The sequence below is a fragment of the Rhopalosiphum padi genome, chromosome 3 (genome assembly GCF_020882245.1).
Source record: "Rhopalosiphum padi isolate XX-2018 chromosome 3, ASM2088224v1, whole genome shotgun sequence".
Lineage (NCBI taxonomy): Eukaryota > Metazoa > Arthropoda > Insecta > Hemiptera > Aphididae > Rhopalosiphum > Rhopalosiphum padi.
The window spans coordinates 17,172,984-17,245,072 of NC_083599.1; the positions used below are offsets into that span (position 1 = coordinate 17,172,984).

A 72,089-nucleotide genomic window follows, 5' to 3' on the forward strand; every position below is an offset into this window, starting at 1 on the left:
TTGTTATCGTAATAATACCAACCTTTGTATAAAGAAGGATTTTCCCTGTAATCACTTTTTTTTTCAACTAATTATTTGTTAAAAATTACATTATTAAATTGAAATGTAGAGTGTACATTTAAATAAGTTATTGGAATATTATTTATGACAAGGAAATTATGGAAATTATAATTAAGTGAATTAAAAAAAAAATCGATTATTATTTTTTTTATCATACAAATGAATATATAGGTACATATATTATTTTAAAATAATTTAAATAAAATATGTAAAACAAGTTTCAAATGTTAATTTTGATTTCATATTTGATAGGTAGTATATTCTAAGATTTACCAATCTCGTTTGTAAAATTTCGTTATACAATAATTATTTGGTGTTGTTATTTGACCAGATGTATTCGTTTATTTTATGAATTACCAAGATTAATTGGTAAAGCCTGATTCGTACATTTACCGTAACATATATAATATTTTACCGTGTTTACCATTTAAACAGAATCAATTACTTGTTAGTTTTAACAATTGTGGCATCTTATAGTACCTATTTATTTATATTGTATATATAAATATAATAATATAATACAATATTTCAAATTTGAATTAAATAGATAATATGCTAAACTTTTAACTTTTAAGTATTCTAAACGCCCATCAACTGCAGTTTGGTCATTGACTATAAACTATACGTGTTTTAATCGTATAAAAACATTATAATATTAATATAGAGTCCAGGGGTGGCCAACCAGTCGATCACGAGATGAATTTGAGTCGATCGCGACACTTTTTCCCATTTTCATAACATTTTGAATTTTTTTCAGAAAACAATTAAAATATTTTTTTTTTTTTTGTAAATTTGTATATTTTTGTATATCTCAGGAAAATAAATATTATATTTAGAAAAAAGCAATAAATAAAACGAGATTATTCACAGATATCGAAAAACTAAAAAAAAGAACTAACACAAATTGACAACCTTTTTTTGGTCGATCGCGATAACCTAGAAAATCTGGGAGGTCGATCGCAAGTCTATTAAAGTTGGCCACCCCTGAATAGATAAATAGGTTCTTAATGAAAGGAAAAAATATTACCAACAAAATAGTGTTACCATTTCCATAATAATATATCTTAGGATGTTGATTGTTGGCTAAATAAATGTGTTATCGTACTTTTTTTAAAAACATTTAATGCATTTATTGTTTGCCGATAGAGCTCTTTATACACAATTAGCTTCCACCGACTCGTACTTCGGGTAAATGAAAAAGATAAATAGTAATAGTGCAACACCCTGGATGACCTTAAAAATTAATAAGATTTTAAAGATTTTGAAATTCGAAATGCTTATTCGGTGTGACGAGTCTTGAACACTCATAGATGTAGTAAATTATTTAATTTTATTCGAAGATCATTTTATTGAAATTCATATTGTCAAATAGATCATACCAACTAACTATCATACCTTAACTACTTTTTAAATTGTTGCATTAGTAATAAATATATAAGTATTTACGCACACTACATAATTTTCATATGATTACGTTTATATTATATCATCTAATCAGGAAAACAACGCAAAGAAAGCAACGAATTCAGTGTATTGACAGTTGAATTGTTAAAAATATAGTATTGAAAAATATTTTACTGGAAGTTAACGTTATAAAATATTTTTTTATGCGATTGTAAATGTTTGTAGCTCATCAAATGTTGAAATAATTACTTATTTTACGATCTAAATAACATAAGTAGTATTTAATAATTATATAATATATAATCTGTCAATTTTACAATGTCTGTTTTCTTAACTTTTTTTTTTCGATTTCAGGTTTAATTATTGTATTAAATTAATGATACGATGGTTTACTGTAAATAATAAATATCATTAAAATAATGATAAACTTGTATAGTTTAACATCCAATCAGTTCTGCATATTCCAATATTCTAACTGCCGATCAGTTTCAGTAAGTAATGTTTAACTAGATTTATATAACCATGTAAACTTACAGGTAACATTTCACAACAAAAATTGTACAGCATTAAAAGTTAATTGATTTTCCATACAGCACACATTTTATGTTCCAAATGAAACTTTAACGCTTAACCGCAAAAAGATCGTTTTTAATTTAACAAATAAGAAGAGTTATGTTCGGTATGGAATTAAATATTTTTATACATATACATCATTACAGTTTTACTTAATTAAAAATTCCAATATATCAATCAATTAATAAATTAAAATGCTTATAGGTTTGTTTATTATTAAAACAAATGAATTTTACTTAGTAAACATTCAGTTTTAATTTGTATGCAGAGTTAGTTGCAGTTAATAATATAGAAAGTGCATTCATTACTGTGTTATTACACAAAATACAAACATGGAAACATAAAGAATAATATAGTAATATAAAGTAAATAATAAGTGGCTATACATGTAGCCATTACAATTAGGTTAGTTATTTATGAAATTGATTAAAGTATAGTTGAGAGAATATCCCGTGTATTATTTGTTAGTGTGTGTGCGTGTGTAAGGAGGAGGATATAGTATTAATACATTTTCAAAAAATGGACGTGGAAGTCAATAAGTCTTCTGCACCGATTATTTTACCATACTTGATTTTCTTTAAGACATATTTTGTCCAATTAAACTCCAAAAATAACATAACTGTATGTAATAACAATGTGCATAATATATAAAAGACAACGATAGAGAAACGTGCTGAAAAACCGATTATTTATCTTGCAGTAGAACATTACAAAAGTATGATATTGTGACTTCGTCGTCAGTACTGATAACTTGTATGATTTTTCTGACCCGACTCACACACCCTCTGGGTACTTTCGGCCGTGTAAGCGAGGAGAGGTGGCGTAGAGCACACCAATGCGCGACGGGAGGAAATTTATTCGCGATGAAAAATAAAAGACGGTCAGTGGCAGTGGCGGCGGCGGCCGTGAGTCTTCTAATATAATAATATGATATACGTATATAAAATGATGTACCTATATATACATGTATATAGGTACACATATATATATATATATGATGAGGTCAAACCGCTCGCGCGTTTGGCACCGGTAACGACCGTCTGCACAGCGGTGGCGGACGCGGTCGGGTGTTGTGCGGTGTGTGTGTGTGTTGTTGTGATGGGGGGGGGGGGTGAGCCGCAAAAGTGGATATATAAGTCCAGTGGCCGCAGTGGCGGCGTGGGGACCGCGTGTGCAAAAAGTGTTGTGCGCGCACATAAGTTTCGCCGGAGAAAAATGTAATTCCCTAATGTGTCAGAGCGGGAACACAACGGCAGCGAGCCCGGCGACGTCGGACAGGTGGAGGTAAAGCTGTTTGGTATGTCCGGCGCGCACACCGACCGTCACGTCTCCGGGGGGTTCGGGATATCCGTCGGCGGCGGCGGCGGTGGTAGTGGCAACGGCGGAGAGACATTTTCCGTTAGTTCTGACCCGTCACAGTTGCCGTGTTTTCCATAAATCATCGAAGTCCACTGCAGCAACCGCCGCCCTCCCCGCCGCGCCGGCCGGGAATGGAAAAAACTCATATATATGTGCGCTTATATTTGTGTGCGCGAGAGAGGGCGGCGGGCAGGCGGGGCAGACGTACGCGTAGTAGGTGTGGAGGGGACGCGAAAAGAAATGGATCGAGTTATTTGTACGTGTGTGTGCGTGTGTGTGCAAGCACCTTTGTGATCTCTAGTGACCGGACGCGCCCGGACCAATATGAATTATTATCACTTTTCGGTCGGACGGGCGGCGGCGGCGGCGTCAGGGTGTGTGGCAGGGGGTGGGGTGGGGGGTGTCGGTGGTCGAAATGAAATATCGTCTTCGCGTATACCTCCCCGCCCGCCGCGCGGCGTACGAGGGGGCCGACCCGACAATACTATATTCTGCGTAAGTCGCGTCCCGCAGCATCGCAGCGCCGCCGTCTGTACACTGTACGACGAGAAGAGTGTGACGCGCACACCCACCGCGTCGCGCCCTAATGGAATCTTTCTTCGCACGTCCGCCGCGCCGCTCACGTCTCATTCAATACGCGTAATGTATAATGCATCGCAATACCCGCGCGATGGGCCCGTTCCGCGCATCAGCCGCCATCGCACCCCCCCCCCCCCCCCTCCCACGGCTAAGCCGGCGGTATAAAAACGGTTTGGATGCCGTTTTTCCACTGCGGAATACACGCGCGCGACCGTCCATATTTCCGGTCGTCCGCTGCGCACTACACTATGATATGACATAATAATGCGTGTCGTTCTGCCGATTCGCTGGCCCCCACGACTCTGCCGCAGTTTCCGGCGGTGTGTGTGTGTGTGCGGACGACACTAACATACAAACGCAACGATAATAATATCCCGTTATACCACGGTTAGGTTAGGTATAGATGCGGGTCGTCATATATCGTCCCATCCGGTCGTGCGATATGCGTGCTGACCACTGCGGTTGTAGTGCAGTATGCAGTTCTAGCTCTTGTCGAAAATCTAGTCGTGAGATACCGCAAGAGTTAGGTGTACCCGAAGCTATTTTCGGAATCAATTTTCCGGTATACGGTATAACAATTATGTGTGGAGGCCTCGTGTCGGTTAAAAATAAACGTGAAAACATGGCAAACGAGATATAACAGTCGTTTAAGGTACTCTCATACAAAAACTAATGGGAATGGGACTATAAGAAATACATGATTAGTACGTTATATAATAATAAGTTCAACTTTCGCGTGTTCGTGTTTTCTGAAAAATTATACACTACTAATTTGTACGGATGATTTGTGTATATATGTTAAAAGTTTTTTTTTAATTATTTTCCATTAAGATTTCAAACACAGTGTTATAAACTACTGTTGAAGTTTTGCCGGTTAAATATAAATTATATATTGGTAGGTATGTGATGCACGAGGTCGTAGCAAATCGCAAGAACACCAAATCACTCGATCGCGAACCACATCGCCGCGGCGTTGAATTACGTAACGACGACGAATAACGATTTCAACGTGGGAAGAGCTTTCGGCTAAAAAAGTGCGGCGAAAACCGAAAAATATTGCGAAGGCGTGTCTAAAATGTCACGCAGCGACAAAAATAATTATGATATCGCGTCGCGAAGACAACGCGAAAAAGTCTATTATGCGCGTGAAACGTAATTTCTTTAGTAATAATATCTGAAGATTATTACTGCGTGAAAAAAACTTCAGTGTCGAAATGACAGTATACGCTATACGTTTCGTATAATTTAATAATTATAATATTCACCGACTGTTATTATATGCCGGTGTAACATTTTCAAAGTTAAGGAAAAAAATACTCTTGAATATTTGAATAAATCACACTCTAGCTGATTCCACGTGCCGCGTGTTCGCCGTGACGTAATTATGTACGAATCAAAATCGCATCATTTCGTCCGTAAAACTTTGACGACGTATAATTTCAGGAAAAATTTGCATTTTAAAAACGGATCATTAGAATTTTAGACAAGAAAATTGTTCGGCTGCGTTAAACCTACATTTTTTTTTTTTTAAATTATATGTCACAGACGGTGGGATAATCGTTTATTTTTACTCGACTATAATATATTTTACTTATTCTACGCACTTACGTAAAATAGTCATACAAATATAATAGGTTTGACCTTTGACATGTTTTATTTTACGGACGATAGGGGCATATTACATTTTATCATAATATTTAGATATACATTTACTTATTTCGCAATTTAATGTGTTGCAAAGGCGCGTTATTACAGTAAATAAGCCATAATATTCAATAATTAATAAACATAAAATACTTATTTTTGGAAAAGGTGTTTTGTGATTTCACTTTACTATAAAGAAATTCGCGGTCGCAGCGTACGTTTCAAAGGATTCGTCTCGTCACATTGCTATTGTGGCGTGACACTTTTGATACTTGAATATACGCACCCCGGGGATACTCTATTAAACCCCATGGTTGTCATATGTACATAGTACCTATACATATACGTTCCTCTCGTGAATCAGCACATTTATGATCATTATAAAGCGATACATTAACTCGATTCCGATGTCACCTACACATGGGCAATAAGTGTCACGCCCTATTTTACTCGGTCGTGTTGTATAGGATAATATTATTATGTGGGTGATTATAATACCCGATAAGTACCTATACTGAAGTATAATAGCATATTTTTGCCTTTTGTAGTTTTTTACAATTATCTGCGTTTATAGAATACACGTCATTTTGACTCAGCAAAATGAGTATTATTTCATTTTTCTTCATATTATAACAACTGGTTCAAATGTTATTATTATCATTAATATTCGTCATTTCTTGTTTACCTAAACTAATATTATGTTAATTTGGTTTGTTTATGAAATGCGTGTACATATTGATATTTGGTAAAGCAGCAAATATAATAATTACAATAATTGTATTGAGATAAAAATGTGAAATACAGATAGACTCGCGGAGATTAATAATTGTTTATTATTATTATTATTATTATTGAGAATACTACTTGTTTTAAGGCACAATAAGTAAATAATTATTTATCTTAACGATAATTTAAGTTTAATATAAAAATAAGAACAATAATGTCATACGGAGGAAGAAAATCGACCAGTAATAGAATCCTAAGTGTTTTCTTTCAAATTTAAGTTAATTTTTTTTAGTATTTTGCAATTATTATATTTATTAGACAATTGTAGAGAAACCGCTCTATTATTTGTAATATATTTTTATATTACTATTTACTATTGATTTAGCATAGGCGTGTTATTGGCGAACTATACGTCAACATACTGTTTTTAAAAGAATACAACACTGGACTATTACCTAAATCACACATTATGAAAGCGTAGAATACCACAAGACCACGATCGTCCAAGAAATCATTTGTAACAACAAGACAATAATAATAATACATTTTAATATAGTTGTACCATAATTCATAAACAATATAGGAATATAAGGATTTGCTATATCGATACATTTTTGGCTTCATTGATCAACTACCTAAAACCGCAACAGTATATTTTTCCATTCGAGACTTCGTGTATTATAAACTGTACAATTATAATTAGTCTAACATCCCAAATCACAGGACTTAGTTGAGTCGTTGGGCCGCGGGCTAACATTAATTATTAAGTATTTTAAAAACATTTTATATTTAACATTAATAAAAAATTAATTATTACTACAAACACTGTTGTTCACTTCATTCGCCTTCGACTCGAGCTCTTTAAATCCAACGCGAGACCGACCAGCGTTCTCAGAGATTTCATTACAGTGCAGTGCAAGTACCTGAGGTCACTACACAACACTGACAACGAACCAGAAATATTTTGGATTTTACGAAAAGGCAATTTTTTTTATTATCTATTATTAGTTATTACCTATATATTATGATGTTTTCTGAATGGATACTATTATATTTGAACATAGTCGACGACTTTAAAATTACTCGAGATCAATAAATAATTATTAACTTCAAAACTTGCTTGTTAACAATTAAAATGTTAAGTATTCTATTCTTATCGACGATTGTTTTTTGTTTATAAGTGTAATATTGTGGGCATTTCGATAAAACGAACAAATATTTTTAATTGATGAAAATCGTAATAATACATTTAACTTGGTGATATTTTTTTTCATCTATAACTGCATAAAAATATAATTATATTTATATTATGTGTACAGCGTGTACCCGGTGAATGTTTCGACGGAAGAGGTTAGTTATTTTTTTTTTTTTTTTTTTAATCTGAAAGTTACAAAATATCCATAGTTTGTATTTGTAAAGTAACGCGTTTGAATAGACGTGTATATACATAATATAAATTAGAACTTTTTACGTTCACGCACAACGATTCGGGACTTCCGGAACGATATGGGCTTTCTCGTTCTCTTCGCGTCATCTGTGTCCTTGGGCGTGATGCACCACTGGACGATGTCTTGGGCTTGCTGTTTGGTCTGCACTCGAGTCATTATCCCGGTAGTTTTAGCGTTAGTCGTCGAGTCTTTGATGTTGTCCACCGACAACTGTAAACGGTCTCGTGCCCGGCGCTTCTTGTCCGTCGTGGCGGCAACGTCCCATTGTATCTGGGTTTGTCGGTCGTACGCAAAGCACGCCCTGGCCATTAGCTGTTTTTTGTCACCGGAATCGAAGACACTGCCAACGTGCACCATACACGATTTGACTTTGGCGTACAGTACCTCCGACAACTTCCGGCAAGCGTCCACGGCCGGATTCCTACCAAAAACATTAGACGTTTCCGATGTAGATTCGATCGACTTGGCCGTCGGGGTTTGGCGAATAGTGGAACAGTCGTCGTTGGCGACAGATAAATGTTGCAAGCACAACCCATCCAGCATCTGTTGAGCGTCCATCATCGGCTCAGAATCCATGTCCCGATTTTTCCTGTGCAGTTGGTATTTTCTCACTACTGGCACCTGCAGCAACAGTGACATGTTGTTAAAAAAAAACGATTAAAAAACAACATTAGAATAACAAAGGTATAGGGCTGAATATATTATCATATATTTGTATTATATATGAAACACAGAAACCGTGCGTCTTTGTCGCAAAATGTGACGTTTATAATATTGTATACGTCGTTTTTGTTCTATAATATATATACATATCAACCTTCAATTTTATTTTCCAATATTGCGCCTACTCTCGATTTTCCCGGGACCGATTTATATATATGACAGCAGGCTTTTTAACACTACAGGCTATATTTATATTTATGTCATACCTTTCGATAATATCATTTCATAGGGGGCCAAATTTCCAGATGACCTTCGAAACGATCCCACAGTGAATACCAATTTCGACGGTTCTCTAAATAATTCGATATATATAATACATACTAGCTTTTTTTTTTTTAGGAAAATTCACAGTATCTATATAGTGCATGATATTTACTACTAGTTAACATTAAAAAAAAATCTTTATTGGTTTCACTATTTTTTTTTATGTAATATCCTAAAGTTAAAGATGATTGATACACATAATGTATAACTTTGACCATATTATGGAGCATTTAATATATGAACACATCAGTTTTCGTATTTCTAAAAATTTTTTAGGTTATTTACAGTTGTTTGAAATGCTATTGAAACGTTAATAAAACGTCATGTTTTATCGTTCCTAAAGTTTACGAGTATAAAAGGCGATAAATTAAACGGTGATTTTGTTTTTCTCAAAATGTGCACTTTTCTTGGTAGATACGGATTTTTTTTTTTATTTCATAACGGCCATTACGGCATAGTCCTCCACATAATTCCCGTCACCCCATCTGGTGCGATAAACATTTTGAATGCCCATTCACCCAGAAAGGTCCTTTGGGTAATCTTATGCGTTTAAAATAATGTCATACTTTACTACTATGTATACCAGCCTATTGAGAATCATTCACCTCGAGGCTAAAACAATTTACTGTCACGATGTTAGTCAAAAGACAAAATGTACGACGTAATGTGTTTGGTCACAACTTTAAATCGAAAACTATATAATATTATAACATGCGAACTATAATAATACAATATTGTATTACAGCTACCGAATAAATAACAAACACCCAGTCTCCGCGAAATATAAAATAGTGACACATCGTATATTTTTATGATTTAGGAGGACGTTATACCCGCATGTGTTATCTCAGTCTTATTAACGTAAATCATAGAAAATTTGCGTTCAGCAGAACAAATTTTATGATGTTAGCTTTAATATTAGAATAAACTTACCTATTTTCAAATTTAAAGGTAAGAATATTATCTAAAAAATGCCATATGCTACTTATATTGATATTATCATTTTAAAGTGAGTTATATGAACATTTTAAAGTTGTAATATTTTACATAGCTATAACTCACTTTAAAACGACAGAGACACTTACTTTACTTACTCGTACTTTTGTACGACAGAGATAACACATGCGGGCATAACGTCCTCTTGAAAGTTTTAAAAAATTATTTTTCGTGGGACATTAATATTACCAGTAGATGAAACTGAAAAATATTGTTGATGCACATTATAATATAGAGTATATATTTAATTATAGACACATTTGAAATTAATAATTATCTACTCCATGTGACTTGTAACATTACACCGTGATTATATAACAAAATTAGATCGTATTATAAGTAGGGATGGTCCGGTTCCGATTCTTGGTTCTTCGGTTCCATCAGTTTTTTACTTTAGGCACCGAAGAAACCGATAGTTATCGGTTTTTGTAGTTTGTACACATTTTTATCGGTATCGGTACTTTTTTTTCTTGGTTCACACTTTTTGTTGATTCAATGTTATAAGTTGGTAACTGATAAGCTGACTGATAACCAATTACTAGAGTAACAATACAAACTATGTTTTTTTCGGTAATGACTATTGAACTTATTTATTATGATTTATGAATTTAATATTTATTATATCGTTTGTGCATTCATAATTCGTAATTACATTTTTCCATTTTTATCGTGTGCACGAGTGCGTTTGTCCGTGTCTCGTAACTCGTAAGCGTGTTAATTTTAGTATTATACAGTATACTGATTAATTACAATTCTTAATTTAACATTTTTTTTTTTAAAGAAGAACTGGTATCGGAATCAATATTTAGAACCGAAGGGGAATATTTTGGAACCGGACAAGAACCGGAACCGATAATTTTTTAAGAACCGGCCCATCCTTAATTATAAGTTGTTTGATATACGTTATTTTGTTGTAATCATTTAAGAGTCATAATCAGTTTGGAAAACTACAAAAAAACAAGTTATCGACGAAAATATATGGGTAAACACTAAACGATTTTCGAACACGATTTGTTTCGTCTGACGCGTGGAAACGAGCCCTCGTGCCGTTTCCCGCAATACTTTGTGTTCGAACAACACCCGTGCAGATACAGCTAATAGTATATTAGTACAGAAATACACGTGTTTTACGATAATATTATCATTATATGATACATATTCGAAACGAGATTAAAACGAATTATCCGGTCCTCCGACATCCCGCTCGGCCTACATGCACACCGCCCGACCGTGTACATAACGCGTATAACGATAGCGTTCCCCGTTGTACACCCGTTATTATTAATGGCTCGTTAAAAACTCCGTTTAGATAAATCAAAATCCAAAAAACAATTAGCGGTCTGCGCCCGGTATTTATGGCAACAGACTCTTACCATAATACCCCGTGTATAATGCGGTCGGCGATGGGTTTTCGCGCTGCGGCCGCGGCACGTGTCTCCCGCGCGATATAATTCGTTCCGCGAACGGTTTCCACGCACGCGGCGTCTGGATAAATGAGGGGGCGTGGTCGATTATTGCGCAGCTTATTGTCGAGCCCATAACTAAACAATATGACACGCGTGTTGTGTACGCATGCTAAACGATCAATGTGAAACAAACAAAAACGCTATGTAGTGCGAGCCGCGCACTGGACGCACACCCCCAAAACGAAAAACTACCCCGAACCGCAATGAACACCACCACGCCGTCGGACGCATAGGTAGGTATGTCGCACGAATAATAGACGGTTCGAACGCGATGATGATTGATATGTACCTACCTAACCGCGGTATACCACCCCTAACCACCCACCGCCGATACAGCGGTTCGGTATACATGTAGTCTAACAATTAATATAATATAGTCATGAAGCATAACCGCACGCGTACACAAAAGGTGCCTAGGTTGTTCATTACACATCTAATACGACCGAATGAACCGATTTTCGTGGTGTAAACAACAAAAACCAATCGAGTGTGGACTGGGAGGTGTTGTTTCGTAGGAACGTATAATGATCGACATTATAGTTATGGTATAAAAGACAATAAAAGTATGAAGCTGCAGTTCTGAAGAAAATCGGAAACGCCTATAACATATAAAATACCCACTAGTCGTTGTTTACGTTTATCGGACAACAACAATGACGACGACGACGCGCGACGGTGACACAATCGATTTTTGAATATCGTTCATCGGAGCATAAATAATTATACTTTGTACATCAAAACGAAATGATTGAAAAAAAAAACACTAATAATAATGACAATTGTATGCATGTTAGCAGTTGGTATAAAAATGGGAGTTTACCAAAATAATGATCTTTTATATACCTGTAATTTATGGCGTTCGGTCATTTTATGGATTGGTAGACCAATTGTATTACAGCGCTAGAGAAATGTTTTCCAAACTGTGGTCTGTATGTAAACCAAAAGGGGTCCGTGAGCGTGAATCAAAAATATTATGTATAAAAACGAAAAAACCAATGTACTATTAATATCACACTAGAAAATATACTGTTAAATATATGTACACCGTAGATTCTAAGACAAAGACTCTCCAGAAATAGCAGATGCAGCAATATGACCGTTGATGCTTTTTCAAACGACGTACTTATGTGAAAAAGTCACATACATACAAAAAGCGATTGCAAGTAGAATTCGATTTACGAATCCAATTATTTAACATAATAAATATATCTTAATCTTGTATCGGAGAAACAACATCACCCATCGGCAATCACATTGAAATTTCTCTTTACTAATTAAATTAATTATAAAAATTATTTATTTGTTCATTTATTTTTCTAATTAAGTCAATTTTATATCACATATTAGTTGACAAAATTATTAACATTATTTATTGATGTTTTTTATTTATATTTTTTATAAAGAGGTCCGTAACCATTATTATTATCACAAAAGGGTCCTGCGAAAAAAAAAGTTTAGGAAACGCCACGCGTTATAAGCCCAATTGGTTTAGTCATACTGACCTTATAATACAAGGAGCTCATGGTACACTGAACTTAAAATATTAATAATATTCCATGCCCTTAAATTTATCTTATCGTACTTCATGATATTTTGAACGCTTTAAATAGTTAAATTTCAAATTATACTATAGCTACCTAATGTCCCAATATCTATAAACCGTAATAATTGATCGATGCAATTGATTTGTTTAATTATTAAACTATATAGTCGTACATATACATCATTTTTATAACGAAACACGATTAGGTACGCGCTTTATAATAAGTATATATTATTTTGCAATGTGTATTCTTACGTGGCATCGTTCGAGTTTCCCCACGAGACTGTCCAACTGGAACCAAAGTTCATTGAACAGTATACCGTATCCTGTAATATCTCTATTGACATCCTCAAATTGTTTTTTCTGGACGTCTAAACCCTCACGCTGGACATATTCAATGTTAGCATCTAACTGCAAAATCGCTTCTGGTAAACAATTTATGCTTTCCTCCATCACTTCGTTCGCAGATGCCACACTTTCTTGTGCGATCTCGAGTAGATGTTTTCGTATGTTTATCATTTTTTTTATACGCATTTCCACATTTTTAACTGTCGTAAAATAATGCAGTACTTCTGTTATGTTTGAGAAGTGTAACGTTTCACATACGTATTCTACAGCTTCAATAGCTCTGCTTTTTTTTTGTTTTCTGAACTTATATTGGTTGACCTGAGAACGATGGGATCACTTGATCTATATCATTGTTGTATAACTTAATTTTTGAATCATAATTAGTTGAAAATTCATATTATTCCGTTAGAAATAAATAGAAAATTCACGAATATTTACAACGATAAGTGTAAATAATAAAAATAATAATATTTTTGACACCAGTCACTTAATATTATAAAAAGTTATAGTGATATTTCATTAAAATACCAAAATGATAAATTAAATGCAATATTATTTTTAGCTTACATTATCTTTGCGTATAGGTATATTTATAATTTACATAAACGAGTATTATATACATCATAAAAGTGAGTTATCATTTCAAATAGTGTTATCGTATATTTATGGTGTTATTTAATTTTTCATTAAAATTAGGATCTGCTTTCGGTCTACTAAACTTAATTTGACGGGGTATTTTTCAAGTACAATCAACAAGTGTAATTAGTTTTCGGGATTTGCATAATTTATTCATTGTTTGTTCAATCGAAAAGATACAATTATATTATCGTATAAAAATCAACACCATAAGGCATAAATTAATGCTGAAATGATTAAATGTAAAATTCTGAATTTGCTATCAATATAATTAGTTATTTTGTATAAAATACTTAAATATTTTTTTTTAAATGTTGATAAAAATTAATGTTCATAAACAAACAAAAAAACATTTTTTCAAAAATGATTAATGAGAACTAATAAATTCAAGTTAAATAGACTGTGCATTTGCTTAAAAAAATATAATTTTCACTATTTTGATTATTGTAATATTAAAACAGTTTAACCGCTTCGTTTTTTTTTTTATTATTATTACCTGGGCTAAAAGTTACATGTACCATTTTTGCATATAATAGTTTTGTGTACCATAATTGGTATGCTGGAGTCTTTGCCAAAAAATGTCATGTGTGGGTACCAACAGGTTACACGAAAATACGATTTAAGTATAGGGAAATATTTTTTCATAGCCCATTAGGGAAACAAATTCATTAATTTCGTTACAAAATCATAATTTATAATCAAATATTAAACTAACATAAAAATATACTTTTTCATAAAGTCTTAAGTTTTATTTCGAGCAAGGCGTATTCGCTTTTTTGAATTAGCTTGAAGAGCAAATGATTCGTCGATGTACTAAAAATGGTACACATAGCAGTTAACCTGTTAATTTAATTTTCATCTGAAACTTATCAAATTTTAATGTTATTATACTTGAACATTGTTATTTAATTACTTTAATTGATAAAATATAATACAGGGTGATTCATTTATCATTAAACACTTATTATTTTAAAAAGTTTTGATTTTTTTCAAATTCTATACAAAGTTCATCACTGCGTCGATAGCCGATAACGAGTTTATTGCATATGAAAACAATATGTACCTCTTATTATTATCTGTTACCTATGTGCAGACTACTGGTCTTCAGAGAAGTATTATAAAACTGAAAACTACCCAACCTGAAAAACTATATGTTGCTAAAAAATTAACAAAAAATAATAATTTTAACGTAAAAATTCATAAAAAAAAAAATTAATCCTATTAATTTAATATATTTAAATATAGGTTGTAATTTGAAAAACAAAAGTTGATAGCGGTTTCATTATTAAATAAAAGGGTGAAAAAATAAAAATTTCATATAGTTTGAGAAAAGCACGAAACAAAATATTTTGAACAAAATAATGAAAAAATGTCAATATTTGACGAAATAATGAGCGTTTAATAATAAAATAATCACCCTATATATACGTTCTAAAGTCTACGTCTCTACAACCTACGTACGAGTAGTACTGCTAAAATTAACACGATAGAAATAACCGAATAATATGAATAGGTATATCAGCTTATAAGTGTGATGTAAACTGTGACTTCCTATTTTAGTGAACCAAGACAATCAATTATTTTATCCATTCACTAAACTATATAAGAAAACATTATAATTTATTAATACTTTACAATTATGATGTGCATTGTGCAAAGTAGAACATGTGGTGATTTATACTCGGTAAATTTAGTTGTATAACCACGGAGTGTACCATAGGTAGGTTATACTTATAAGGTATTGTAAAAGCTCGAATAAGGTGCATACCTTTTCTTCCGGAAATGTATACGAGTTCGAAGTAATGGTATCGCTTGGATATGTCACATTGGAAGTACTAGACGGCTGCTCACTTTCTTTAGTATACGAACTTTGTTTCTCTATCATCTGAATGTCAATCCAATCTTTTAACAACGTCAGGTTTATGTTGTCTGGTTTATTTGAGGTACGTAATTCCAACTCAGATTCAGCCACAGACATTGCATCTCCAGTAATGAATTCTATTTCCTCATCAGAATTATTATGTATCCGATTGACGATCATCTTTCTCCTTTTTATAAAATGATTGAGTTTTAATAATTGACTAAATGAATTGTGTGCATCTTAAATCTTAATGACATAAGTTGCATATTAATTATCGATTGAAAGTGTAAACATACAATATTGTAATATTATTGTTGTAAAAATAAATAGTTCCAATAACAATATAGTTCATTATGGCACGTACAAACAACCTAGTCATTTGGACACATGGACATTTAAAATGATAAAGTAAGTTATTTGTATTTTCAAGTTTGGCTATATTATGTCACTATACTATTATATGATTAGGCCATAGGACCTCACTCAGTGCATCAATTCAATATACCTATGATTCACCAATATTAGCACATCTTAATATCCACTATGTAACACGTGATCTCTGTACGAATACGCACAATCGATTTCAATTGTGCATGCAACCGTAGAATAAGTTTACATGCACGACATATTTACCTCAATGCAAATTAGTTTACTTACGGAGTCATTTAATTCGTGTAAGCTGCTGTTAATTCAGTTTAATAAAAAAAAAAAACCGATTTTAACATCAAAACCGGCTTAATTTTTTTTTGAATTTAAAATGTACATTAGAAATAACTCTATGACAAAAAAATGCATGTCAACCAAACGTTACATTATTTGCAACGCGTTATGTAATTTCGTAAGAATTGTTTTTATGTTATGGAAATCTCTTTTGATAAGTATTTATTGATTCTTATAATATAACGCGTCACCGTTCGACTTATTTCGAGTATTACGAATTAAAAAATAAAATAATAATAATAATAGGAGCTATAAATGTTTATAATGCGCATATTGAGTATACAAATAAATTAATTTATAATATTTTAAATACATTTTCTTGAAATGTATAAAAGTTTCTTATAAACAAATTAGAAGGACTGATATTATATTATATTTTAATATTATGCATTAAAACAAATGTATTTTATTAGTTGAAAGTTAATAATATTGTTTTATATTATCTGTTTATTATTTTTAAATTTTCTGTTAACTTAAACGATGAAATAATAAATAAAGAAAACAATTTAAGACTCTAAATCAATACAAATATACAATTGTACATATCTGTTACTTTCTTTTAAAATTTTTACAAACTGTTTACTCAAAAATATGATTTAAAGAAAAGTATTATAAACAAGAGATGACCTTCGACTTGATTATATGTACATTTTGTTTGAATGTTTTCTCGCCAACATGTTCAAAGAAAATCGTTGCTTAACGATTTAACCAACGATTCATCTTATTACTTTATTACTATTATACTGTATAATATTATTATAAATACTTTAGATTACTAATTATGTGTTTATAGCCCTACTTAGGGGGCTAGGGACTAGGAGGGCTGTAGCCTCGAGATACGATATAATCAGGGGCTCTGTATATTAATTTGGCTTTATTAAATTATTTTATTTTACATTTGTTAAAGTGCAGAATATTTTTAACACTTGCTACGGAATGCTATGCTGTTAACTCATCAGTAATCGATAAAATGATCTATAAAATTGGAAAATTGTACATAATTGACAATACAAACAAATAATAATTGTTGAACGCGTACAATGTACATAATATACTGTGTGTCATGTGAAATGTGTGTATAAGTTTGTTATTCAAATTGGCAAGTGCTCTCGTATTACTGCGATACATTTTATTTATTATATTTATTTAATTTAAGTTTCTAATATTTTAAATACCAAAATAGTGCAGGAAAATCAATTAAATAGTAGAGTGAAAGTACAATAAGTAAGTTGCCAAAATTTATTTAAACCTATTACAATTTTTCTTGGATTGTATTTGAACTATTTTTTAATTTAATCTTTTTTTTAAACAACATTTGAATGATCGAATTAATAATTAATCTGGCAATGTATATTATTTTTCGATGCGAATATATAATATAATTGATCTAATTTCGAAATTAAGTCTTAGTGGAAATAATTAAACAGTTAGGATAAAAAACTAGGTAGTTTCAACCCTTGACAAATCACATAAGAGAATAATTTGTTATAATGATTAGATAACTGCTGAAGAAGTAATTAATTTTCTTGAATTAAAAATAATATGAGAATAAAATACTACAATGCTAGTTGTATAGCTGATAAATATGAGGGTTTACACTGTTTACACGTTCAAATAAAAAACAAATGCAATATTGCTTTATTTTATTATATATTTTGACGATAAGAAAAAACAAGCAAGAAAAAAAATTCCCAAATGGTACAGTTGAAAATAATTGAAATATTTGTAAAATAAAAATTTACAAATTGAAACTTTTGTGATATTATAATTGATTGATTAATTACTGAACTGCATAAGAGAATGCGTGTACATAGGGTACAATAGTAATTTTTTGTTCATTACAAAATTGTGTACAAAATTATTATCTGAAACTTTTGCTAACATTTTCATCAATACTAAGATGAATTTGGTGAATATAACATAAAGGAAAAGATGGTTTATTTTCAAGTTTTATAATGCAAAAAAAATTATCATCACATTTCCCTCAAAAATGCTGTTATATATATATATACGTACATGAAAATAATTTAAAAAAAATTCTTCCAATTATGTACATTTTTTTATAACCATAATTAACCTTACCAATTTAAAATTGGAAAGCGAAAAGGAAAAATTCAAAATTCAAATTAATTGAAGGCGCCAGAAAAGGGTTATATAAAACAAACTTTATTTTTCAGATTTAATGAGAAAAAGTTTAGTTAGCTAAAGGATCGAAAAAAAACATTTGGTCAAATTAAAACCTGTTCATTTATTCACAAATACTTATATTTTCAATTTTTATGGTTGATATATTAGTATCATTATGAAAAGTTGTAATACAGTCATTAACGTTTTATTTATATCAATTATTAAATAACTGCTTATAGACTTTAAGGTATAGTTTATACATAATCTTAAAAATTAAATAGTATAAAAATTGCGAATTAACAAAAAAACTGAATTTATAATTTAAATTAAGAGCACCATAAACGACTTAGCCCCTGGTTTCAAAATCATTAAGTAGGGTTCTCGGCATGTACATATTATAAGTATTTATATAATCGATTTTTTCCAGTGATAAACTTGGTAATAACCTGTACCCAACGTGATATTTTGTATATTATTTTTGTTTGATCACCGAATACAACATTAATGATTTTCAAGGAAGAAATTCGAGTGTATCGATTCGATATTGAACGTTAAAAAAGTCACATTTGCAGTACCTATACCAGCGAAACGCGGGCATCGGACTCGGGCGAGTCAGAATAATTCGACCACTCCGTATCGAATTTTCCGCCTTGAAAATCACGGAAAATATAAAATGAAAATGAAATCGACAACGGATAAAACGCGGTAGATAACCTGGTAGATTCCAGCGTCGATATTCTCGTATCGAGAAAGCTCTTGTGCGCTTCGTTCCGTCGAACGCGGTACTCTTGTTCGGCCGCCATCCGGCAATATTCCCGGCGGTACGCGGCCGCCTCTTGCTTGGCGGCCGTACCGTACGCGAGAAGCTCGACCACGGCGATGGCCTGTCGCCGGACGTCGGCCGCCAACTGGTCGTTGAGCGCGTTCCTCATGACCGAGTTGTCGGCTATGATGTCGCGGGCCCTGGCCGCCTGCAGGTTGCCCAGCTTGAGCGCGTCCACTTTATCGTCCAGCAACAGCGCGGGCTCCAACACCGCCGGCCGCTTCGGCGGTCGGACCGGCTTCGGGTTTCTGGCCGCGTGCACGGTCGTCCTCAACCACGCCAGGCGCGCCGTCTTGCTGGCCACCCGTTGCCGGCACTTGTCCAACCGGTACCGGCCGCGCACCAATTTCTCCCTCAGCGACCGCTCGACAGCCGCCGCCGACTCCATCCGACAGTACGCGGCCCGCTCGGCGATCCGCTGGTCCGGCAGCAAGTGACCGACCACGTCGTCCCGGGCGCCGACAGCTTCATACAGTTCGGCCGTGGCCTTCTTGGCGTCGGCCAGCCGCTCGGCCGTCGCCACGTCGCCGGCCAGCCACTCGGCATCGCGGTCCCGGTGGCTGGCCTCCGCCAATCCCTTGTACGCGTCCCGTTTGCGGGTGTTCGTCCACCGCGGGTCGTCCGTCCACTTGAGCGCACCGTAATCGGCCATCGCGCGTTACCACGTCTGCGGTGTATATTATAATATATACGCCTACGTCATGTGTGTGCTCACTGTTGCCAACAGCGCGCGGCGGCCTTTATCGCAGACGGTCGGAGCTTTTCGCTGATGCGTTCGGCGGTCAATATATTATAATATTATTGTAATACAATATTAGACTTGGCGTGATTTTCGACGCGACGCGATGATTGCCAAGTGGGGACGGAGAAAATTGTATAGCAGAATGACAATGTGTCCCGTACGATAATTAGATGACCGCCGTTGACGTGGAAACGAAAGAGTCGATATAAAGTAAACTTTCCATTCGGACAACGCCGTATTGTCACGCTCAATATGTAGGTAAGCCGACTATTGGATATTTTTATAATTTATCAATCTAAAACTATGAGACTCGCGGTTACCGATCGTTCATAATGTAGTTTTATGCGGACTCGCGGATTTAACGAACTTAGTTTACACGAAACGACGTAAAACACTATATATTTTCAACGATTTTATTAAAAAAATTACTTTTCGTAATAGAAATATTAGTTTACTTTGTAAATCCGAGACGACCTATCCAATGTACCGAATACCAAATAGAGCGTCTCTCGCGTATTGCAAAACATCGTCTATAGTTATACATCAAAAAACCAAGGGCGTTGTCAAAAATGTTGGACTTCTGGTCTAAGGTGGTATGGCAGAACCTAATCATGTTATTTCAAGGAGTCCGAAAAACAATATATTCAGATGTACCATAGTCGTCGTTAAGTCTCGAGCACCTTCTCACCTTTTTATTAAAACTATTTTTATTACATATTTGTGTTTACAATTTGATGTACAGTAGATTCTCGTTATGTCGAATCTCAAGGGGGACAAGAAAAAGTTCAAGTCCTCAAAAATTTCGAGATTACGAGTTTTATTAAAATTCTTAAAAAAAATTGAAAAAATTGGTAAACAATTTGAGTGCTTAAAATGGTTAGTTTGACTATTTAAAGTACTAATACTACATACATATCAATAAACTACAATAATTAATAAACAATTTTTTTTTTAATACTAGTATCAATATATTATTAATAAAATTATTGTTTGGTAACAATGGTTACCAAAATTTAGGCTGTCTCAGAAGTGTTTCATCGTATAAGATAACGATTTATAATTGAATTCAAATTAAACTAATTATCTATTACAGTAATCTAATCAATGACCTAGGTGGTACACGTCTTGATGATTATTACTTGTATAGCAGAGAGGTTACCTTTTTTCTTACAATTTTTTTTTTTTTGTATAAGCATAATAATTTATAATCATCATTTTTTTTATGGTAACTACTAACTAATATATTTTATAATTATAATGGTCATATTTTTTTAATAAAATAAATATCAAACATGTCATCCAAATGTTAAATTGGCATGTATCACAAGTGAATAGTAATTCACAATATCTAAAATAATTTGAGTGGAGCACCCACACTACATTTACTATATGTATATAGATTTTAATATTTACTTAAAAGTTTATCTTGATTATGTCGCATAGACATTTTGGATATATTTTTTATCTATAGAATTTCTGGCTTATTCGCAAATTCATAATCAAATATCTGAACACTGTGTATGGAAATGGATACTTAATTTTTATACATACTATATAGATGTAGAATAAATATATATCGTACATGGCACACGCTCACGCGCACGCATACACTGCATATGTCACAAACCCTCGGCGCGTTTGTTGGCGGTGGTGTGCGGATGCGATACCCGACGCTTGTCGGGCGTTCGGTTTTGGGGCGCGCTTGCAATTTCGCTTATTAATCGAAGCGTTGAGGCAGAACTTGTCGGTCGGCGACGGTGCCACCGGGGTCCCCCGAGAGTTTGCCTCTGATATAAACAAAAAATTAAAGTAAAAAGGAACCCACTCCGGCGACACGACGAGCGGGGAAAAAAACGTGGAGGGGTGAGGTGCGTTGGTTGGCGGGTCGTAGCAGAAACTATATAAATATAATATGTGTATGTGTGTGTGTGTGTGTGTATGTTACGACTCTGTGATCATTATTATATCCCTTTTTTTCTCCTGCCGACTGACTTCGTATATATTCGCAAGGCAATATTTTTCTTTTTTCCCGACTCATCCACTACCATCGTGGTTGCCGTTGACTCACCGACGTCGGGACCACCACCAACTACGACCCTAAACATGCACGCACAACCGAACAAAAGAAGTGGCCACGCAAGTCCATTTCATGTTTTAACTTGTATGTCGTAAGTATACGTCAAATAAAACAAAAAATTATAAATTGTGTACAAATTAGCGGACTATTATAAATATTTCAATTTATATTTGTCACACGAAATTATAAATAATTATCATTTATTTAAACAACAGTCTTGATTATTATAATTGTTTCATAAAATTACAAATAAAACTCTTTATTAACAAAACATTTAAAACTAACTATAGATAACAAATGGTTTTAAACATACTATTATTGCATAGGTAATATTCATACAGAAAATATCTACATGTAAACTGAAGGAAATAAAATAGGTGATTATAAGTTTTAATAGTGTTATTTAACCGTACACACATATTATTATAAAATGTGATAAGTAAGAATAGTAGGACCAAATTCAGAGCGCCGTGTGTTTATTGCTTAGTTTACACAATGTTTACGAAAGCCACTTGTAAACTATCCATAAAAAGACGTTTAGCCACTATTTTTGGCATTATTATTAATAATTGTCACTCAAGTTGAAAATTAAATATTAATTATCTTACTGGTCAGAGGAATACAAGCGTGTGCCCATTCAAAAGCTTAAACTGTCGGTTATCTCGTAATAAACCATATCGCTTAGCTTCTTTTGGCTTTTTCCTGTGTTATTAAGTATATACAATGTATATATTATTATTATTATTATTATTATATGTTTAGTGCTATAATAATACACTAATAATTGTCAGTGTATTTGTTAATATTTTGTTAAGCCACAAAATAACGTAAGTCTAGGCAATAATTTTAATGGGAAAATTACGATAACATATCAAACATAGCAGATTTGAATCAACAACTTTTGGTCTCCACAGCCCTATAAAACGATGACGATGGGCGTCTTGGGACACAATACCATTTCGATTAAACTTACCATCAGTACGGTTTTCTGTGGGATTTAATATTATTTGCATAATATTACTAGATGATACATCATGGTCCAAAAGAAACGTTTTCCTTAAATATTCGCTAAATTCCATTCAAGTAAAATATATGTACGACAGGATCTCTTACTAAATCTGCAATGGTTAAAAATATTATATTATATACTATGAACTCTACAAGCGTATGCGTTAAATCGTTCTAAACGTAAAAACAGAGTTTACTATAATATTATGTTATTTTAAAAAAGTTATCATGTTACTTTACGCTTTACTCAATTACAACTGTAGTATAGTCACTTAACTTTTCAAAAAAAAAAAAATTAATTTGGTTAAATTTAGCAAAAAAAATAAATAAATAAATAAACAAACAAACAAACCATAGAATGATTATTCTCTAATTTTTTTATTAATTGTAAATTGAATACTAACGTAAGTTTGAATAGTTTTCGTGTATTTAAGATTTGAATAAGATTAAAAAAAGGAGAATTTTGTTTATAAAAGATTTAATTTAGAAATGTATAATACTATAATCCAATTAAATAATATTATTATAATATTTTTTCCAACACATTGAAAATTGAATTGTGATTAAAAATAATATTACCTATAGTCTTTATGAATAGATGTATTTATGTAGTATTATTATTTTTCCGGATTAATTTGTTTTTTTTATTTTTCAAAACTTTAAATAGTATAATATAAGTATAAGCAGTATTTTAGGAATTAATTATCAAAAACAGTATTTTATAGAAATAAACATTGGTGAAATGTAATTAATTCGTAATATTAACATTGAATTCATGTTTCAATCAAAAGTGTTTCATGAAATTGAATTTAAATAAGAAAAATATTAATGAATATAAATATGAGTACTAAGCAGAATATCAGAAAAAAAAACACAAAAAAAACAATATTTAATTTTCATACTTATTTAAATACAATTAGTTTACTATTATTTAATATTGTTTTTCTGTTGTTACATATGTGCCTAGTGCCTATCATAGTATTACACTATTAATTGTATATTTAAAAATATCCATAAATATGTATTTTTACAATGATATTTGAGGAGGATTTAAGCATGTCGGTCTACCCTTAATCGTAACTATGATTGTCACATGGACGTTTTATGGGAATTATTTTTTTCCAACGACCCTCTCTTGACTCGCAGAAGCGTCAGTTTTGTTACTCATGAATATTATAGCTATATACATCAAATTAATACGAACTAAATTTCTCATTGCGGAACTTTCATATTTTAATTAATTCATCATGTTCACCCTTTCATTGTGATTGTGTTATTCTGTTGCAAAATGAATAATATAATATTGAGATAACATAGTATGTATTATAACACTATTGTACGTTTGGTGGTTGTTGATCATTTTATATCCCAAACTGTTGTAAAACGTAATTCATACATACCTAGTTTGTAATAATATGTCGTTTTTAATTGACAGTCATTGGAGTACATATTTGTTGGTTTCAAATATTGGATCGCAATAAAACATAAAAATATTTTGGCCATTAATTTGTTTATTAGCTAACAAAACAAACACTTGTTAATTGACAATTATTTTTTACTTTAAAATATATACTTAGAAATTAGAATTTGTATGCTTATAGTTTTCATAGTTAATACTATTTATAATCGATTATATAGTTATAGTTAAATTTAAAATTAGTGTTTGAAAATTTCATGAAATATAAAATGTTAAAATATTTCAAATCTTTAATATATTTCAGTATTTTAATAACATTTTTTTTTTTTTTTAATAAGTTTAATTTTTACGAACATTAGTCATTCCGTGTATAAATTTATAACCTATTTAAAACTTATAAGGAATTCAATACGATTAAAGCTATAAATTATGGACTATATTGATATTAATTATAATAAATAATAATTATTATTATTATTTGTAATAAAAAAAAAATGGGTGTTTCATGGTTTTGTGACTTAAAATATTATTTATAATAATATGTAAGACAATTTTATCTTATAAATTATAAAATTACCAAAATGAAAATAATACCCATTTTCAGATTATAAATTGGAACATAAAATTTGTTTTTATATAGAAAATCATTTTACAATATTAATAAGTCAGGGAAGCTACATGTTTTTATGCTCACAATAAAAATACAATCTTTATTTTAAATATTCGTTATGCAAATATTTAAATTATAATAATATCATCCAATGTTTTATAATTATTTTTATGTTTATGATGGTTATATTTTATTATAAATCGAGAATTTTCTTTTTGTTTTTGAATTATAAATGTAAACCGAATATTAACTTCTACTTCTACTAGTGGTGAGTGTAGGTGTTTATAATGCATATATTGTGTACGACGCTCGTTTCTGTTTTTATTGCATAATCATAATTTGAAAATCGTTATACATGTTAAACCATCTTTGTTGGCTGCTCGGTTAATAAACGAATATGATGAGCTAGGTGTGTCAGTGCGCTGCAATGAGTTTTGCCTCGATCGTATGCTAATCAAGTGTAAAAGTTTAAATTTCTCATTAAAATCCTTCTCTTGCCAGTAAAGTTTTAGCGCGATGTTTGAATACATCAATATCTAATTGACGTGGTAATTTCCTACAAATCTCTTGGGCGCCAGTCACTGGTATTGACAAAGGGGAGAATGAATAATGATTTAATTTGTCTGCTGTTTATTTATTTACTTTTTATGTATACACTATATCGTACAAATATAATCTACGACTACCATTATTCGAGGGTAGGTACGTGTGATGATTAAGACATGAAACTTAATCCAAGTTACATTCTTCAAATAACTTAGTCGTACCCATCTATATTTTTTTTTATACGTTTACATCTGCGTACATGATTTTTTTTGCTGATGGCTTTAACAAAATATATAAATTATTATAGTGTTAAATTTACTATACATAAATAAATGATAATTAGGTACCTTATAACCTTCTAACGTCTTTATGTTGGAAAATTTTATAATGTTTTAAGAATTAATTTGTATATTTATTATCACAATAAAGAAAATTACTTTAAATAAACACTACCTATCTGTAATTCGTACATGCAAATAAATAAATAACGAATAATTACAAAGACTTTTAGATGTATTATATTGATGATTTTTTAGTTATTATAAAAATACAAAAAATCTATTACGAATAAAGGTTAAACTATAATGTTTTAGTATTATATCCCTATGATTTAATAATACATATATTATATAATATAATCAATACCTTTCTGAAGTGATGTGCAATGTACATGAAAATATAATTTTATTAACCAATGCAAAACTATAAAGGTAAACTTTAATAGCATAACGAAAATATATGTACACCGGAGAACCTTTAAATAAAAATCATTCAATAAATTTGTGATATCCCTAAAAATACGTTAAAAAATACATGAATGATATTGCTTCAAGTTTGTTCCGGAGAATTGATATGAAGGGTATTATTTCCAATGTTATTTCATTCAATATTTCACAAAATCCATTTTTACTTTCTAGATATTCCAGAATAATCGACCCAGTCAGTTTTGTACTTAAAAAAGAACAATATTAAATTGTTAATAACACATATTATCGTGTTATACAAATTATAAAAACCATTTATTTTTTTACTAAATTTGTTAAAATCACATAATATTATTATATATTATATAATACATAATAAGTTCTTTGATATGATTAATAATTTATAATATAATAAATTAACAAATGTCTTACATTTTTATTGACTAATTTTTACCTATAACTATTGGCACTGTTATTCATCAAGTGTTAGGTGTTGTGGTGCAATTATATAAGGGAGGCTAGAACAGTTAATACTCTCGCGTCATCTGAAGCTCACGTATCTAATAGCTTTAACATTCACAAATTATATTTACAAGATAAAAATTTTAATTAGACGGTTATACTAATATTAAGTACCCATTATTATATTTACACTATTAAAGTGTGATATTATCTTGTTAATAAAAATACCTAAACTTGTGTTTTTTTTTTTAATTTTGATAATTATAAATGAAAACTGATGACATTTCTTATGCTACAAAATTAATCTTATCACCAATTTATCTATTTGCAGAATAATAATGTAATTACTAATTTACCAATTGTATTTAATGTTTATAGACTTATGAAATGCAAGTATAAATGAGAAAGATAAAAACAATAGGTTGTTCCCAAATGGGATACAAATTAAACTCTATGCATAATATTTTATATGATTATATTATAGCATAAGTTACGTTCAAACGTAATTGTTAATGTGTCCAATAAAAATCAAAAACGATTTTTTGAAAAAAAAAATATTGTACATTAGCATATACATTTTTATAATACAGATTGAAAGAAATTTATTTTCTCTACACTGTCAATCAACTTATACAATAACTATAATATTTAGATACATATTGTTTATTACACATTTACTTAGCATATAAGTAGCATATATCTTACCTTTATTTATCTGTATACCTTATTATGTTTATATTAATTTTATAATCATGATTTAATCGATTAGTTGAAATTTAATTTAATTTTTAAGTTATGAAGCCTAAGAAACATATTACTATTATTTTAATTTTTAGATAATAATTACGTAAATATTTTTAAAATATACAATATATTATTTTTAGTTTAGAAAAATAGTATTCGATAATTAAATAAAAACAACAATATACATATATATAATATATAAATGATATAAAAAAATCAAGTTTTCCCAATTTTTGTAGCGACCATCGATCATTGACTACGAACTATTTATCCCTAATAGTTCTATTTTATTTTTCTTGTATCATTTAAACTCTTTAGTCCTTAATAATGTTTAACATTTTAAAACAAAATTTTAGATGCACCAGACACCGAGTAATGCATCACTATAGTTAAGCCGTATTGTTTTTCCATCTTGATAAGAGATAATATTATAACCCCTTCAGGATGGTAAGTATAAATCTTTATCATACCTTCAAATTAAACAAAAACAGAATTTTTCTCTTTTCCATATTACAATAAACGTTCTACAATTATAAAATTACACAACCACGTACACTCTAATTCTTTATATGGAACCTATCTCAAATTAATAAAATATCATATTAAACATAAAATATCTCCTGTGCCACATTGTGATGATTATATTAAAGGTAGGTAATACTATAGTATATAAAGCTTACAACTATTCCAATGCTTTTGAAGTGTGCATAAATACAAGTTATTTTCAAAGCAGTATGACTATGATGTATTAAAAGGCAAAATCCGTAAAATGACAACCTGTGCGATAATTTATTGTGTGGAGGTGAACTGTGGTGCAGAAATGTTACAAAATTAATGTGACATCACCTTAAAACAAACGGATACACATCACATTCAACTGTAACTGTACTCGAGTATAATAATAATATTATATTATATTTATACACATTTGAGCACCCGCTGTGGCGCGCGTGCACATATAGTTAAATAGGGGTGTTATTTGGTTCTGGCCACAGTGGTTGGTATTTAATATTTATATTGGTGTATGGATCGGTGAGCTGAACACGAATGTATAATAGTATATCTAGTAATAATATCGTTATATAATATACTTATTATAGGTACCTACATATGCGAAGGGTCGGCAATAATATGATAATATAAATTTAATGGCGGAAATAAGTCGAATTATATTAGCCACTTTCAACGCGACACGTGTTTCTATAGTTTCTGAATCACCCACCACAATTACATCATGAAACTACATAGCACTGCAGATACATATCGATAGAAAAAAAAAAATACTTTCAGGAACCAAGTTTGGACACTGATACCGGGTATCCTTATTAATTTCTCTACAAATTGTAAGTATAAGAACAAAATATCAAACTTAAAGTATAGTACTAAGTAACATAATATTAGTAGTGTTAATTACTATAATCAATTATTATGAATTTATGAATAGGTTTGCTGTTCGCAAAAATTAATTTTATCAAAAACGTTTTACTTTATACGAATCGATGTAAAATAGTAACTTTTATACAATCAAATTAAAATTAACGTCATGTGATAATATCAAAGCCTGATTAACGTTAAGAAAAAATCAATGTTAACTAAAATATTATCCATATAAAGATAAAGAATTATTAATAAAAATGTAGTGCTAGCTATTCTCTATGGTGCGATGTTTTGGGTTATACATTTATTATGTACCTAATAGTATGTTTAAGTGCAATGAAATTGTTTGAATTGGTGTTACAACATAATATTATCTCTTTATAAAAATTGTAATTGCCCAAACATACACCAATACATAAACACATAATAGATCTATACCATAGTAAACTGTTTTGTAAAAACATTATGTTATATAAATTTAATACTTTTATAGGATTAAAGGGATTTAATACTTTTACGTAATTATATTATAGTGAATTTTACTATACCTACACAATTATATTTTAAAAACATATTCATAATTTTAATATATTAACTAATGATAATATAAAAATATCAACATTGTTTTATGGTATATTACAGTGTATTGACATGGTATTTAATAAAATAAATTAAATGTTTTTAGAAAAAACCATAACAAACTGCACATAAGAAAACTATCTAACAAATATGTTACTAACTAGTTAGTTTTCTTATTTTAGTTCTTTTAACTATAATCATTTAGCATAAATTTAATTACCGTATTTTTTCCCGGTAAAAATATAGGGGCTCGTTTTGTTTTATTTAGGTAGACCTAAGTTTGGTAGATCACTCCGAAATTTGTTGGACTTTATTTTCAATTAGTATAGTTTTTTTTAAGTTTTTACTTCTTACAGTACAACTTAATATTAGTGAAATTTTTCCCGAGCAAAAGTAGTCTCTCATTTTCACTTACGTGAAGGTGGTACTATAAAGTACAAAGTTAGCAAATTAAACTAAAACCATTCGAACGTCTCATGAACTTTGTTGGACATTTGTTGACATTTGTTGGAAACTGTTTTAAAAGTTATGTAACTACAAATTTTGTAGTGCAAACTACATAAATAGCAGTGCATAGGTAAAAATAATCCCTATAAGAATACTCATATTTAACATTATTGGACATATTTAAATGTTTGTTGGAATTTTATGAAAACAAGTTTTTAAAGTAATTCAACTACAAAGTTAGTAGTACTAATTTCATAACTGATATAACATATTGAAGTAAAACACTTGAAGTTCATAAAACGTTATAAATATAATATTGCAAGATTTTGTTTGACAAACATAAAAATAAACTTTCCGGGCACATAAAGCTTAAGATTTCAACAATTGCATTAAACATAAGTGTATTTAAAATAAACATCCGGAAACTGTTTAAAATTGTCCAACAAACTCAGTTTACTTATTTTATTTTTACACAATATTTTGTTTTTATAATTATATTATAAAAATATCTTCAGAATTTTTACAGAGCTTTTACTCACGCATTATTAATAATTTATATATAATTTAGAAAAAATACTTTGACAATTTATACAAATTTTTAAATAATATTAATATTTTCCATCGAATAACATAATTTTTTAGAAAATTTAAAATTATTAAATAATATATTTAACAAATTAAACAAATAATACTTTGGTACCATATTTGATAAAGGATGCCAATCCCAATTAATATATAAATAATAATAATAGTGCTTATGTAAAAAATGCTGATGATATTTTTTAGTATGTTTATAAAAACAAAATAATACATAAATGCATAAATAAGTATATACAAATGAGTTTATAATAGGAGTCTAGAGTTTATTATGATGCAAATAAGAACAATATTTGTAAATAATAGCTATGATAAAAGTAAAAAAGGTGACAAACAAAAATTTGAAAAAATATCGTTTGTGTTGTTTTTCTTTATCTGAAAATTGTATAAAAAATATTACAAATTACCTGACTACTTTCAAAAATTTTCGCAGTCAAAAGATAAAAAATGAATAGGTACTTTTTCAATAATACCATAATATGTAGTATTAGAGTAAAATTCTTGATGATATTATTATAATATATTTATAAAAATATAACTTATTTTGTGCAATAATAGTATAAACAACGTATAAAATAATTAAGTTTGTTGGACGATTTCTAAAAGTTTTGATACTATTTTCATGGGTACCCTTATAATTAATGCACTTGATCTTAGCACTCTATAAACTCAGAAAGTGTATTTAATTTTGTCAACCAATCACCAATGTCTAACGACGACTAAAAATTCCAAGAATAGTTTGTTGGAATGGTATTAGATTAATTTGCACACTTTTTAGTGCTAATTTAACCGTAGTAAAAATGAGCTTGATTTTTTTTTAATTTGGAAAAATATCAATAACATAAAGTTGTGTTGTTTGCACTCAAAATTACTTCTGTCAGTGAAAATAAAGTCCAACAAAACGAGTTTGACATCTTTTACTCGGGATAAACATATCTAATTATCTAACATAAAGCTGTCAACTACAAGGTATCCACTTTCAGATTCTGAGCGAAACGATGATTATATTTTAATATTAATTTCTGATATACGTATACAATATTGTTGTTTATACATTTTTCTTCCATTTCTTTAGTTTCAACATAATTTATTGATATTATTAAGGCCTCTGATATTCTCTATTATTTGTCATCACAAAGTGTTCATCGTCTTATTTTTCTTTCACTAGCTGTTTATAGATTATTTCATAATCATAATTTTAAATTATTATTTCAAAATTAAACTGAAAGTAATTAACGCTTTGTAATAATGTGGAAAAATATTACACTAATATTAACACTATCTACTTTGTAAATATTCTCGATTTGTATATTACTTATGGTTCTTAGTAGAATTTTACTAATATTTAAAATCGATTTTAAGTTCAAACATTTTTCAAAAATTACCTTTTTAGTGTATTTTTCGATTTACCTTGACTATATTTTTTTCTGAGTTAAAAATCTTTGAAATATATTACATAAATTAGTGTCTTTTAATTTGCTCTTAAAGCAATTAAAAAGTATATCGAAAAATCAAAGTTGTTTTTTTTTATACGCGTTTTAAATTAAATTTTCAAATTTACAAATTTCTTCAAAATCAACAAAATTTGAAAATTATTTTCGCTGTTCGTAATAATATTATGATTTCATAAAATGTTTAGTGGGTATATTATACGGGTCATTTCTTAGTTCGACATTACCATCGAGTGTTTAAAATCATTAAACGAATAAAAAAAGTCTTACGTACGCATACCTATTACCTATACATTTCATAATAAAAACGAATATTATTATACCTATATGTAATTGTTTTTTCTAAAGTCCGTTTAGAACTTAAAACGTATCACCGGCACAACAATATTATATACCGGATGAGACATTCGACGCACGCGGGCCGGGCATCACTGATTAAATATAACAATATATATTTCACGTTCCGGGCGCACCGGTTGACAGTTGTCGTGTCAAAACGTCGTCGTGCGACTGACTGAGCTGCTGGGAATTGTCACGGTGTCCTCTTCTATACTGCGTGTCATCTCGCGGGCCACGCGATTATTATATATACGTATTATACCATATATACATATATAACATATATATTACATTTCGTACACGTATGCGTTTGTACATATTATATATATGTATGTATCGCTATTAGCACATCGTGCAGCTGCCGCGTCAACCCGTCCGCGAATCGGCTCGAACGCCAGTCCGCCCGCTTGTCGACGTCATCCGTAAAGTTTGTCGTCGCGTGCGCGTTATCCGCGGCGATGACGCGCGCGTTGGATGCGCAGACGTACGTGAGTATATTATAATATATACATTGTATTCATTGAAATGCCGACTTCCGAACGCCACCGTCGTCGGTGTGAGAATATAATAGTATATAGTACGCACGCCGTCGAAGATTATAATATATCCGCGCGGTGACAAAGTTCAAGGAGCCACGCGACCGGACGTGACGGCCGGCGGTGTTGTGTCGGCGCGACCGCGTGGTGGCGGCGGCGGCGACGGACGGGAAGTCCGCGGGAGGAGCGATATCGGAAGCGCAAAGTTTTGCCGTATACACGCGGGTCGGCGGAAACCGCAATCCGTATTAATCTAATGAACGACTCGACTTCGCCCGCGTCCCGCCACCCACCCCCCGTCGTCCAGAATCCTTACCCCTTCTATCTATCACCACCACCGATGCCGTCACCTCGTCCCGCCGCTGCTCTGCGCTCGCACCGTATATACACGATCCGTATATACGCACTGACGTTTTGTGACGAGAAGTTCAATGAAATGTGTCCTCGGGGACCTGCGGTCCTGTCTTACCTTATTTTTGACGTTCGCCGCCACTGTAGTGCAGTAGCAGCAGCAGCAGCAGCAGTCCCACACTAACTGGCTATAGTCCAATAATACCGTTGTTATATGCACCGTTCACCCCTTTCTCCGTCCGTATACACCGGACCAACCCTCTCCTTCCGCCGACACATCGCCGAAGAACACTACACATTTCCGTCGCGACACGGCCGTACGTAGGTACCCGCGCTCCACACGTGATGCGTACCTAATGCAATATTGCAATATGTTGCGCGTGTACTGCAGCGAACGACGCGTACATATAGTATTGACTGGCATCGTGTTTAAAACTCGTTCGTATTTATACGTATACGTATACGTCATCGCGTAAAACGAGACCCTGGGACGTCGAGAGTTAATATTATGTCATAAAATTTAAGTAAATTTTAACTTATTGGTATTTGACGTTTTCGTTATCCTTATATGTACTTATTATTTACCACTATGCAAAGTTAAAAATAGCTTTAATTATTTACTATTTCCAACCGAGTTATAATATTGAATTTTCAAAAGCGCTAAACATTAATTTTGTTCGTTGCCGTATTTGTGGTACCTATGCAGTTAATATTATTGAAAGACGAAAAAAATGTTAAGCTTATCAAGATGTTCGTGTTGTGATTATGGAAATAAAAACAAATTTATCATATTATTCTAATAACGTACATACAATAAGAAAAGCATTGATCACCCGCTATTATTAATAACAGCCTCGACTCCGTGAATTTTGTTCATAATACTCATTTAATTTGATTACAACTGATTAGGACCTTTCAATGAATATGTCTTCTACCAATTAAACTTATTTAGTAGTATAAATAATCAATATTAAAGTTTTTGTATTTAGTATTCACAACCAATTTTCCATAAGTAAAAATATATAGAATACTGCCTTAAAATGTCCAACGTCCGTGAACTTAACCCACCCATTTTATATGATCAGCTCCAATACCGTAGTATAACTTCTGAAATACATTTTATAATATTTGCTTACTATCGAAATTGATTTATTGGTGGTTCAAGTTTGTAGACATAACAATATTCTATTCACACTCGTTATATTAAATTTCTAACTTAGTGATTTTTACTCAGTTTACTAATTAATGATTTTTTGTTTTTAATTTACATAACATTTTATTGGTATTAAGCTAGTTTAATGGTTGATATTTTCTTAGTTAACTTATTTGATTTATTTAAAAAAATAAACCTTGAAATTTTTAGATGACCGTTTTTATCTTTTAACTGCAATACTTATATATTTAATAATATATTAATAACGATGTTGTTCTAGTGCGAACATCATTAATAATATATGATGTGAATTCTGGCAGTAAGTATATAATATTTAAAAGTACTAAACACCAAAAAAAGGTAGGCGAGTGGGTTAGGTTTACTCACTATTACGAGTGTGTTAAATTTGAATTCAATGATCTAAAAACTTAAAAATGTCTTGTGCCTATAAACTGTAGAAATATTTTGAAAATGTTATCGTAAATAAAAAACAATAATATTAACATTTGATGATCATTTTAAAAATCTACGGTTATTCGTTTTTGAGTTATACTTAAAAAACAAAATTGATCTTGTCTAAAATTGGATTTGCACTTTTCTACCAGAAACTATCGCTATTTTTTAAAAATCGAAGCATTTTTACCACCCCCAAAAATTGTTTACAATCACACAACACAAACATCATTGTAAAATCGATACATTGATCACTCTTAATCTAAAAAAAGTTCATTACGCTTAATTATATTTGTCCATTAACTTTTTCTCCATGAGCTAAAAACATGCGTTGAAAAGCGATTAAAAAATGTTTATGAACTACAGAATAAACATTTTCGAATAAATTGTGGACTTGAGAAGTTCTCGTAGACAAAAACATATTTTAAATTATTCGAAATATTTTCCAAACGTGTTTATATTTATACTTTTACTTAAACGCTTATTAGAATATACATAATATTTAAATACCTATTTGTAATACATTTCAAGAGTATGTTAACAAGGTTACAAGTATAGTACCATTTCTGATGATCGATACTGTATTATAATTTCTACTGTCGTTAAACCCATACCGTGGAATGACAAAACGATATGCGCAATATAGTTCAATCGTTCTTTTATTTTTTCTACGAGTTAAGATTTGCCAATGTTTCTACACTTGTTATAATATCGTTCGGCCATCCGTTGAGTGATTACTACTATACCTGTCTAACTGTCTACTGCGGCAGAAACGTGCTGCTACACCGTCTTCCTTTTTTTTTTTTCATTTTGATTGTGTGGCTAAAGCCTAACATATCGATATATGTATATATATTATATATAAATCTAATATACCCTACAGCACAGTGTATTATACATATAATATATTATTATAGCGAGCTTATCTGTATTTATCGAATTTATCGTCCCGGATAATATGCTTATTATTCCTCGCACGAAGTACCGCAGCGACCATCGTAATATCACAAACAATTTTAGTTCCGATTCTCAACAACTCGCAATTCACGCGTGATCTACCACCCGCACGCTTTAGTAGATCGGTTTATCCCAAACGCCGTGTATCATATAATGTTATAGGTGTTTTAAAAACTCTAACCGTTTTGGACAATTAAAGCCGGCGAGTTAAATCATACAAACGTAATGTGTTGTGGATAATGTTATATCGTTATAATGTATATGCAGTGTACCTATAGATAGGTACTTACACGTTGGCGTGCGCTATGCCGTCGATAAAATCACTGTCTGCTTGTGTGTATTACGAGTAGATAACATTGTTATACGTTCAACGGGATTTCGCTGTTCGGGTATAGGTATATAGTACAACTAGTACAAGTAAGACGGACGTGAAACGTAATGACATCCACTGGCACAAAACGCTCATTCGTTATACAACAATGGACCTAAACATTCGGTACTTGGGACGTCAATTGGACGATTTGTTAATGTAAACAGGATAAAAGATTTCTGGACTTTTTGGACTTTGGGGAACATGGCGGTTTGGAAAATTGCCAATCATTCAGAAAAAGGCCACGGGGCTCCTGGGAGCAATGATTCTTCCACAATAGTCAGAAACGTGGCAATAACCAATCGTTTCGAGCGCGCAACAACCATACACATCGCAGCATGCTGTACACGACGTTTGCTTCGTTTCGCACGGAAAGTTCTATTTTCATAAGACCGTTAATATAATCGTATATACGATGAACAGTTTTTATGGCAAACGTCGTGGCGAATGATATGCAGTAAATAATTCGATGATAAAATATGTAAGCGCACAGTCATTGAAATTTAAGAGGATAAAACAACGTGTTTTGATCTGAAAAAAAGTTTTATTACTTTTCAAAAAACAAGTTATGAATACATTATAATATATTATAACACTGTACGTTACATACGCTGTCGTGGATAAACAAAAGTGCATATAGTAAGTGACCCGACTGAAATGTTTTATTTTTGTTACATTGCACGCGGGAGAAGACTAGACGCCCTCATACAATAGTGGTTAACTTAAAGATAAACGGCTTAGACAAGAGTTGTTTGAGATCATAAATCTTTGATACCACACAATGTTTCCGTGATGTGCATTAAGGTGGAAAAGTACTGTGTAGGGTTGACGATGTCGGGGAAAAATTGGAAAGGTTCAACCGTATAAAAAAACTAGTCGGGATATGACCATAAATTATACGTGTTTATGCCAGAATTTGTAAGATGGTATTTTTTTTCATGAATTTCAAAATAAGAAAGATGACGGATTATCGTTGCTATTGAATAATTCACGTAGAAGCAATAATGTTTTAATAATTAATGATTTTATTATTAACAATTCGTGTTTATTTATAATTTGTTAGACCAACGTAAAAATGTATATACTCTGATAACTCTTTGTCCGTTGACCGTAGTTTATACTATACAATTTAAGCGTGTAATATTAAGTAGCTGATATTTAATTATATAAAATAACTAAAACATTAAAAACACTTCTGGTTATTTTAATTCTATAGTTTATAATAATATTATTTGTGATCATGAATAGTTAATTTTTAACTCAAAATTAATAGTGTAAAATAACATTATATTATGTTATCAATTTTATACGTTCATCAACCAAATAAAATATGATGTTAATAATATTTGTGTCGATAAATTATTATTGCTATCGATTTTGGTGTAATAAATTTATAATGGAGATATTGAAAATTTTGTGCGCAATTTAATTGATTTTGAGCTATCGAGTATCGTATTACAATGGCTCGAATGTATGTTCAATTTAAAAAAAAAAAAACACTATTTTCCTAATGACCATCTTAAATTTATCGCTTGGAGTTCATAAAAATAATTAATTGTCATTATATTATAGATGTGTCGCTTGAATAAAGATTTATAGTATAATTCAGAATAATAATACAGTCGAGTCACGATAACTCGAAGTTGAAAGGAAATAAAAATTCGTTTCGAGATATGTATTATTCTAGATATCTAACTCAAATGATGTATATTAATTTATATTTGTAGGTGAATTGTTGACAAGTTTTTCGAGTTATCGAGGTTCTTATTATCGCGACTCGACTATATTGTATTCTCGTGTTTACTATTATTCTTGTTATAGTTTTCTGAATTTTTTAATTTACTTAAGGTACTTATTTAATTATTTATAAATTCTATGATATTGATTTATATATTTCTATATGAATTTGTGTCGTCTGAGTTTATTTATTTGCATATAATTAAATTTTTATTTTAAAATATGAACTTCGAGGAATAAAATAATAATATACTCGTATTATGTTAAATTCGATGTTTTGAAAATTGCTTTTAATATTATTTATTGATCATGGATAAATTGAAAATAATATATTAAAACCTACCTACTGCTAAACGTATTAATAATAACGCATTATAGATACAACTAGGCGCGATATTTCCTAAGTAAAACCACACAGTTGTTGACATATTTTATCAGTTAATTGATAGATCACGACGATCACGTTATACTACAGTATACGTTAGATAACTTAAAAAAAAGTGTATGTCTCACCATTTTATGAGCACATCTCTAGTTTTAGTTTAACCAACACTCCTGTAATACTATATTATATAATATTTTGTTGTAGTTATAATTTAAGTGTATAACAATAATATGATTTACACTTAGTCGCGGACTCGTCCCCACTGGGTATCATAGTAGGTATATTATACAATAATATGCGACACGCGACAAAACAGAATACAATAATTACTGCGCTTAACAGAACGACCGCCTTAGAGTGGAAAATCATATATTATTATAATAGATATACGTATCGCGAGTAACTCCTCGGAAAATCGTCGAGGCTGCGCGCTGCGTCTCTACAGCTTCCACCGTGATGTTTAATATATATATTATTATATAACAATGAAATCACGGCATTGCGTATACACACACTAAACTATGATGTGTGCGGCGCGTGTAATATGATAATATATTATATTAGTGTGACAGACCTCCGGTGAACCGTTCCACCGGCACAAAGTGTACACGTTCTATATTATATATATATTTTAAGTGCACTTGGACGTGTTTTGCGCTGGGTCGGCAAAAGTATATATTATTATTCTATATATATATATATATATATATGTACACGCGAGCGGCGTAGTATGGTTTTGTCGAGGGACTTGGTTGTTAAACGAATTAAATTCGATTTCGTGGCGGTGGTGGCGGCAGCGACGACGACGACGACGACGACGACGACGACGACGACGCAATTCTGTTCTCCTGTTGTGGAGCCGGTTTTGGCTGTGGCGGAGGAGTAGGAGGAACGAGAGAAGATCGAAACACGCGGAAGGGATGAAACGAGAGAGCTTATATTATTATTATATATATATATATATATGTGTGTGTGTGTATAATATACATATAAATATATAAGGAAAGCTCGGGCAGGTTTGCCCGCCCCTCAAAACCCCGGTAATAATGTAATTTGATACATCCAATTAAAATGCAAATGACATTTCGCTCGAATTGCATTCCCGATGAATCAACTTTAACGCTCCGCTGATCCTTGCGCGCATGGAATCCATTACATTCCGCCGAGTAACCGTTTAATTGACGCGTTTATACGCGATGCGCGGCTAGAAACTGTACTGACGACAGCGGCCCGTCGCACGGCGTCATGTCGTAGGTACCGTACCTATATGTTCCGCAGTCACTCTTTTCCTTAACTACTTTTCCATTGCTCGTCGTGGTATTTCGCCATCGCACTCGAGTGACGTGCAATAACGCTCCGTACCAATTAAAATATCGTAATGCCTCCGAAAAAAAAAAATTAACCAACTCATCGATGTTGGACATGATGGCGTCACAGCAGCGGTGTACAAAATAATTATATATGTATCGTAACAGCATATTGGAATCGAATAACGTAGAACTTACGTTGCACTGACTGCTCTTTGACAAAAACCCGAATTTTAAAATATTGTATACTTATCATTTTTTGAAAAAATTCACAGACGACGTTCATCTAATCAATTAAAGATGATATTCTAGAAATAAACCATCATTGAAAAATAACATAGAAGAGGTTTGAAAAAAAAACCTAACGAAAATGGTGTAGCCAAATAAACAAAAAAAGCTGTTAAAAAAGTTATATCAATGAACCATACATTTCTTATTTAGTTGTGGATGGAGTTTTTATCGTTACGGTACAAAATTGGGTACTTATACTTCCACAACGTTTAACTCTAAACCAATTTACTCCGTAAAAACAAAATGTACAGTAATCACTCTAGAAAATAAAATTGACGTAATAGTCCCATATGCCACTACCTACACGTGATTTTCGACTCATCGACTGCATTTATGACTTATGTAGATTTATTTATCGCGATAAATATTATATCATTTTTGTACTCTCTATGACAATACGATTTGAAAATTCAATCAGAATATTAACTAAACTCAAAAATACAAGAGTCAAGTGACAGGTAAACACATGTGTATATCGAGTGCACTCGAGTCTTAATTTAGTCCATGTTGTTTTCGAATATATATGTGATTATTTATAGCCTAATAGGTAAGTTTGTTGTACTTATTAATTGTTTTAAAACCCAACCTGTGAAATTTTTAAAAGTAAACAACTTATGTAACATATAATATGGTATTGTCTGCTTATTAAAAATGGAATTACGTGTGCCCATTACTTAAAAAAGATTGACATTTCATTTTAGACAATAACTGTTTGACATATATCTATATAACTTTTTTAAATATTTATATTTATTATATTTTTAGTATGTGACGGTATATTTTGTACAACCGTCAACTAGTTCAATATTTACAAATGAGCAAATAAAAGGAATTGAGTAGTATATCCAGTAAGGTAAGTATTGAAAATGTATGGTTATAGTATATCAAAAAGCTGTCAAACGTACAAATCGATATGCGAATATAATAACTTTTTTTATGTTATTTCAACGATTGGTGTCATATAGTTGTCTTTCTCTATGCAAAAAAAATAAAACTTGTCTGGTTTTAGGTTAATTTTATTGTAACCAATCAAACTATTTGTTATGCTGTCAATAAATCAACTGTAATAATATTGATTGATTTAACCCCCCCCCCCCCCTCTTAGAGTATTCTTGTAAAATATTGTTTTCAAACATTTATATAAATTAATGAAAGTTTCGATAAAAATGAAACACGACATCAAAGTTGGTACACTAAACGTGTAAAAAGTACATGGATCCTCGTAATTTGTTGGAAACGGTCTGACTCCCAGGTAAAATGGGGTCTTTTTATTTTTTTAAAACAGGACCGAGAAACTTCATTGCTTATCATCAAAAATGGAATACAAACTGAATCAATAATACTCAGTAATCAATAAAGGGACTCAACGTTAGTCAACCATGGACGATGGATATTTATGATTCGATTGACCACCTGCGAAGTTCTTTATTGACCTAGAAACATTCATACTCAAAATATAAAAAATATTTTTTGAATATTAAAATCACTATTCAATTTTTATTTTTTTAATAGTAAAAAATATAATCACTGAGGTACTAAATGTATTAAATCAAAAATCATATTATAAGCATGATGGTTCTATTTTGTACATACACAGTTAATAGTCGATAGGTCAATCGTCAATGTACAAAAAAAACTAAATAAAACCTATGTTGGCTGATTCATATTTTAACTAAAATCTATCACATTATATTCACTACACGAGCTATCAAGAAGCTACTTTATATTTTTAATATCCATTTAAAAGCTACAGACAGATTAAATAGTTCTTATTTATTTAATATTACCATTATAATAATACAATAAAATATGTATACATTTATTTCATCAAAAATAATAATGTAATAAATACATTTTTTATACATAAATTTATAAAAATTTTAACGATTAAAATTCCAATGCGAATATCAATTTAATATTTATGCATACGTAACATTATTATATTGTAATAAACTACTTACAGCAAGTTAAATTGAGTTATTATAATACACCGAATGGATAGATATATCTTTACAGTACATAAATAATACCATCTCGTGAAATAAATTATACATATTTCATAAGATGTTTTTAATAGTGTTATACAGTAGTCATTTTATTGTACTACAGTATATAAATCGACCAAAATTGTTTAGCATTTCCAATGGCTTTACAGCCATAAAACTGGCACTAAAAATATATATATAAATTTGATAGGGAGGTTAACCCCATAAAGTCTGTCGAGCTGACAGTAATTTTAAAACATTTTTTTTATGACACTTGCCTCATCATTATTCTACAACGTTGATATGTCTGAGTGATAAGAAAATAACATGAATAGAGATTAGTTCATTTTAATATTATTTAAAGTTTTGAAGTGTAAAACATCAACTCGCTTATACGCTTATACGATATACTTACTCATTGTTTATTTTATATGTTATATTATTTTATATCATATAGATATGCGAAATTCTGAGCATAGTGAAGAATATGTTTGAGGTTTTTTTTATTGCAGACCTTTAAATAAAATATTGGATCAATAAAATATATTGTGCTGTTATATATATATCTATGTATAGCCAGTTACATATAAAGTAATAGATCCATGTGAATGTTATGTACAATTTAAAAAAAAAAATACAAACTAATAAATATTATAAAAAAAAGTTGTCTTTCGATGATTATGATAAAAATGATTTCTGTGAACATAACCCTGTCGTGCACGGCCACTGCACGTATACATCCTAAGCCTTAGGGGGCAAAAAAATAAATTTCGTTTTGAAATAACCATAATCAAATACAGAAGCCGTAGTGCGTATTTTCCGAGGGGATAAAATGCAAAGAAAACAAGGTTGGAAGTAGCCGTGGACGGCGGGCGAGTGGATCATTCCCTTACCGGGAAATTTGTCATCGGGAAAACGTCCTTGGGACAAATGTCCGTTAAATATATTCATGTATTCATAAAACAACGACGAGGAAATGACCACACACACACACACACACCCACACCACGCACATACATACACATATACAAACGATGGAAATCCACAAATTGACCTTATGCCTTTCCTAAGGGACCTAGTCAGGTGACGGAATGCAAATCCTCCGGAGGACGAGAAAAACAAATGAAGGAGAAACCAAATCCTTCGCTCCATCGCCGTGTCGTCGTAGGGAAATGTTTTTCTTTCTCTTTCTTCTCTACATCTCTCATTTCTTTTCTTTTTTGTAAGTGTGTGTGTGTGTGTGTGTGACACTGCAATCCCGCTGGGAAGACCGGTTTTTCGATGAATATAAAAAAAAATGTGAAGAAAACTTTCGGTCAGTCAACGCTATTGTCATTACTTTTCCGCGTGCCGTTTGACAGAACCGTGTTTCAGCCATTACCATACAAAACACCGACTTAGCCTATATTCACGCACACGTATTGCGGCCCGAAATACAAGCATACGTGGTATAATATATATAGCACTATAAAATAGCAGCTAGGAAATGTTTAAACAGACGTCAAAAGTTCTATATTTTGTTAAAATATAACTTTTTTTTTCACAGATATGATATGTTTCGATGATTTTTGAACGTACATTTCACGGTTAGAAGAAGTTACGTTACGTGACTGTTAAATTATGTCGTCAAAGTTTCAAAAACTTGAATTTATTTAGATATACCATACAGATGTATTATGTATATATACTTTCGTTGTACATTTTTATGTTTGACGACTGTTGAAACAATACATTTAATTGATATCCATGTGCTTTGTTTGTACATTGATTGATTATAAATACACGTTTCTAACTTTTATATAATATACAAGGTACATATATTACAAAATAAGAAAATTTATGAAAAAGGAAAAAATATCACATTTTAAAAGGTTTTAAAATGTCTTCAATGTTAGAATAACATTATTTATACTTATACATATACAATTACCTAAATGTTTTGTTATATATTATCAGTATATTTTGTACTTAAAAATAAATTTTTATCAATTTACCTAATATTTTGTATCGTTTTTCTGCAATAATGCAACTATATACGTTCGATTGAAATGTTATCGATGTATTTTATTGAGAAACGATATACCAACGGATACGGGAATTAATTTTTTAATAATTAAAACGCAAATTAGACATCAAGATTTTCGAAAACGTTACACAAATATAGGTGTTAACCAATCGAACGAAACGTAAATAATTAATATAGGTAGCCGCTATATATAATAGTACCTATAGGTACCTACTGTTGTAGTTGTTCTATAAACACGGTTAACGACTCCACGCCGTCTGCATACATTTTACCTATGTACCTAGGTATACCGCACAATATATATATATATATATATATATATAATGGATCACACATATACATTTACCGACCGTTTAAGTGTTCAACGTTACCTGCTATATAATATAATAATAATAATAATAATAACGTCTCGCGCGAACTTTTGGCGCTGTTATCGCGTATAAATGCATACAAACATATATATATACGTATTCCTACCCACACCCGTGTGTATACTGCAGTAGTATATAGTCACACCTCACACATATACACACCTATGTATATATATATATACACGCACAGGATGTAGGGTCGGCGGCGTGAGCATGTATATAGATATTGTTATGGGCAAAACGGTTAGCAACATCGCGATGTTCTATTATACAAGAGTCGATTATCGAGTGCGAACGTGCATTACATGTATATATATATATATATATATACGTATACGTACTATACGGTGTACGCGTCGCATTGCACCCGCGAGAGCTAACGGCAACGTAGTGCGGTCGTATGTGTAAACTATCAAATAAAACGGACCTACGTGACGTCTTAACAAAAACGGCCTCCGCCCTCCCACCCCCCACTCCGCCGCCTCAGTCGCCGCGCCGTTTCGCGAGGTTTGGAGTTTTTACTTTACCGCCGCCGCCGCCGCGTCTATACGCGCGGAAAATTTACGACCGACGGCCGGAAGACGCGGGCGGCGGTGGCGGTTTACTCGTGTGTGGTGCGTGTAAAAGACGACGGAGGAAAGAACGAAAAAAGTAGTTTCGAAAACCGCGGCCGTAGTGGCCTAAGTACAATATAATCGAATTCGGCGTTTTCGCCGGCGATATTGTCACGCGCGCGGATATATTTGCAGCGCACGCGGGGGGAGGGGCAGGACAGAGAGGAAAATATATATTTTTTCCGTGTCAAGAAACCGCTCCTCGACGTGGTACACGCCGCGCGGTACACGTGTATTCGTATGTGTTGTGACGTGTGTGTGTGTGTACGCGCGCGCGCGCTTACGTTATATTTGCCCAAGAGACGATGACACGCGGTGGTTGCAATGTAGAAAAATAATAATTTTTCACGCGCAAAGTTTAGCTGTCCGACGACAAGTACAAAAAGTGAACACCCCCGAGACCCGACGTGACAGATTTCAAAACGTTTTCACCGTTAAGTTTTCTGATCATTTTCGAAACGACCAAAAAGTTGTGTTATTATTCAATTTCGGTTTGACTGCGCACACCAGTCCGCTACACACGGCGCGGCGTTCTCGCCGTCCCTCAATGTACATATACGAGTGCGTGACAGTTTATTTTGACGTATCTTCTGCGAGCGCAAATTGTGTCTTTTTTAAATTCTCTTGAACGCGAAGTGATACGGTGACGACTGTACGACGATATCAGTCTTCACCCGTCTTCCGCGGTGTGACGAACTTTCTTGTCGTTGTAACAAAAATGCTAAACACACTATAATATGATGATACACCAAACAATCGGATTCTAATAAACCGTGCCCGAATGTGTATGTCACTCATTGACTTACAAGACATTTTTGTTTAATAACTAATATTCTTAAGGTCTAGTATACTAGTGGCACTCCGCAAATTATATTATAATAATTTAGAAAACAAATTGTAGTCTTCCGCCTCCTCGAACCAGTTATTTTGAATAACATTTATGATATTTTAAAAATACCAAATATAATAAGAATATATGTATAATAATATGTTGTACTTTGAACTTTATTGTATATTATACTGCATAGGTTTGTCCGGAAGTCACGATAAATATATTGCTGTTACCTACTGTAAATAAAAGCGCGAATCTCCTGGGCATTTTTTTACTTTTGTTGTGATTATATTTCATTAATCATAAAGTATTTTATCAATAAACTATTATTTATGCATTGGATATACGTCCTTAAAGCACATTCCCTAGGTACTGAAACACACATCAGTTGTGATATTTGGCCTTATTAATTTTGTTTTGTTTTCGCCCGTGGGAATATCGTTGTTCTCGTATTTTCACAACAAAAATAATATCTGTTTTTTTTTTTAAATACACAACATTTTAGTAGACAGTTAAATAAAAATAATTTATGTTCTTAATAGAACTTTATGGTTCTTTTGATATAATTTATCGTTAGACTATAGGTTTACAGTTTTGCATTACCTTATATTTTTTAACACATTTTTCTTGCTACCGATGCAGTCATTCTTATGTATTTATTTTCATTTATTTTATACTATCCAGACTATCCTAATATATTTTGTATACTAACCTATAGGATGATACTTATGTGTTTCATGAATTTTAAAATGTTATTATATTTAAATATTAAATATAGAATGTAAGATGTTAATCATCTTTTATTTTCATTTCTATTTTTCAATTTTGTTTTATTTATATTTAAAATGAGGTGAATTTTATTTTATTACTCGTACGTATATCAACATTTATTGACAATTGTTTTTTTTTTTTTTTATTATAAAATAAATAAAAAAATAGTTGAATTGTTAAGAAAATTTTACCAGTAACTTAAAAATAAATATCATGGATATTAGATTTAATAAAGAGTTGAATATCTTGTTGAAACAAACTATTTACTAATTTTCTAAGATTAGTATCAATAAAAATACGTTAATTGAAACTATTTATTGGTTAATTATCAACAAACGATTTGTCAATTTGACCAATAATTTCTACGAATATACTCAGATTTTTTGTTATCATATTATTACTGCAGTGTTTCGTAGACGTTTTTCTGCAGTATTTCTATGACCTACTTCAGAGTCTCTGTATCATCATTCTTCTGAGACCGGACGGTTATCCCCTGTACAGTTCTATGAATTCAAAACCGGTGTCTCTATTGTAATATTACTAAATATTGATCCAAAAATGTAGTGTAACATTTTTCATTTTCAAAATAATTTTGAAAATTCTAAATGAATGGTAAATATTTTCTTAGTTGTAACTTCAATTTTGAAATTTGTATACGTAACACTGAGAGGAGAGATATATAATTATTTATTGTAATCACATGATCACTGATCGCCCAATCGCATCAATCGCGACAGTGATACACTGATACGTATTCAACACGAAGTTTTTATCGTCTATGAGTGTCGAAGAACGATATTATCATTCATATCATTTATCTTTGTTCTAACGCCACGAAGACGACCCGTCACCTCAAAATTTATAAATAAATATATATGTATTTGTGATTAATGAATAACTACAATATTAAAGCAAAATCTCTGATATCCATAAGTAAAATCAACTACTTTGAATGCTTTAAATATATTCTCAATTTTTAATAGATCCAGTTATATTATAGTTTAAAGGTATGTGAACTGGTTAGGTAGTTAATTTTCTAGAACTTAACTAGTTTGATTGAATGTTAAAATAACTCGGATGTTTTAAATTAATTTAAACATTATTTATTAAGTTTGAACTAAAAATGTTTTTATGATTTTTTTATTTGAATAGTTTTAAATTTTAATTACTGCTCGAGTATAAGGATATAGTTTTAAATAAAAAATGATTTAGTACTATAATTTCTGTTATTTTTCTTGATAAAACAATATTGAATATATAAAGACACGAAATAATCATTAGTCGATCCACGTACTAATTAAAAAAATAGATTAATTTTTTAAACTGAGTTAAATTATTACATTTTTCATATTAACTGAAAGCAATTTAAATTAATATTTTCTAAGTGTTAATTTCTTGAACGTTATTACAAATACTTAAACAGAAAAGTATTCAACTGAATATTGTTAATTTGTTATGATTTCAGTATATTAAAAATTAGTAAACTAGTAAATTCAATAAGTTATTTACAGTATCATTATTTTATCATACACAGTTATCAGTTGTATACGAAATATTCTAAGGAATAAAATAACACACAACAATCCGGTAACAACGATTTAGAATGAACGAACCTAGAATTTCCAATTTTATATTTTGTTCTTAAAAAAAAAAGGAACAATGAAACATTATCTTTTTAAAATCTAATCATATTGTGATTCATGAACTATTGACATTTAAAATGTGAGCTGATAACGCCTTTTTAATTGCCATTGTTATAAAAATTCAACTTATATACATATTATAAAAAATCAAAATGTTGAAATGTTGAATATAACTAACATTCATTTATTAAATAAAAACATGTTTTTATGAAATGGTTACTTACTAAAATAAAGTACAAATATATGCAGATTTTGAAGAGCATACGATATATTTTAGTCGTTATTAGGACTTGAATAGATTTTTTATTATACTATATGTATAGTTATACAAATATACGTGAGTTTATACAAATTTAAACATCAAAATAAATAGTATTTAAAAATAAAGAATATTTAATAATTTTTTACAGTATTAAAAAGTAAAATACTACTTTAAAAAGTAGGTTTTTAAAAAACTGAATTTATACAATAAAATATATATAATAATAGCGAAGTTATTTAAAAAAAATCAAACATTAGTTTCTGCCTTTTTATAATAAGTGAAATATATAATTTCTTACCAAACCTACATTATTGTTAAAAACTTTTTTTTTATTTAAATAATTATTGTTATAAATATTTAATAATATATTATATATTGTATACAATTTAATTGTACAGCATTATGTAAACAAAATCTCCATGTATACTTAACTGTAATCAGTAATATGTTAAGTAAAATTTATATTGGAATGGAAAATTTTTAAGCCCATTAACATCTGTGTAAATACTGTCTTGTTAAGTAATAAATAAATAATTATTTAGCATATTAAATCGGTAAAAACATCGAGTGCAGAATAGTTAATGATCAATTACCTTAAAGTGTTTTTTGGTCAAATTTAAATAGATACAATTCCAGATTAAATATACCGAAGGGCTTGTAGATTAGGTGTCGATTTGATCTCTGTGATGATGTGTTAAATTTGAATTCAATGTTTTATCATTGTGTACGAAAAACAATTCTGATTTGAGAGGTGATTTCTCGGCTTGTATAATAGGTACTTAATACATTATACTCGTAATAATATGCATTAACAAGTATAATGTCAATATTAATTTTTTTGATGAGGTACAAAAAAAAATGTAATTTAAACAATCTGTGAGGGACGAAAACTTTTTTTCCACCCAAGGCCAATTAGATGATAACAAAAAAATTAAGTGGTAAAGAAAATAGTTTGTTTTCAATGTAATTTTTATCTAGATGCTGATTTAATACAAAACAATTTATTTTCGTTGTCTTTATTTAATTAAACAAAAATATGCAGGTGGAATTGTTACTTTCTGCGTGCTTTTTTTTTAGGTCTGGAAATATTGTATATATTATACTCGTTAAAAAAAAAAGATTATTTTATACTTAATAATATAATGCATGGTTTTCGACAATAATTATAAACAGCAACGCATCATTATATTGATCGAAAGAAAAGTATTCATTTGGATGATTATTGATTGCTAACAGAGTATCAGCTGAAATATGAAGTGCATTCACACACTAATATAAGGCAACGGTTTTTGTGGTTATATATTATAATTATTAACGTTTTGTAGCACTAAAAGCGTAAACATTTTAAATTGCTTAGTAAACTGTGAAACGTCTGGAGTAATACAGTTGTCGGGATAAACGCGAATAACCGTCCGGCGATAATCCTATTTATTGTACCAACACCACACACCCATAAGTTTGTTGTTATTATTATTATTATTATTATTGTTATAATCAAGAGCTGCTATTATTAATATCGTTTTGTGGTTACATCGTGTAGCTTTTTGTTGGCAGAAATTTTTTCACATTGATAACATCTTTTTGTCTCAGCTATAAATTATATATTATTATATATTTGATGTGTATATATTGATTTTATATAACTATAATTATGTCTAATACTTATGTATATGTACATTAAACAACAACGATATTATAATTTGTATACATAATATACTACAAGCAATTTATGACTACTTACAGTTTTTTTTTTATTTTTTTATTTTTTTAATCAACGGGCTGTCACTATTGTAAATAAATTATTGGTTTGATCTTGATAACACTTTTTGTGGAAATTCGTTTGAGTGCTGTATATATATACACAATGCATGTCATTATGTGATATTGCAAATTTAACTTTCGTTAAACCAAAACTGTGTGCCAATTTCAGAACTAATCGGCATATTATTGTACGATTGCAATTCATCAGAGCCTTTATCTGTGACGTACCGCCTAAATTATATCGATTGTTTAATTGTTTCAATGCAAATATCAAGATAGGTAGTTCAAATATTTGTACTTCAACAGTATGACAATTAAGTAGTTTATACTTACACATCAATAGTAAGTGATAATCGAAAATAATTCCAGTGCTTGTATTCTTGTATATTATATATCTGTAACAATGAGGTTAGGTTATTTTACTATACAAAGTAAATACTATTAATAAGTAGGTACTTAGACGTATTATACTCACGCATAAAATATAATAAAGTAACGATGTTTAAAACAAAAATATAACGAGAAGAAAAAAACGCTTGCCAAGTCAGAGATCGGCATGTACACTTTCTTGATTTTCAATTTTTAGAAATGTATTGATTGTATGCAATATGTATGTATAATGTATTTTATCTTCATTTTCATTTAGTGAGATAGATCTCTGAAACCGTGTAGCGGATTTTGTTGTTTGGGGACTTGTTAGATGCAAATTGGCTAAAAGAAGTGCAGTGAAGATTTTCAGAATTTTATCTTCTATAGTTAATTAACTACAGAGCTTCAAAAAAAGTTAAAACACATTTTATTGTGCGTTTTTTTTATGTTTTTGAGCTTTATAGCTTTGTAGTGAGTTAACGATTGAAGATAAAGTTCTGAAAAACTTCACAGCACTTATCCTAGCCAATGTGAATCTAACAAAACCCCAAATAACAAAATCTGTTCTCCAGTTTCGGTAATCTACCACGCTAAATGAAAATCTAGCAAAAAATAACTTTTTTTTTAACTGTGAAAAATTAAATATTTTTTTTTGAAAATGTTCAATTCCACATTTTTTTTATCTACTTGATAATCCCTTTTTAATGAGCTATTAACCAATTTTTTCGCTATAATATTTTTGGAGAAAAGTTAAAAAATAGAAATTTTGGGACTGTTCACCCCGACGTTTTTGTGAATTTAAATCGTTATACCGTTTGGGTGTGACATCGGATCTCTCTCATTAATATTTTATGTTAAAGCTAGCTTAATTATCTACCTACTCATTACAACAGAGTTACATTTTTATCATTTTCCTATTTAACAAAAATTCAGACTTTTTTCATTTCAATTACCGTACTTACTTGATTAAAAATCAAGAAAGTAAAATTACAAAAGTAATAATAATACAAATAATATTTTCAATTTTATTAGTTTATACTTTTAGTTTGGTTTTATACTTAAATATAATATACTTTAAACTAAAATCTAATTTAACTAATTTATATGTTTTGAAAACCATTTGGCACATTAAGTGTTCTTTGGTATTTATTAAATATTATTTAGCAAAATAGATATTTATCGTAGAAGTATTTTATTTAAGTGTAAATATAACGATTCAAAATTTATACGTATATTTCAAAAGTGACAACCATCATAGTCTCGTGTCAAACACATTTGTTATTATTTATTTTCCGGATTCCCTTTTCTAATATACACTCCTGTCAGTGTATTACGACAGTCTGCCTCTTTCCTAAAAATAAAAAATAAAAAATAAAAATAATAACTCGCCTCGACTCCTCGGACGGATAGGTACGTTTGTCATCTGACACGCTTACTTCGACCTCCACGACCTATACACCTATAATAAGCGACCGTGAGACAAACATATATGAAACACTGTCCGGGCGACGAACGTTTACGGATTGAAAATCGAGATTCATATATATATATATATAATATATACCAATATATACCTATATGGAGAGGTATACGTCGTTTTATATAAGCTCGTGCGTGTGCGGAGACGAAGCTTCCTATAGTTCCTATATATTACGTATACGACGTAATCGCGGTGGAAGAGGCGGGCGATATGACTATTATACTCTTGCTGCGTGTAAGTCCTGGCGTCCTGCTTCCCTTTCCTCCGCCGCCGACCGCCGCCGCAGCTATATACTTCCGAAGCTACCGCCGATACAGTGTCCCACCGCCGCCGCCGACGTATCGGTTCGGTGGGCTGCAAACGTATATATAAAATGTGTGCGCGCGTGAGCGAGTGTGTGTGTGTGTGTGTGTGTGGCGAACGTGTGTGTGTGTGTGTGTGTGTGTGTGTGTGTGTGTGTGTACACAGATAAGCAATTTTCTCCGTTCGTGATTGGGCTGTATCCCGCGGGAATAAAAACTCCATCTACAAATGAACAGGCCGTGACAAGAGCAATAATTCGTCGTCCGCATAACGTGCTTCACTATATGTAGTATGTGTGTGCGCGTGCGTGCGTGTGTGTGTGTGTGTGCGATCGTATAAGTGTGTGCGTGCGTGTCTCTTTCTACTATAACCTCTCCCGCCACACACATACCCTCCGTTTCTGTACCGTTTTCTATCCGCCGTCATATACACCCCTTTCGCGCGATACTATGACGAGAGCATAGTTTCACGACCCCCCCCTCCCAAACACATAGACACGCACACAAAGCACCCACGTGTACGTGTAAAGATCTTTTGGTGATTTGAGAGAGACGCATCTATGAGGAAGAGTGATCGACTGAAAAATACGAGAAAACAATAGGCGAATAGTCAATTACGTAATCCAAAAACACCATATAATCCGCGACCGCGGTCGTGCGGAGACTTAGTGATGGCTGAACTCACTGCAGCGACGGGGTACGACGGGTATATTGATAGCGAGAAATTTCAAAGAAATAAAAAACATTGGGTTTCTATTCAATCTCCGTTCTTGTATAATAATATATAATGTACTAGATATGTTTTACTGCTTTTTTATTCGCTATTATTTTCGGTACCCGCAAAAAGGTAGTGCTACAATATTATGTTTTTCTCAAAACTTGAGGGTTATACTCTTTATCCCCGCTTGATCTTATCCAGTTTTACATTAATCTGTTTAGCTTTTGCACGACCTGTGGAAAAATATGCATTTCAGCAGGTACAGGTTGTAAGAGATCTTTTGTAAATATTTATATATATCGTATATACCTAAACACAAATGCGAATTGAGATTTTTACAAACGGCTAATCTCAGAAACTACTAAGACGACTCCGATAAAAGCTAAATCTATTTCTTGAGACATGGAGTATTTTTTGCTTTAATATAACTCCCATTTAGGTTTCTATACATATCCATTTCGTATAACAGTGTAATAATAAAAAAAAAAATATTATAGTAACTAGTAAGCCAGATTCTGCTTAGAACCATCTTTCGAGTGCAGCGATTTAATGTTTCATTCAAACTCGTAATAATTATCTTCTACTGTCCTATTTTTTTGTGCAAACATGACTTAAACTAAATTAGTGCTGTCAATACAACATCCTAACATCCTTGTATATTCGAGTATATTTTATTTCATTCAATACAATATATATATATAAATAAATTATATATATAATATATATATTATATATACTATATACTATCGTGGGAATATTATAGTTACATATTTCACTGTATCTTTATATAAAAGTTACATTGTGCTTTGCATTGATAATTTACAAGTGACACTTAGTGATTATACGATTATGGTAAGTGTAAGTATTTATGTTTTTCCTATCAGCTATTTTGGCTAGCCCATAACCGGTAAATAATTCTTACATCGATGATCAGTACAGCGTAGCCCGTTTGATATAAATTTATAAAAAACGTGATAAATAGATTTACCTAAATTTGTAATGATACGTTTATGTTGTTAGTGATTGTACTGTCAAATAATTTTGAAACGTAAATTGTTTTATTTTTTTATAAACATGAACCATCGACTTGCTCCGTTGAATGAACATTTTTGGTAGTTATTGTTGAAAAAAAATTAAAACGTTATAACAAGATGTATGTTGTGTAAAGCGAAGAAAAACGTATTAGCAGCACTGTATAGAATATACAGATGTAACATATACTTCAAATTTTCAAACGCGTTTAAAAGTAAGCAACTATATTTAGTATTTTATATTTTATACATTTTTACATTACAAAATTTATGACATCGTTTATAGTATATTAATGTATAAAATCGACAATGATGTTTTGGAGTGTATCTCGGAATTTGATCAATTTTGCTCCTAAAAGATAAACTAGTAGACAATAGACATAATTTTATATAAATCATAGATGAGCGTACCGGATAAATTTTTTACTAAACCATCACTGTAAATAAATGCAAATATGTTAAATATTTGGTATATAATAAACATTTACTGTAAGTAGGTAATATTTTCTAAACTAATGTTAAGGTTATTTTCATTTGCCGCGCCCATTCATTGTCTTACTAAAAGACATTTATCTGACCATGTTTTTGAAAAATTAGTTTTTCTTAAAAAAAAATCATATTCATTTCAATGAAAAATAATTAGTACATTATAACATTTAAATTTTTTATTTTTAGTTTTATTCTTTATAAAGTCATAATAATTATAATTTATTATAATGTGTTTTTCTTTGGTAAAGAAAACCAAGAACCTTGGTTTCCACAGTTAAATTTCATTTTTTTAAGTTGTTTTATCATTCGTATAATCGTATATAATATAAACACCGTTGACATTGTTAATATTAATACTATGTTACATGCATGTAACTATTATTATTTTGATTGTGACAGATAGGTATGTTTAATACACTAAATTATTTCACTATAATTGTTATTTGTTTGTAAAGAATATTTTACACAAGTTAATATTAAATATTAAATAAATGAATATAAATATATTTTATTTATTAATGTATCTTTAAACTTTAAATGTAACTTATATATAGTTACAAGACATAAAAGTACCTATCTAGTAACTTGTAACTAGTTACAATAAATTGAGTTACTTGCCTAACCCTGCATATGTAATTTAGTTATAAATAATAATACCTATATATATTACAATCAGCAAAGTGAAAAAATATAATATATATATACATATACAAATATATATAAGTGTGTGCGTGTGTCTTCCGGTCGCTGTGCTTGTGTGACGTCTATACAGATAGAAACTATTTTGTGATATTGAAATAGTCTCTAGTGGACTACAGGTTAAGTAACCTCTTTCGAGACATCTCAAAACATTGTAAGAAAGAAAAATATTATGTTTTTACATAAATATTTCTACCAGATAATGTTCCCAAAAGGATACAACAGATAGAAAAAAAAAGTCATGTATAGAGATTTACCATTTCTCAAAATAAAATTATCATATTAAAGTAAAATTCTTGAATATTTCTAGCAGAAACAGCAAATAAAAAAAATAAAAACATATATAAAGACTAATCATCCTTCACAATAAAATAATTATCTGCGGTTCTACAGTTTTATATTTTACTTATTATCAAATTATAAAATATAAAAATATTATATTATTACATTTTTATACTTTATAAGTTATAATAATCTACTTTTAAAATAAATATTTTAAAAGGATCAGTACTCTTGGGATATACCCTATTCATATATATTATTTATTTTACATTTTTCATAATCTATAATAATTTAAATTCGTTAGATAGAATACATTCGTTTTTAATTCCCATAAAAAAAAGTATTTGATTATCTTATTTTGCACGTTAACGATGATTTCATAAAATGAACAATAATAATACAATACCTACCATAATAGCATATTAATATACCATTAATTAATTTACACAATACTATTAATTATAGATATCACATTTTTTTACTGGAAAACTAGCTATTTGCAAACATTATTATGTCGTTCAAACTTCATTACTCAGGCTTCATCTAATATTTTATTATTATTTTTTATAAGGTAAAGATTAAGACTAAAATTAAGTTTTATTTCAAATATACAAACCAAATACAACACTATTACCTATGCGTATCTTGCACTATAATATAAAAATATAAAATTAAAATTTCGTTTTCGTTTTCGAATATGATGAGCTTTGGAAAACAAAAAATCCATTTTACAAACTTTATATGATATCACAGCCTTGCATATTATAATAATATTATGTATTTCATATTTCCATCAAATTAAGTTGAATTCCAATACGTATGTCCAATTTCATTATTTGGACGCATATGATATAACTTCTTTTGAGTTATTCATACTTTGATGATTGGAACTTTTAAATACACGTGAAAATCTTGTATAATTAAATTTAACAATAACAATAATAGTTGCTGCTAATAACTGGTAATCATTATTTATTTATTCCAACGAACAGTATAAGATTAACTACATTTATAACAATAATAATAATAATAACAGAATTTGGTCACTTCCAAGCTAAAAGCTGTACGGATTTGATGTTAAAAGACTAATTAATATATTTTTTAGTAATAGGTATACGTGTACATTTAAATAAAATGGATGCCAAAGGACTGTCTCCGCCGTTTTTTGGTAACATATATACCTACAAAATGCATTTACAGAAAACTAATTTTTTTTATTTAATTTTAAAGTAAAATAATTCATCACAAAAATTAAAAAAAATATATTTTTGAAATCGTGGTATATCGATTTTTCTAAATATTATCTCAAAACAATTTATTACCCATTCGAAATATTGCACTTTTATTTTTATATCGGCTATAGGTGTTCAATCAAAATAAAATATAAAACCGATATATTAAACCCTCAAAAATGTTATTCTCTATTATTTTTGTAATTGTTAATTTTAGCCTAATATTATTCAAAACCAATAAAAAAAAATTTTACACGCACGTTATATTTATGCGTGTGGTTTTGATAGAGAAAACATATGTTATTGAACTGACATCATGTAAGTATTTTAACTATAATAAACTATATAGCTATATGATTAGTAAATAAAAATTGATTCTTTTTAGTGAAACTCTGCAATATAATTAATGAATATAACATAGAAAACCTTAGTGATCGTATAACTATTATCATAATTAATTAATAAATCATATAATGTAAGCAATAATGCATATCATACTAACCTAAAACTGTTATAAAATAAAATAAAAAATAATGACAGCAAAAATATATTCTATAAATTATTGAGATGATAAAAGTATAAACGTGCTTGTCAGTAGACATTATATTATTAATGTATTACGAATATTCAAAAGCAAACAACTCAAAATGTCAAACGCTTGCTTTAGTCGTTTTATAACAATAATAATTATTATAAGTAAATAATTTATTCATCTCGTCGAAATATAAACCGTTTTAAAGATTAAAGCTCACAAGACATTATATCAACTGTTCGCCTCTATATATATATCGACGTTTAACAAAACAATAATAGATACGTCTGTAGACAATAAAAAATGCGCTCGTGCAACGCTAAACTCATTACATTCGTATAACGTCCGATGGACACGTCGCCACTGCCCGAGAACGTATATATATATATATATAAATATATAGACGTAAGTACACACAATATAATATTATAATATAATCGGTATAACTATACAGCAGCAGTGTGTCGTCGTCCCCTTGACGAAAGGGCGTCGTCGTATTATGACATATACACTACGTCAGTTGCGCGTACGATATTCACGCATAACGTACTATAGCAGTTATGCGATTATATTATTATAATACTATATATATGTATATATGGTGCCATTACAATACGAATTATTGTACATCGCACGATTTTGTTCCAACGACGGTTACGAGACCGGCAAAACCGAACGGAACTGCTGCCGTGCGTGTTGAATTATACGCATTTTACGATCCATTTATTTCACTTGTATATAATAATAATATTCTGCCGTGCGTAATTCGATTTGACCGTATAAATGTATAATAATGCGAGGATAACGAGGCGCGGGAGCCGTATACGATGGGGCGGCGTGTGCGTTCCCTCGCCGGCCGTTTTCGTACATTAAAAACCACAACAATCAAACAAATGATGACTTACTATTTTTTTCCTCTCTTCCTCCGCAGCGTTACGTTTTTCACATTTCTCTTCTCCCCCCCCCCGTATCCTCCTCCCTCAACCCTCTCTCGCCCTCTCACCATCACACACTCTCCTCACCCTCACTCTCTCTACCTCTCTACCTCTCGGTCTCTCTCCGAATCACCCTTATTTCGTCCAACCAAATTCCATATATTATACACCGTCAGTGCGTGGTCCTCTTCCGTGTGTGTGTGTGTGTGTGTGTGTACACTTCCGTGTCCTCCTCCGCAATTGAAGTCGTCTTCTGTATAGTACTTTGCTGCACGCGCACGTGACTTATCCGTCCACTCTGCGACGTGACATATACTATCATGGCGAATGATTTTTGTGTACGACCCATCATTCCATTTAAATGATATTATATAATATAATATGTACCGCCGTCCAGTCAGCCACCGATCGCATATTATTGTAATATCGTTTTTCGGAAACGACACGTTGTTTGTATGTGTGTGGCGGGTATACTCGTATTACGTTATTATACCGTATTATGGTGTGTGTGTGTGTGTGTGTGTGTGTGTGTGTGTGTGTGTGTGTGTGTGTTCGGAGCAGAAACGCGACGTCCGCTGTCCGGATGGTGAAACGGGCGTGTAGAGAGGAGAAGGATTCATTGAGATTTTACGGAGATTAAATTTTACGATAAAAAAAAATTGACAAGTAAAATTATGATTAAGTGTTTTTGTTTCCTCAAAATATTGAGCTCACAGTAAGAAATGTCGCGGTACGTATCCACGTGCCGTACATAGTAAATATAATGAATTCTCAACTTTCAGAACAACCGTTTTATTGTTTGATCGTCTAATTGTTATTAACACGACCGTCGAGTATACGTCATAATGTTTAATATTTTTCATTAGGTTTTTTTTTCTTTAATCAAATTACTTTGCAATTACTGTAATGGCCCGGCGGCACAATAATCAGTATACCTGGTACCTATAATAGCGTAGCGGTGTGCGCTGTTCATAAATCGCACACTATATGGCTCCACGGCAGTGAAGACCCGAACGCGCATAATACGCCGGCAAGTATATTTGTTGCTGCAGTAGGATATCTGTTTGACCCGTTGAAAACTTTTAGTAAATGCGTAGTGGTAACTTTCTAATGTACATTCGTATATATATATATATATGCATAGTGCGTGTATATATAATATATGTATATACACATTTCGTTATTATGGAAATATAATGATACGCATTGTTTAATAACACTGTCAGTTATTTCCCAGCTGGGACATTAAGGGTGTGCAAATAAAGCGGAGTGGACGGAAAAAAAAATAGATTAAAAAACGAAAAAAAAAAACAACAAAACGAAAAAGTCATCGCCGCCGTCGCGTACAATATGCATACTATATTTGCCCTTGCAGACATTATACGGAGCTATTAACGCGGCAGCCCGTGTCGTTGACCAGAGGGCGGTGGAAGCGGAGGAGGTCACCGTACCGGTAGGTATATAGTTGGTGGGGTGGCGTGGGATCGCCCGCTGGGAACTAAGGAAATCCGGTATAATAATATCCTTCTTAATTATTCAGGACAGGTCCGAGACCCTAATTAAGTCTGTCACTAATAAAAATACAGCCCCAACGCCTCGGCTAGATGGTCACTTTGCGGCTATTTGTCATAGTAAAGGCGCTAACTTGGCACCGGCCAAACATTTACCCTCAACGCCGCCATCGCTGCCGCCGATATTATAATCTACCTTCGTGACCCATTCGCCACCACCGCAGTCATCGTTGCTGCAGATGCCATTGCCGGCCGGCCGCCCATAATTTTTCATATATATTTTTTTCGCGGGTTTTCGACCTTCATTAATTTCTGAAATGTCCACCCCTATATAGTTTTCCGTCATTTCATATTTTAATCTATAGCTTTATTTATTTTTTTTGCCGTTAGCGAGAAATCCGATACGCGTTATTTATTTGTCAAATTTTTATACATTCTGATCCGAGCGAGGGACTGCTATTAGTTTTACGTGATAAATAATTATTTTTCAAACACAGTTTAGGGTGTGGCCGTAAAATCGGGTGTTAAAAAAGTTACGTATATAATTCTTCGATCGATTGGAAATTGAATAGTGTAGTGTGATTTTAGTGAAATACATTTATATATATATCTTAAGTTTATAAAAATGTATTAGAATTACTAATACGTCTAAACTATGTATTTTTTTTTAAATCTTTATCAAAACACTCGAAAAAATTAAAATAGCTAAACTGAATCTTGCTTAACATTTTTAATCTAATATATTTAACCTATTACGGAAATTTATCATTATGTGTAGCATGATAACTATAATATTAGGTGTACAAGACGTATATAATATTAATGAGACATTAATATTATTCACTAATCATATCATATTTTATAATAATATAATATACGGGTATGTACCTATTTTTCATCTTATAGAACGAGAAACAAACCATTCAAATTACTTTACCACAGGGTTTTAAACCGATTTTGAAAATTTGTTGTAATCAGTAAAAAAAATAGATATTTTCATTTTCTAACCACATAACCGTAACCAAAACTAAAATCTTTCGTCACTAAACTTTAACCTAAATTATAGAATTTAAAAACTATTCACAAAACTGTATGACTTAATCATATTATATACAATTTAACAAGGGCGACTTCAGAGGGGTTATATAAGGTGTTTCATACAGGTTATTACACTCGTTATTGGTTATTGAAAGAAATATAGCATTGACAAATATATGTATATATTTAAAATTCTTGGTGATATGTATCCAAAATCCGTTTTTACGAACACGAAGAGAATACATTAAAATTTAGTATTAATAATAAGACACCCTAAAAAACTATAAGTATGCACTAAAAATATTTATTCTTAAACATACATAAAAAACAGTTTAAATACCTATACATTTAAAAAAGAATTAGTAAAATACAATAATAAATACGGGATAATATAATATTTAGTTTAACTTCTTAAAGTAACTTAAAGAGTATTTAGAGTATTACAAAATTGTAAGTTAATGATTTAGCGTTGCGCGCTGCGTAATTGCACAGCTCTATTCAGGTATACTATAATAATAAATATAAACTTTAAAATAAATATAATATAATCGTTTATAAACATATTTTTTTTTCTTTATTTGAAATATACAATCTATACATAGGGGCACAATAAGTATATATGATAAAAGTAGGAACACATATCATATTAAATATTAAATTAATAAACAAGTTAAATAATTAATAATTTATATATATTATATATTAAACAATGATAATAATATTATAATTAAAAATATAATAGGTTTTATGTACCTATAAAGATAATATTACTTAAATATTAAATATAATTTCATATCAATAAAACAGAAGAGTAGATATTCGGTAAATTTTATTTGATTTAGTGAATATTTTATACTTAAAGTAATATATTTTTGAATGGTCGTTTTTGAGTTAAACTTCTCGGGAACGTAATTCTAATAGCGTATGATATTTTTAAGGATTTGCTATGTAATGTAATGTAATGTGTAATGTGTAATGTGTTCGAGTTTTTACTATTTATATATAATAAATAGAAAAGGTAGGTATAATGAAACAGAACTTTCTAGTCATTCTATAATTTTAGTAGGTACCAAAATTCAAAGGTCAGTATAGTTTATTCTAATAATTAATTTTATAAGCGTATATACATAACTACTATGATGCCGAGTCTTGAATCGATCAATTTTGAACTATCGATATCAAAATAGAATTCCCGATGGACATTTCGTTTTTCAGTAACGGTTATACAATATAAATCACCATAGTACACACACACATATATATATATAGGCCTTTAGTTACCTAAATAGCTCATTAATCAGCGTAAAGCCGCAATAACAATGATCACTTTCGTGCGGTTAAATATTCATTGTATATCACTTATAGTCGATTAATATGACGCACAGCGTATTATTAAATTGCACGAGAGGAATAATATTGTTATACTATTGGCATAACATAATATAATATCGTGTATAGGTAGTTTCTGCTGAGTCGGCTACATCGCTGCAAGTTATGTGCCTAATGCCTAAAACAATATTATGTATACACGCGTGTGTCGGTTGTTGGTATACACGACCACGACAGTGCCAACTACGTTATATTTGCGTATATATTTATTACGCGCGGCGTCCTATAATATAATAACGTATACGATATTAATTCTATTAATCATTAATAACGGTCAGTTTTAATCTGTTAAATCTAGAGAATTGCTCTCAGAGCAGTAATTCTGGTTACATAAATCTGACGTCGACGCTATAATACAACTATATAAAATATATATGTTATTACAACGCGGCTCGTGTTATAGCGATCTTGTGGTGCAGCGTTTCTGCATCACATTGTTCGCGCGATGCATATCGCATTACAACTGCTCAACTTGTGAAATTACAATAATAATATAATACGCCGTATTGAATATTCGAAACGTAATATTATAATATGATCTTGTATAGTTTTAAAACACAATTTGTATTCCATTCGACGCGGTGGAGTTTCGCTGTCATAATAAATGATCCAATCATGTGTTCCCGCATAAACGCATGTCGTCGCATTATATTGTCTTCGCTCTTTTCGTTTGAAGTGATCAACTTGCCGAATAATTTGTATGTAAAAGTTGGTGGAGTAAAATATGTCCGAAAAATGCAATAGCAGAACACATTTTTTCGATTTATTATTTGAGTGTTGAGTCGTATGAGTGACGTGTAGAGATTGTTCAATAAGTTGTTTGAACTTTTGAACAACAAAAAAAAAATCCCCCAATTTGTATACTTGTTTGACGTAATTGTTTATACGCACTATCATATAATATATATTATGTTTACAATAATATTAACATCATAAGTTGTTTTAAAATTTCATGAAATTTATTTTCTTTATTATATCTAAAAGTATGTCACGTCAACTTGCAAGTGAAAATTTTGAAAAGTTGTTTTATTGTATGAAACAAAGAAAATAGGTATAATAATAATAATAATAATAGCTAATAAGGATCCTATTAATAAGTAATAAGGATTAGGGCTCGGGAGTTGTTGTATTTGCATATTTTGGACTATTAGATTTATCACTTTAGTGAGTTAAAAATCTTTTTTCCTAGACCCTACGAAAAAGAAATATCAAAAATATATAGTGCATAGTTTTTACATATTTATACCATCAATATTTTTTGTATGCCATCAAGTCATTACTTAATCATTTATAACTGAACACGTTTAAAAGAAGAAAAAATATTTTTCAATATTTCTTGAAATATTTCATGAAAAGTGAAATATTTCAAATTTAGAACCCTAAACCTATTATCTGCGTTATAAATTATTTGAAACCGGGATTTAAATTATGTTTTCGGATATACAAATAAATAAGTTAATATTTAATTCACTTTTTCACAAAAATATTATTGTTTTAATAAAACAAAACAATTGGACAAATGACACACAAACACACATTAATATTTATAATTTATTATTAATGTATCATATTTGTGGTTTATTTAGATGATACTATGATAGTCATACATGGTCAATATAATAATATTGTTTTTTTTTTTAATTTTAAGTCGAAATATATAATCTATATCAGATGACATAATAAGCATATATGATAAGGTACAAATAACACGAGTATACAAAATAAAAAAAAAGTGAGTAAAGAAGATGATGACACTTTAATGTTAAATAATAATATTTAAATTTTAAATATCAAAATATACATGGTATTTATACACTTGTATTTCTTACCCAACAGAGTCATTGCTGTATGAATTATCACAATAATAATAGTTATGGATAACTATAATATTATTTCGTACATATAAAATTAGAAATTGTGTACTTTGTAATATTAATAAATTACAAATTTAATAATAATGCTAAATCGTATTGATATTAGTATCGACCGTATAATATAGCATCAGTATATCAGTGACTTCTTTTTTACTTTTTTATATTTTTATAATAAAATAAATATTATGTTGGTGATTTCTTTAAATGTTCTTACATAAATGTATTTGTATAATATTTTGAATATTCTTAAGTTTATGGACATTTTTACCTATCAATCATTTTGAAGTCAAACAACATTATTTTAGTTTATATCTTTTTCTTAGATATTATTGAAGTATTCTTTAGTATGGATTAAAAGATTCCCGCCAAATAAAATAAGTGAGTTGAAATCGTAAACATTTCCATTACTATTATACCAAGATATTTAAGCTTTATAACAATTTAAACTCAGTTATTTGAATTGCTCACAGTTTTCTTTTGAACCAGTACTTATTATTTATTCTATATCTATGAGACATTATTATATTTTACATTTTTACTGCAGTGCGATTGGTTATGCGAGGTAACTCAAACTTATCCACATTTTACATATTATAATATAATGATGATATTTATTATAATAAGAATTTTATTTGTGTGAAAATAAAATAAATTTTACTTAGAACTACTATAAACTGTAATTAACTGTAGTCGATCCGCATGTCAGCCAAACGACTAACGAAAGGTTTTAGAATTTGTAATAATCTTTTTTCCTCGTGAGTTATATATTATGGTGTGTAGTACTCGGTAGTATAAACAAAACATAATAAAAATAATCATGACGCACAAACCTCGCGGTGGTTTAATCTTTCACGGTCGACAAATACAATCTCCTCGGTATTTTTGAGAGGTAGCACATATACGCCCGTGGTACCGAAAACAATTGATTTGTGTTTAATTTTTAAAACGAACTCGGGCAAGAATTGACTACTTTTTCAATTTCCCAGCGGATCGGCACGTGCGTGGTCGCTGTCTAGTAATACCGCGATGACCTATCGACCACAGCCGACTGCTGCAGTACACGGCGCAAGAACAATCACGAGAACCGTCTCGGGCTGCAAACGTCCAGTTCCGTTACCAGTTTCTAGTGTCCATTTATATCCAGGATAATCCAATCAGCTCGTCACGTTATCGCCGGCGTCGTCTCGCCGAAATTCGCCCGAAACCAGCCCAAAACCCTATACCATATACGAGTTCCTATATATATATATGCGTTACGTATAATTAAAGTTTAAATCCTTGATTGCTTTATATTTTAATTATATTAAAAGTGGATATAATTTCGATTGACAATAAGCATCCGAAATAGAAAAAATAATAAAAATTCATCGAAATTATAGTGTGTATATTTATTACTTATATAGGCACACGTGTGCATGTGCACTTTATATACATAATATATAATACACTTTGCATATACTATTTATTAAATATCTATATTAGGTGCTAAAAAATCGATGTGGCGTCCAATAAAAAATTATTTAAATTATGTGTATAGGCACATCATATATTAAAAAATGGTAATCTTGCAATTTAAATATTCATTGTTCTACTCGTAATAGTTTAAAAATATGTTGTCAATCTTAAGGTTTTTTGACAATAAGAATAAATATAACATTAAATAATTTATATAATATGTTTTTAACTCTGCGATTACAGTAATATGTATATATAGGTATATAGATAGTACAAATACTATAAATACTTTTAATAAACCCGTTGCCACAGTGTATACGTTTTATACGACTGGTAATTATTGTATTTTGTAACCGGACATTAAATTTTGATCACGTCACTGCATGTGTGTTAGTCAGATGTAAGATAAAACATATTATGATCTTAGTAGTTGACTGGTTCCACAGTCTCCGAAAGAGATTCATACAAAAAGTTGAATCAAAGTACTTTTCTTAGTTATACCCATTGGCCATTGATATTTGATACACATTTATCACCCGGCCCCGTACAGTGAAAGCCGTGGCGAATTTAAGTATGTGGTGGCCCCTGAGGGGAATGCATTATGGGGCCCCTTATACATAAACAAGAAAAAGTATTTTTTTTTTACTTATTAAATAACATTTATTATCATATTTAGTAGTAGTAACAATTATAACTACTTATTTAATAATAAATAATCATAAAAACAACCAAATCATCATCATAACTAGTATAAGTAATATAATCATAATATTTTTCATGTATCCTAATTTGAGTATCATAAAATTGTGGGGGCCCCTGAGCTGCAGCCCACTCAGCCCTCCCCTAAATCTGGCCCCGAGCGAAAGACTGCCCACGGACGTGATTACCTACAAGACGTTGTATGTGTCTGTATTCGCGAACAGCATCATTGGTATACTCGTATATGTAATACTCGCGTGTTTGTGTTGTTGGCGGTGAGCTTATGGGACACTTGGAGGTAGTGGGTACGTCAATTAGCCATTGTGTGAAGTAACTATTATTTGGTATTTTGACCTATTGCAAATATTATATAAGCGCGTAGGACTGGCCACCCCATTTGATCGTATTATTTTTTTCTTTGGAGTGGAATGAAATAAAAAATTGGCACGCCACCACCGCCGCACTCGATTGTGCTTCTGTTGCGCCGCGTATGGGGGGGGGGGCAATAATAAATAGGGTTCGACTTGTATGTGATAGCAGCGGAGCAGATGAACCCGCACTTGCCGTACTCATCCGGACAGATAATGCACTTTTTATTAGGCACACATGGTGTACACTACTCGTACACTAACTGTCCGTATGCGTACGCGTACGTATATAATATAATGTGTATGTATATATATATAGTATAATATTGTATGGTTGTATTGTCGACGCATTGTTTGTGCATAATGCGATTCACCCTACCGTACAATGGGTCAAACAATGATTATCGTCGAGGAACAAAAAAATAAATGTTTTTTATGCCGTCGTCTGTACGCCGAACGAAACGTCAGTGTTTTTCGGAAACGTAAAAAAAAAAAATCGGTGTAACTTGATTAGCGGCACTGGACCGTTTCGTGAATGGAATTAACTCTACGGCATCCACCGAAGTTGTACTGATTATTCCGTCGCATCAGTCTGGCGGCAGTCGTGGGCACAACGCTCCAATATATATTTTATATGGGCAAAAATATAATTTTATACGAAATTCACAGCGCAAAATTTGGTTGGCTTTATAGAATCGCGTTTTATATTTTTCTAATATAAACGTTACCCGCAACATTGCCGTTACAGTCTTTCTAATAAATAATAACGATAATATATCTGACAAGACTATTAAATTTGATTCTGCGCCTTAGCAGAATACAGCCACAAAGCTACAGTGGTATTTTGAAAATGTAATATAATAATGATTATACGAACTTGATCAACTGTTATTTCATCTTCAACGAACCGGTGTAACAGACGAACCATACCCCCTGGGGGTATTATGATTTTCAAAATTTAATAGTAAATAATATACCCCCTGAATGCATTTCCTAGATATACCTCAAAATGCAACACGTGATGCGATGAAAGCCTTATACGGATTAACATTGCGACTAAATAGTAAATTCCCAAAATGATATATCAACGCACAGAAAAATCTTTACTATATTTTTGAGCTTATAATCAACGCGCGCTTAACGAAAAAAATGCATTGTCATAACTCATAACGCACGAGCAATATATAACTGTTTCTTTCGTATAAACGCAATCCAAATAATATAATTAAATAACACCTTTAGTTTATTTTAGTTTTGGTTAAAGCTTGTAGGTGTTTCTTTTTTAAGTAGACACTAATTCCCACAGAACTGTTGTTTAAGCCTTGACAGATAATTCAAATAAAATAATAGGTAAACACTGAGGTTTTTCGCGTGATTTTAAAGAGTAATCTGTCATCAGACGTGTATCCGCATTATATTATTATATCATACGTTTGATTAAATGTTTATATTTAGGGAATGTTATACTTGAAAGGTAACTATCTCGATAGCTGTTAATGATTATAATTTATAAATGATTAGCGTACGAAAAGTTTAGAACGTTTGTAGACAATTAATTATTAATTGATTAGAATACACGCGAATACGCTGAATATGTATATTGCATAAACTATATTTAGTAGGTAGCTAAAGCGTGATAAATCCACCAGAATATTAAATCGTATAGCGCTGGTATATTAGGAAACGAAATGAGACAGTTTATATTATTTGTTGGATAAGAATCGTTAACGACGCGAGAGGATTAAATATTTCGCATGTTTCAATTATGAAATAACGAATTTCAAATAAATATCAGTTTCAATGAACAACCAAACATTATATGATGTTGTGTGTTGCTGTATAGATATAATAACGGCATACACGAGAACGTTATATTACAATAGGTATAATAATATTATTAGTATATATATTATTATGTCCCCAGTGCTCTCATAATTATAAATCGCTATTTAATATTATACGAAACCGTATAATAATATTATTTCCGAATAATAAACAAAACGCGATTAATTTTCCCCGGTATTACATAACGAAGCCCATCGAGAAAACAAAATAAATTAAACAGCCGACATGGTACCGAAAATAAACAAAATGTGTGTTTAATACCCACCTACACGCATATATTATGTACAGTGCAATAATAATAATAATAATAATGTGTTAAACGTTATAGGTAAATACTAAAATACTAATAACACTATAATATATTTTCTCTTATAGTTTTTGATAAAATAAATATATTATAATACAATACGATAAGCACAAAATGCTCTTTAACATTATAATATTATTATACATATTATGGTATGGTCTGACCAATGTAGCAGTCACGTATATCAAATATCCTTTTCAGTTTGTATTATCTTCTTCGATTTTAATGTTTGCTAAACATAAATATAGTGATAAGGCAGTCAACTTATTAAACATTAATCAAACTATTCGTTCGATTAAATTCTTTAATTAAACATTATTATTGTGCTTGTGAACAGATTGTGTAATTATTTTGTGATAAAACTTAAAAATATAGTAGTTGTTAAAGTTTTGATGAGCGAAACATAGTGAACGGACAATTTATCGGTACTCTTATGCATATATGCTACTCTACATCACAAGTCTAAACTTTAAATTATTATGTAAGTTAAAAGTTTTTATAACTAATTAACAACTTGTTCGAAATTCTTTATTTTTATTTATAGGAATTTTCAGAAAAATCTTCTGCTGTGTAATAGGAAATTAAAAAGATATGCTGTCGTTCACAAAAGTAAAAAACTTAAAAACGATTGCGTTAAAAATAGTTTTAAAAAAATGTCGTTTTGTACCTGTCTTATATTATTTACAAAAAATATATATTCAAAAACATTAATACTTTTCGATAGAATAAGTCCTATTTTATAATAATCACCGTATTATAATATTATTATGTTTTGCAGTATCTGTGAGGTAATAATATAATATGTCAACGCCGTCTGCAATGCAATAGGTATTACACGCTACCTACTATACATAACAGTAAATTATATTGTTATTTTGATCTTGAGTAAATATTTGTGCGATTGTACGAGCGCCTTGTTTTGCGATGTCGATGAAAATAATAGACGGTTATGTATGTACAGTGGGTAAACAATGCACGCGCTTCGTACGGGAAATATCATACGAGATTGCGGCGGTGTATGCACTTAGAATGATTAATGAGAAAAAAAAACTCTTCGGTTAGGTTATACGTAACATTCGAACGACGACGTCCGTTATTTATCACAATTAAAATAAATTATTATGTGAAAATATACGACAATACACAGGTAGGTATACTGATAAAATACAAAATCACAGTGTTAAAAAATATTATGTTAATAAAATATGACGTGCACATATCTTTTGTTTACAATGCGTTGTATAAATAATTTCCTATTCGGTAATGTGAGCAAACATTATTAACAATACAATTATATATTATGTACGATGAAAGTTATACTTTTCGAAAATCATCACGATTCGATGGACTGATCTATTTTTTACTTTACTTAAAATAGGTCCGTAACCAAACAAATCTATTTAGATTTTATTTATTTTAGTTTTTTTTTTTAAAATACTTCGGATTGTATACCGATCCTTTTCAAATAACTTTATCGTTAAAGTTTATGAGTAATATGCATTAAACCCTTCGTAGGTACTCTCTTGACTCTTGAGTTAATGATTATCCAAAAATATTAATTTTGTCCACACGATGACATACGTGTATCGGTCGGTTAACATTCGTTCTTTTTTAGACCTGGATTAGTCCTCAAAAGTTGAACGTAAAACGATTGCAAGGATGAAGCACAACAACACGGCTGTTATGATCAGAAACATGTTTATCACATAAAACACTGTAGAGGTCTCTATGCGTACAACAGTCACCTTCACACTTACAACGCTCCAGCCAAACTCTACGACAGCAGTTGGAGTGTTCCCGCACACACGGCAGCGTTGGCGTTAAATAACATAACTTTATGTTACCTCAGAACAATTTACTTCTCGAGCCTATATCTTATATTATCTTATATTTATATTATATAATATCGTGTTCCTATGCTGTATAATATACATTACATATAATATATTTTATTATATTACAATATTTATAGTCATCTATAGCACCGTTTCTCAACCGGGGGTTCGCGTAGGTCAAAAGTAATAAAACGCCGATTTACAAAATAAAACTTTTCATTCAAAATTTTTGAAATTTTTGACTTTCCTAACGATATGATACTTTTATTGTTCAAATTTATACTTAATATAGATAGTGAGGAGGTCGTTAAATTATTGACAATATTTTATACCTTTTTTTGGGAGTCACGGGACTAAAAATGTTGAGAAACGATGGTCTATACTCTATAATCTAAGCATGGGTCACCAAATGGCGGGCCGCAGACAAAGAATAAATAACACGTATTATGACAACATTATTATATGTGTTATTATTGGTTTTTAAATAATGTAATATGTATTTTGAATTTTGGTGGTACGCGAAAAATGTTTAAATTCATAATGTGGCCCGTCAAAAATATCAATTGGTAGGGGTCACCAAATATAATGATATTGTGTATAATAATAGTGTACAATAATTTTTAATGACTATTGAGTATACGCATTATATATTTTAAGCGTTACTATATAATAACAATTTTCAAAATTCTGATTTCCAAAAAAAAATTCTTCAAAAATCGTGTCGACAAACACGACGGAATTCATCGATGATTCTCCGTCATCGTTTCGAGTGGCTGATGCGTGCCCAAAGCGTTGTTTGTGTGAGGCACAAGTGCGACCAACAGATGTGTGTATGAATAATTGATTGGGACCCGCGTGAATCATACACGCGCGCGCACACACACGACGCAGCGACAGAAGGAATAATATTATATATAATATAATATGTATGTACAGGAATAGGCGAAAGGGCGCGCGTGCCCTACCCCTCCGCGCTGCAGGACGGAGACCGGTCGCCGCGACGGCCGTAGTGGTGGTATCGTATAACAAATTGGGCGCGTTACACGCTGCGCATACGTGTACAAATAGTGTGTATAATATTATACTTACGTCGGGTGTGTGTATAACGCTCGTTGCGCGTATTGTATTGAGCAAAAGAAAAAAATGTACAATAATAATAATAACCAGCTCGGACGGGGTGGCGCGGGCCGGCGCTCATTATTGCATTACGGGCCACCCGCCGAGGACCTAGCCGCCGCCGTCGTACCCGCTCGTCGTGCCCACCCTCGCATCGCCGGCACATCGTCTGAAAAACGCCTCCGCGTGATAATGACATTAATTCGGCGGAACCGATGTCGATTGGCAGCGGTCGGGTCGGAGAGGGTGCGCGCCGCCGGCCGGGTATCGCGTGCCTACGCCGATAAGTCGTAAAAATTGATTTCTTAAAAAAAAAAATCCAATTACACATGATTTATTACATTATATTATATGGTGTGTTCTACGCGCCCTCGATTT

At 31.0% G+C, this 72,089-nt stretch overlaps 1 protein-coding gene across 1 annotated transcript; it reads right to left on the bottom strand.

The window, feature by feature from the left end:
* Positions 1-7,802: 7,802 nt before the first annotated feature.
* Positions 7,803-19,952, bottom strand: LOC132924824 (uncharacterized). Its single transcript, XM_060989267.1, has 4 exons — positions 19,192-19,952; positions 15,538-15,817; positions 13,041-13,451; positions 7,803-8,414 (listed from the first exon to the last, which is right to left on the bottom strand). The coding sequence occupies exons 1-4, from the start codon at positions 19,950-19,952 to the stop codon at positions 7,803-7,805; spliced, it is 2,064 nt and encodes a 687-aa protein (XP_060845250.1).
* Between the last annotated feature and the right edge of the window lie 52,137 nt (positions 19,953-72,089).

What these genes read in the sequence shown, in the direction of transcription:
- LOC132924824 (XM_060989267.1), bottom strand. Translation starts at nt 19,952, where the DNA reads ATGGCCGATTACGGTGCGCTCAAGTGGACGGACGACCCGCGGTGGACG. An exon ending in ATACATTTCCGGAAGAAAAG is followed by an intron (nt 13,452 to 15,537) that starts GTATGCACCTTA and finishes CATCGTTCTCAG; the next exon opens with GTCAACCAATATAAGTTCAG. An exon ending in GGAAACTCGAACGATGCCAC is followed by an intron (nt 8,415 to 13,040) that starts GTAAGAATACAC and finishes CTGTTGCTGCAG; the next exon opens with GTGCCAGTAGTGAGAAAATA.